Below are 72,089 nucleotides of genomic sequence, written 5' to 3'. Positions count from 1 at the left end.
ATATTGTGGTACAAAAAAATATTATCTCTTTTTATATTATATTAATGGAAATAATAATCATATTATTAGAAGGAATATGTTTATAATGATCCTTATGTTTATATTTGTTAATATTTTTTTTTTATTTCTAACTGTGAATCTCTCTTATAATATAATAAAGTAGAATATCTGAAAAATAAATCACATCTTAAAATTTGAAACTTTAATTTCGTTATATTAAACTATTAACATAAATTTCTTAATGTTTATTTGACATCAGGAATTAACTTAATCTTTTAAATTTCGTGATATTAAATGAGTTTTCGATATTAAAAGGAACAAAAATAATAACTTTTAATTTTTAAAAGGTTTATCTGACATCACGAATCTTACAAAGATTAAAATTAATGTTGTTGCAATCACTTAATTTCCAACGAATGATTTTCTTTATACTTTCTTCTTGTTTTTTACATTCTAGAAATTATTTTGAACTACATTTTGAAAATTAAATTATGAATATAAGAAAAGGAAAAAAAATATGAAGTGTAAAAAGGAAAAAAATAAATAAGGAAAAAAAACTGCAAACAAGTTGGACCTTTGTAATGTTGACAGTTGGTTCAGCTCAGCTTGAGCCCAATAAGAAATTTCAACAAGTCTTAGCCCTTTACACAATGCTTATGTGGGAAGATACTATTTACACTGCACCCTTGTTGTTACTAATACACTCCTAACATTGATATGGATAAAATAATAGATAAAGCTATCTTATATAACATTATTCAAAAAATATATATAAAATTTTGTATGAGTGGTCATAAATTGATCAAATTCAATTGAAATGGAAAACTTAATTAAAAATTTCAATAAACTGAAAATTGCAAAAGAATTAGGTTGGATCATATTGTAGATTTTATCTTGACAACTAATAAAATTCTAATCGAAACTTATTCATAAACATATGTTTTTATTTTATATATTTATGATACCACTTATTTCTATACTTTTTCTTATTATCACAACTTGATTTTATATGTGAAAATTTCATTCAATTAAATATAATTATTATGTTAAATAATTTTATTTAATTGATTTGTATTTTTTTAAGTATGGATTCACTTTATCACAGAAGGCTAATTTTTTTTTGTATCTTAACCGAATGAAAAGTTTTTAAACTAATATCTTTAATTACTTTCAACATATACCAGATTTTACTTATGTGAATATGAATGGTTATTAAAATATATTTGAATCCATACATTAATGAATATACTAAAGACAACACAACACTAAGATTTTTGGCATAAATGTTACAATTGAAAATTAACTCATAAACAATTAAAACCAACAAAACTATAAAAAATCAAGATTTTACAACAAACAGAACACTGCATTGTGTGAAGCTCAGTGATATAAATCATTGCTCAACGCTCTATCACGAAATTGGTTTGTGACTTTGAAATTTAAATCTTAATGAGAGCTTTGTGACAATTGAAAAAATGTCTTATATTCAAGAAAAGAAGAAAACTTGGTTCGAGAGAAAGCTGTTGGAGAGGAAGTTGTGTTTATGCTTTAATAAAAAAAAAAGACAAAAAAGGAGTTTGATTTTCTATAATAAAACAAGGTTTTACATTTGTTAAATTTGTTAAATGTTATAGTAATTATTTGAAATTTTGATTCTAATATTAATTCTTCAAATACTTTTTTTAAAATTATAATTAATAATAAGAGTGTAATTTTTTTAAATAAAGTGTAGTAATATAAATGTTATAATTTAATTATGATTTAATTTACGTGATTTTTTATTGGTTAAATGATACAATCTAAAAAAATGTTGTCTAATAATAAATTATTATACAAAACACAATAATGTGAAAGTGAAGAAGTGAAGAGGTCTGTCTCCAAACTTATAATATATAACATTGGTTTGTATTAGAACCGTATGATATCTAAATACAATATTAATTGCTATAACAATAACGTAATGTTATAAGGTTGATTATAATATGAATATACTTATTAATTAATTGCAAAAATGCGATTAAGTTGCTTTTAATGATGTTTATGCTATAACAAATGCAATATAATATTGCTATTTTTATTTTTATAAGAAGAAAATAGAAGAAGTAAACGCATAGGTGTAATGAAAATATGTGTTTCTTCATTAAGAAAAAAAAAAGTAACATTATACTTTGTGTTTCTAATATTTTATTTTTCTAGATTTTGAGTTTTTTTTTTCGAGTATTCTTTTTTTAGTTTTTTTTTTTAAGTTTTTGCAGGTTTTTTTTTTTTGAGTTTTTCGAGTATATTTTTACATTAATAATCTCTTCATCATCACACCTCTTGTCTCTATGTTAGAATTGAATTTCAAAAGGAAACCTTAATGTATACTTTCATTAAGAAATAAAGGCATTTTATTGTCATCAAGACATTAGTAAGAGAAATGAGAAAAATGTTTTAGTTTAAGTTTATAAGCTAAATGAAACTATTTATAAATATGAATATGATTATTATTATATTGAGGTAAAGTCCACCAATATAGTGAAAGTTGTCTAAGATAGAAACACATGTGACTTTACTTGGAAGTTAGAGAAGGACATGAGGAAGTCATATTCACATCTATTCTCTAGTAAGTTTAATTATGGAAGACAAAATTTTTGTTGTTAAGAAAAATGTAAAATTTTGTTTTATTTTATAAAATAAAACTCCTTTTTGTTTTTTTTTAAATCATTGACAACTTTTAGCCAAAGAAAAAATGTTGTCCTCTCTCAAACAATTTCCTGTTTAAAATTCTCCATCTCCTTCCCTTGTGAAGTCACTCAAGTCTCCCCCTCCCACCCGCCCCCTTTTTTCTTGAACAGAGGACATTTTCTCAATCTTTGTGAAGCCCTCGTCAAGTCTAATCGAACAGATTCTCCATTTGGGTAAGTCAAAATTTCAGTCTCATTCGATGTTCAATATGTTTTTTCTTTGCATGCAGCCTTTCTTATGTTAATGTAGAGGGTTTGATTTCACTTTTTGCTAACTAGTGGCTCTTTCGGCTCGATCCAAACATGTTTATGGTGTGTTTAGGTTGTTGATGTAGAGGGTTTATGAGTTTGAAGGCAATTTGGAACTTTTCGAGTTATTGGGTTGTCTTCTAAGGTGAAGGAAGGTATGACTTTTTAGAAACTTATATGTTGTTTTTTTTGTCGTTTTTAGTTGTATGTATGTTGAGTACATTGTGTGGATGAGTTGTATGATGTATGATGGATATTTTGAAGTCTTGTCCTGATTTGCTTTATACTAATTTGTTTATTGAATATGTGCTAAATTTATTGTTGTTGGAAATTCTATAAAATCAAATGTGTTTGAAACTAATTATGAATTTGAGGGTATGATAGAATTAGGGGTTTCTACTTGAATAATGGGTCAATTTGGTACAATTAAGATAATGTTTTAAAATGGATTTGAGAAGAAAGAGAGTGGAAGGTGGCAAATTTAGCAATTGTACAAAATTGAAAACCTAATTTTACAAAATCTATTGATAGGATGTTGAGCGGTGGTTTTGTACCGTTGAGTGCAAGTCTTAAATTCCAAGTCAGAGAGTCATGTGGTGACACATCGTTGAATGGTGATTTTGTATTGTTGAGCGCAAATCTTAAATTCTAAGAGAACCATGTGGTGATAGAATACTAAGAGATGGTTTTGGACTGCTAAGTGTCAGTCTTAAATTTCAAAGTTAGAGAACAATTTCATGAGAAAGTGTTGAGTAGTGGTTTATACTATTGAGCACCATACAATGTAGTGTTTTTATTTGATGTGAAATCCTTTTTTTTTTATAGTTTTTGTTGGTTTTAGTTGCTTATATGAGTTCATATCCAATGGTTGTAGTAATGATATTTGTTCTTATGATTTAAGGAATTCCATTGGGACAATCTAGTGTTGTGTTGTCTTTAGTGTATGCATTGATGTATGGATTCAAGTAAGGAGATATCTTGACATTCTAATAACCCATTTACACTCAGATAAAGTAGAATGAGGTATATGGTGAGAGAAGAGATCCTAGTCTAGGGATTTTTCCTTGGTCTAAGACGCAAAATGGGTTAATCTTGTGTGTGGTAGAGTGAAACTAATTGACAGTGACTTTGCTAAAAGCCATCACAAGTGTATGTATCTAGTGAATCCGATATCAGTGTATGTATGCGGATAATTGAGTTTGTAAAAGTCTTTAATTATGTGGTTCGTATATCATTGACTATTTGAGTTGTATAACTTTATTATGAAATATATGACTTACTATATGCTTGTTTCTTTTATAAATTAGCTTGCTTTAATGTTTTCTTATGTTTGTTGTTTTATTTTTGCAATGATCATCATGATTGAATGTGATTGAATGTGAGCACATAAGAAAATAAGTATTGATCTTGTTTAAGAAGAAAATGATACTATATCTGTCTAGCTCTTCTATTAGTAAATTGGGTTTGTTTATCTTTTCAAAAAACTGTATAATTATGATTTAGTTTTTATGTTCTTTTTGTATGTATGTGCACATATTATCTTTTGGAATGACTCTAACGAAGGAATCATATACTTTCTTTATGCTTGATGAATAACGATGATATAACATTCTAACTAAGAGTATTACACTATTATTTGAGATGATACATTTAATATATTTATTAAACTACTTAAATATTATCAGGTACTTAGAGGACACTGAAAATGAAACGTTTTTATTTACAGTTTATTATCATAGTCAACTCTTATAATATAATATCTTTTTGTTCATTAATTTCTAACTAGTATACTAATATTACCATTTACATGTGAAATAATTCATTCCAATATATTCACCTAACACATTTAATAAGCTTTTATGTTGTTTACTTTTTTCTGATATTAAATTGATTACATAAACACACCTTGAATCGATACTTTATGTGCCCAAGTCTTTCGGATTGACATTTACTCAATTTTTTGACATCTCTCTCTAACTTCAATTCTGGGTAATCTTCATCACTATGCATATAGGTCTTCAATTTATGGAGAAGGATAAATTTTCCTACTTGTATTTTCATGGAGCAATTTAAGATAAGACAAAACATTAATTTTTTTCCAATAACATATGTTATTTCAATTTTATAATATGCTTTTATGTTGTTTTTTACTATTTACATTTTAACTATCTATTTATTAATTACATAATCTGTTTATATATATATATATATATATATATATATATATATATATTTATTTATTTATTTTTTCTCATTTCCCCTACATTTAAAACAATTCTTATACATTTCCATCAATTCATCTATACTTAAATCCAACATTTTACTAAAAAAAAGAACTTTAAATCCAATATACTCCATTCATGGTAACGAATAAAAGTAAATACATTCACTGAGTTTTGTTTATTCCAATAAATAAGTGGTTCATGACTCATTTATTCTTCTCCCCAGGATCATTTGATGATATTAAATTACTAAAACTATATAAATATTATTTTGGTACTGAAATTTTATGTTTTACACATCATTTTAGTTAATTTATAATTTTTACTAATTAATTTTTTTAAACTTTATAGTAATATTGTTGGATAAGCAAATATTTGTAACATTTTGTAATATTTTTGAAATGTTACTTTAGCAACATTGTTTTAAAACACTAGTTTCTAAAATTTTGTATTTTATACCTTCGAAATATTTATCAAATTTTAACTTTTATCTTTCTCTATCTGAGATTAATTTTTTACATATATTTTATTTATTGTTCATCCCCTTATAAGATGAAGCGCTATTATTTTTACTACTTTTATATAAAGTAGGTTTTTAATTTTATTTCCATATAGATAATGATAAACATATCTATTTATGCCGTTTTATGCTTATTATTTATTGTAGTGAATAATTTTAGGTTTAAACTATCGGTTGGTCCTTATATTTATTGGTGAATCTCAAGTGGATCATCATTTTTTTTTCTGTCTTAATTGGGTCTATATACTTGTAAATTGAGCCAATTAAGCCCTCTCCGTTAAGTTTTCATTGGCTGCGTCTAATTGTGTTGAGTTGTATTTTTTTTATAGGGTGTGACATTGTATATTAAATTGAATAGGTGATCTGTTGCACAATCAACCATTCCACGTGGATGTGTTAAATTTTTATACTTTTTCTACTGTCACTGGAAACCCTCCCATAATCGCCCCACCGACCGCGGCGGCCTCTTCTCCAGCCGCTACCCATCACCGTCGCTGCACAATCTTCAATAATAACCCATTTTTCATACTGTTTCTTTCACTAAGGAAAACCCTTTTTCCTTATTTCTTCAAAGCAAATTCACTCTCTTTTGGTCCTCAAATAATATTTTCGTATCTCTCTCTGTCTCTCTTATTGTTGCTGGGAAGAACACACATCCCTTTCTTCCATTGCGAAGAAATCTCTCGCAACCACTTTTCCTTGTGACTTCATCTTTTGCCTTATAATCTCAACTCCCTTTCTTTGCAGTTGCAAACTAATGTTAATCGGATCAAGGAGTTTTTGGGTGACAAAAAAAGAAAAACGAATGGATTTTTGGAAAGTGGGTTCCTTTACTTTCTTTGGGCTTCTTTTGTTCTTGCCATTGGGGTTGTGGAGCTGGGTCAACATCAACCTACTGAGAGAATTTCAGGTGGGGTTCTTCAAGTGTGTGTGTTCTTGCCATTTGGCCTAAGATACATTGACCCTTTTGCGCGTTTCGTGTCCTTGCTCGGTGACTGAAGTCATGGTTCTGGGCGAATTGATATGTGAATTGAAGATCACGACTTAGGGTTTTGATTTGGGGCTTTTCTTGGATCTTTTGTGTTGTCTTGGTTGCAAGTTTGAATGGAGGCAGCGCGTAGAGATTGAAGATGTTGAGGTTTTAGGGTTCTTCGTGATTATGGGTTGATGATGAAGGCGCGACGTGATGGTAAAGAAGATGATTTTGCCGTTGCAATTTGGGTTGCAGGTGAACTACGCGAGGAGGTAATGGTTGCGCAAGGTGATGGCGGCAATGTGCTAGGGTTTGGTGGCAGCGAGACTGTGGTGATGGCAGCGCTCGTGGTTCATGGTGGAGTGATGAGGTTGCTTGCGATTCTGGGTGTTTATGGTGGATGCTGCATCGCTCGCAGCATTGGCGGCAAGAGAAGGATAGGCAGTGGCATGATTCATTGTGTGGGTGGTAGTGCGTGATGGAGGATGGTTGTCCAACGAGATGAGCATGGTGGCGTGGCGGCGAGGATGGTGGGGAATGACACTGTTGCGACGACTAGCTTCACCTAAAAAAACATCCACGTAATATAACACTGTCATATCAGCATTTTAAGTGTACATCACATCATCACAATTAGACGCCGTCAGTGAAAACTTAACGGAGAGGGCTTAATTGACTCAATTTTACAAGTATATAAACTCAATTGAGACAAAAAAAATGATGACCCACTTGAGATTCACCAACAAATATGAGGACCAACCGAAAGTTTAAACCATAATTTTACTAAGACGTTATAAATTAAAAGTTAACTTAATAACTTTTACCTTAAAATTTTGAAAAATTTCTACAATATTTTCCCTAATAATTTTCTCAATTCTATTTTAACTTCACAATTCAGGAAATTTTTTCTTATCTCTTCAATAGTGATAACGCGTCACAAAGAAGCTATCAACATATCGGGCAAGAAAAGAAATTAATATATTGTTTTATACTTTCTAAATTAACAATAGATAATCAAGTTTTGAAGTGATAGGATAATATTATATGAGAATTTAACCTCTTAGAGTTTGTCATGATGTTAAGCTGATTTTGTTTTTATCATAAATAAATAAATAAATAAATAAATATATATATATATATATATATATATATATATATATATATATATATATATATATATATATATATATATATATATATGAGATATTTAAAGTATTTCAACCCTTTTAAATAAAGTCAGTACTACAAATACATTGTCCCTTTGAAACGCTATTATACTTTTAAGTTGATTAGATTTTTTTAACAAATTTCATAAACCAATTAAAAATTATTGGTCAAGTAAGAATTGTTAAATATTTTTAGAGAATAGTTGAACACAAACTGATTGAGTGATCATATTGAATATCTAAAAAATACAATTTGAGAAAGATAAAAAAGGAAAACAATTGAAATTATAAATTTTGAAAGAAAATAAACATTCCATACTCTCAAAAGTTACATACATATGCAAAGGATAAATAAATAGTAATTAAAATATTCATTAATTTTCAAACTTAAGATTTGATAATTACTACAAATTAATCTACTTTTAAATTAATTCAAAATTGTAAATTATGACATAGTGTCTGGCAACATTATTGAACGAACTTCATTTTCTTCCTTCTATGATGTTTTCAGATTTTTTATTTTTATTAGTTGTTATTTAGGGTATTTTGTTTTAGTTTTGGAATGAAGATGCGCTCTCCCCTTTGGTATGTGGTACCTGTGCGAAAGAGAGGAAAGAGGACACAAAAAGAAATAAAAGGATAAGAAAGAAAAAAGATGGAGAAAAGGAAAAACCGTGATATTTATTGACGAATTTTTTCTTCGATAATTACTGATCAATTTTTCTTATAATAACTTTTGACTAGTATAAATTTTCGTTGGTAAATATCACCAATTACATATTTATTGATAAATTTCAATCCGTCAAAATAAAAATTTGTCAAAAAAAAATGTCGTTATCAACATATTTTTAATATTTTTTGATCGTTGATAATACTTGTGTTTTTTAATAATAGTTTAAAACTTAGTTAAATTAATTGAATCCAAATTAAAAAAATCACCATATTATATATATATATATATATATATATATATATATATATATATATATATTACTTTTCTAGTCGTGTATGTTAACTTTATATCTTTGTGACATAAATAATAAGTTAGTCAATTTTTTAAAAATATTTTTTTTATTGATGAATGTTTGTTGTTAGTTGTAACATCCCAAAAATACAGTAAACACTATATAGTAGAATTAATTACGATTAATGATAAACCAAATCAGTCTTAATTAACGAAAGCAAAGGTTCCGGCCTAACGGCCTTACAAGCAGTTAAATACGAAACAACGCTCGACCCAAGCATACCTGACCGAACGGTTTACAAAACAGAAATACCGAACGGTCAATTAATAAAAAGGGGGTCACTCTAAAATCAGTACAATAAAATATTTAATCTAAACATCTAACCGAACACACTACTGTTCGGCCTTCACTTCAACTTCCACGAGGTTTGCATCCTCCAAATTTTCTTCTTCCAGCGTTTCCTCAAGTAACGCCTCTCCATCTGCTCACATCTACCTGGATGATCATTGCATAGACAGGACGGACGTACAATGACGATCGACAACGCAAAGAAAAACGAAAGGGTAAGCTTATTGAATTTAATTCAAGTAAAACACACATTTCATAACATATCAATCAGATCAATAATTCCCAACATATAATTTAATCCATTCATTTACTCAATCAATTCCTGATACTAGACTGACCGTCCGGACTGTATGAATCTTGTGTAGCTACTACGTTCGTGCACCCAGGTGATGTAGTAACTGGAATTCTCATCAGCTGCCACCCGAGGTTAGTCTGTTCCGTCCAAAGTACTCCTAAGGACTAGGACCTCCTGCCATTCCCACACATGATGTACCCCCTCTACGTGAGGATGAGTACTCACGGAACATCAGGATGAAACGTCGGCCAAGCTTTGTCCACATTCATACATTACTAATCATAACTTTCATCCAAGAGTCATTCCTCCCTGGAACGCTCGTTAAAAATCCACAACCATAATTTCATTTCTTATACCGTTCGCACATTACAGTTCTCCACATTAATATCAATTCGATCTTTCGTTCCACTTTCATAAAATGATGAGCGTTCAACCCTCTTTAAAATGAGGACGAACGTTAACACGATACTGAGGAATCCTCGCTTTCTGAACAGAAGGAAACGAACACCTTTCAAATGACGGACGTTGTGACCACTTGAATCAGTTAAATGAACTGATTCTAGAACAATTCAATTGATACTTAAAATAATTTAAGTACATAACTATAGATCGAATCCAAGTGGATAGAAACACCGCAAGGTGTTTAAATACTGATACAGAGTACGATTTAATTAAAGATACCAACCGTCGGTCTTATACCGAACGTGGTAATGGATATTTATTGAAGTTTGGACGAACGCTACTGATCTTTCGGACGAACGCTATTTGTACTAGTTTGTTGATTCCGGATAAGAACGAACGTTCGGTATAAGACCGAGCGTCACACATAACGTACGCTTTGAATCGAGACCCATCGCTGTTTCAAAATTATAGAAAGAGGGATTTATATAATACGAGATGGTAAAGTTATATTTTTAACAAAATGACTAAGTGTCCGAATGTGTATTTTAAGCTTCTCAAATTCTCACACAACACTCAGGATATCTACGTTTGGCCGAACGCTCAAACGTAAGACTAATATAAGAGGGCGTTCGTCCTCAGCTGGAATCCTTTCCGAATGAAAGAATTCTATTTTTCAAAAGAATTACTAAGAATACCGAACGGTCAAGGACCGTTCGATAACGAACGTTCATTATCATAGAATTTCATATTCAAAATCTCACTTACAGTAAACTCGTTTTCCAGTATAACTTTCATACATTTAACTACTCATATCATAGTACATTTCATAATTTTCATATATCATCTCCTCATCCAAATCATATACCAAAGATCAAATAACACAGATTTCATGCTTCATAAACTCATATAATATTATACATCACAACACATACACAAGAATTAAACTTAATAAGCTTCCCTTACCTGGATTCGTGAACGAACGTACTAAATCACTCTTCGTCTAACTGAGTTCCCTTCTACCCTTACGTTCCACTCTTCTTCAAACTAATTTCTAACATTAAATAAACCAACAGAGACTTAGACAGGATAACAGCATGCAACCGGAGCTGGGTTTGCATGTATCAGAAAACGAACGGCTAGGCATAAGGAAACTTACCAATTTCAGAATTCAAATGTGTTCGGTTCAAAGTGAAGCTTGAGACGCCGGGAGTGCTCCTACGGTCTCTGAATGATGAACGGAGAAGAGAAAGGGTGAGTTTCAGTAGAGAGAAGGTAGGGTTTCTAGAGAGAAGATGAAGAGAATGAAAAGTCTGAGTTTTTGGGAGGAAGAAGGTGCGTGCAGGAGAGTGACAGTTGTTTTCAGAAAATCATTTTTGTCTGCCCCCACGTTCAGACGAACGTGCGCTTTCCTGTGGACACCTGTATTCCACTAATGATTTTCGAATGTTCCAATTTGACACTTGGCAGCTGCATGCAGAGTGTGTTTTAATGGCACTGATCGTGCGGCGTGGAAGCATTTAATGGTGATCAGACGGTGGGATTTGGGTGCGTTTCTTAATAAAATCTGAACAGGGTTTTTGGGAACATTAAATGCGATTTTAACAGGTGGGGTTTGGTGCATAATTACGAGGCATGACATTAGCTTTTATTATTGGAAAAGTTGAACTCACTCCAGTCGCAATCACTTTCACTCTGTCTTTCAAACCCTTCAAATTAATTTTATATCTCTCAAAAGTATTATAGGAGTTCAACTTTTAGTTATACATATGTTTTAGTAAAGTAAGAGGAGTTATACCCTTAATTTGTATTTTGATTTTTTAAGAGATTAGTTCCATGACTTTCAACTACGAGAACACCTATGATCCAATCTTGAATTTAGAAAAAGAAATGTCAACTTCTCATCAAAGAATATTGCAACCACAATTTATTATCTGTTTAAATAGATAGAGATGTTTGAGAAAATTAAAAAAAAAATCATATAATTAATAAATCTTTTAGCTTGTGTTGACTAAAAGAATTAGAAGAGAAGTTTATAAAGAAAACATAAGTTTCTCTCCATTAGATTGTTGGTCAGAAAAATGAAAAGAATAAAATCGAGTTTTTATATTCAACCTTAATTTCAAAAATATTATGTTATTCAACAAAATATAATGTTTTATTTTGTAACATATTATTTGATTCATATATATATATATAAATATATATGCTAAATAAACTTTGAAATAAAAACCCAAGAGTTTGTTTGAATAAATATTTCTATAACGAATTTTAAAAGGAAAAAAAATTAAAAAAAATAAAATTCCACGGTTAAAATTAATTCATGTATAAATAAAATACAAATTTAGAGAAGTTATCTAAAAAAGTTTCTATAAATTAACTTATACGTAAATCAATTTTAATTTTGGATTGTTTTCATAAAAGTCATCGTGCGTAAGTTTATACAAACATACTCTCGAATATAAATTGGTATTAATAGTTAAAATCCACAACAAGTTTTCACTTTTTTGATATGGGTTTGAATTCTCTTGCCCCATTTTTCTTACAAGGTGAATAAACCCTTCTTAGGAAAACCCCTTTTTAGTTTCCAAAAGTGTTTTCTCAATTTTATCACTTTCCTTTTTTAAAGAAAGAAAATTAAACACTAAAATATGGAATATTTAATAGTTATGGAAATGCATGGTGATGTTTTAGAACTTCTTTTACGTACGTTTTTTCTTTATTCTTGAATACCAACACAATAATAGTTATCATGAATCCTGTGCCATTCATGCAGCAAACATTGTTTTTATCAACTACTAGTAGCTAAGCATTAATTGTCAAATATCAATAGAGATTAAAAAAAATTATAAAAAATTTAAGGAGTTTAGGGAAAATCATTTCAATAGAATTACTACAAAATATGTTCATATAAACTCTCATATATATATATATATATATATATATATATATATATATATATATATATATATATATATATATATATATATATATATACAAAATTTAAGAACTTGTGCCAAATTGAAATGAAAAAAATATATTAATAAAGTGTCACTCTTTTAAATATATGAATCCTCGAACAATTTTTTAATTAAATCAACTCTTTTGGTTGAATTAATAATTTATGTTAGTTAGGGCCAAGATATTTCCCTGGCTACCCTGCTACGCCAAAGCGTAACAATTGCAAAATTAATTATTCATTATTAGTAATAGTAAGTAAGACTATTTTAAACATGCATATATATAACTATTTTCAAATATAATACTATGCCTGCAATATGCACATCCCATGCTGAACTTTTATGGGGATAAACCAAAACATTTCATTTCATTTTTTCTTTCTATAAAGGAAAAATTAGGTAGTGACAAGAATTACTATATTTTTGTCGAAGTATTCTGGTATGGTGCACCATTAATTTAGCAGCAAATAAGGAAAATTGAAGTTACAAGAGGTTAAATCAGATCTCATGAACCAGTTTCTGCATTCCATAGAGATTCTTTAGGATTGGTTCCAAAGAAGTTTTCCTTTGAATATCACAGAATTTTTGAGGATGAATCTTTGTGCTTGTGCAGAAATCAGAGAACTACGAGGTTGCATGGATCTTTTTGATTTCTCAACACAGTTCTGGGGATTCAAAAGGGAGAGCATTCTTCCAAGTACTCTCTAGAGGTAACAGTAATCTCTTTATTTTTAACAAATACTCATCAATGTCGTTTACCTGTTTGTAATTATGTAACAGTTAATGTTTTCACATGTACGATATATTTACTACCCCAAATGAAAACCATCCGTGTCATTATTAAAATAGTGTGAAAAACTGCAATATGTGTAATAAATTGACATGTAGAAAGTAAATTGGGTTACTTTTCATCAAGGATTTATGGAAGGTCAGTGATGTAGATTATTGAAAGATGGAACATTGAGACACCTAGGCCAAAATTTTAGTGTTCAATGCTGGGATCACTCACAGAAAGTGGAATCAACTCAGATATTCTGATCCCTTTTTGATTCTTTCAAAAATAACCTAATTTGGAACAGATTGCCAAATTAAAGACCTCCTAACTGTCCCTTTTGGTGGAGATTAAAGTTGGTGCAGCTAGAACACCACCACCTTTTTGAACATCTCTTGATAACACCCTTCACAATTATTTGATTAAAAATCCTAAGGGGGCATCACTTTCTGTCCCAAAAGCTTTTCCATTACATGCTTGTTCCATGCATCCTAGTCTGCTTTGTCAGAAAAGAAAGCAATGCATTGCTCTCATTGCTCTTTGGCAGAGATACAAGGCTTTGTCCATGGCTTTTCATGTTGCCTAAGCAATTTCATTCATTCACGACACAGTGTTTGGATTGTTCAAAACTTCAAACAACGTCCAATGACATCAAGACTATGTGTGTTTCCTTTTCCGAATGTTTTTTTCTTCTATGGACAACACTGCTCTTAGGGATTAGATTAGATTAGATCTACCAGAGAAATAAAGCATTTGTTTGTGCATGCTGCATAAACTTGGAAAAACTGTTTTGGACTATGCAGCTTTTTCTTTTGTTTTTCCAACACCTTTTGCTTTATGGAAAAGAAAATAAGTAATGGACCAGTTGCGTAATATATGTTAATTAGTTGCATTTTCTCTTGTGATTGAGTTCATCCAGGACCATGAGTGACAAGAAAGATATTATAGAATTTTCATTGACACAATAAAAAAACACATACATAGTGCAGAATTTTGTCTCTGCAAAAAAGTTTGGCTGAGTTTGGTCTGAAAACTAACAAAACGAGTCTTACAGTTTACAAATTACATGATCACTAGGTAATTCTGTATATGTTTGTTTAAATTTTCACAAACACTTATCAGAAAAACAAATAAATATATATGAAAGAGATTATCTGAATCAAAGAATTTTTTTTTTCTCTTTTTTACCTTCAATTTGCTGAAGTGAAAAATGGGTTAGCGCACTCATGCCAACATAGTGTTCCTTTCCTAGGTGTCAACTAAGGAATTTCTTCTTAAATAACAGTAGCAGTCGCATGGTGCCATGGTCAAATAAATCTTGGTTTCTACTTTTTGGGTAAAAATTCTATCATATAACTTTTTTTTTTAATTCATATATAATCTTTTAATATATTTATGAAAAAGTATATCTAAATACACCCATATACCTTATATTGCTGTTTGTAAAATAACTTTATTAACTTTGGTTAATAATATAATTTATTTCATATATATATATATATATATATATATATATATATATATACATTTATTCTCTTTTTGCTTTAGAAATTATTGTAAATTTGTCTTATCCAACTTAAAGGGTCTGAGTTGATTACCTCACCCTAAGTTTATGGAGAGAATATAAGTTTTGATTTTTATACAACATGTCCTATGAAAGGGATATATAACAAGCATTAAATGTGGGCAGTCTAGATTAAGGGTTAACTAAAAAATAAATAAAATTTAAGTCTACAATTCTAGTTTCAATTAATTGAAACTTGTAAAAATATCTAAGTCTACAAAAGGCATAAACCTCTCTCTGTTAAAGAAAAATCCTAATGCAATAGAATTTTAATTAGCAAGGAATAATTCTAAGATGAACTTAATATAAAAGCTCCAAATAGCACTAAAATACCCTAAGTATCTATTTTTTTTTGCTTAGCTTCTTTTTTTACTAGTTTAATTATGTTAAATCAATTTTAAAAAAAATAGATTTTCTTTTCTTTTCACTTTGGAGCAAACCTCAGTCGAGTTTCATAACTAAGAAATGAAAGAAGAATTAATTGTTAAGTTTGAGAATCCCTCAAGTAATTAACTTTGGTTAGAAATATTCTCAGTACTATAGAATAATCTAAATTAAGTTCCCAAATCCATAAACATATTCATTGAAGTATGGTGAATTTGGCATATAACAAGATGGATAGCGACTTGAAGATTGTGCTTCAAATCAATTAATAATCTTTCAACTTGTGAATACAATGACGTGCTAAAAGAAACCTTACTTTACCTTTAATGAAAATTCATTTCGTGTTTGAGTTTCATAGAATTGATCTTTGAAAAGGAAAAAACGGGGAGAACAACATTTTAATTTTCAACGATTATTCTCTAATTTCATAATTTTTAAAAAGTTTTAGTCACTAATTTTGTCTCATAATTACGAAAGCTTTAACTTTGATCTTTTAACTTCAACATATCGCCATCTCATTTCACTTTTAATCTTATAATCCTTTGTTATTTTCTATACTACGCAATCCTTTTCACTTTTAGAAAAAAGATATTGTAATTCATTTTCTGATTTTTTTTTTATTTTTGGAAAAACTGAATTAATTTGTAAACTTTGGTTGGACCAACCAAACATTTTATGACGACAGTAGTCGTTGCATGATGAGAAGGTGTAAGAAACAGAAACCCACTACAGTTTCGTATGATAATTAAACAAAGTGGTGTCCATCTCACTCAAGCACCAAAGTTAAAGACACGAATAGAGATAGATGCATGACGATGTTATATCTTTTGGATAAAATTCTGAGTAACCAATTTTTTTAAATAAAATAAAATAAATTATAAAACATTTAATGTTAAAAAAAAACTTTTTTCTCCTCTAATATTGTGAAAATTTCAAAATAAAATACTATAAATTATGAGTGCTTTAATATTAAAAAACATAGTAAATATCAAATAGCGACACAAGAATATAACAGATAATTATTCTCAATATAAAGATTCAAATATTATTTAGATTTACTTCATATCAATATTATTAATATTAATGTTGGAAAATATGTGCTTTATGTAAAGGTGCATGTGTTTGGTAACTCGTGAATATTGTCTGTGCATATGTGGTAACATTTTTTTTAACTAAAAATAGGGTAATTAATACATAATTAAGAACTTTATGGTTCAATCACTTCATATATATATATATATATATATATATATATATATATATATATATATATATATATATATATATATATATTAGTTATACAGATAACATTAAAAGAAGATGGGTGGGAATGTTTTTTTTATGGTATGGTATATGAATAATATTTAAACTTGTATTTATATTTATATGTACATGTGTTATATATTTGAATTATTATGTATAAAAGTGATATATGATATTTAAATTGATTGGATGAGTGTAAGTACAAGTAATATTTGATTTTTTTAGTTAGAGTATGCAAATATGTTTTTCTTTTAATTATTAAAATAATTTTAATTCATTTAATATTTTATTTTAAATTTATATAACTATGTATTTTTATTATTTGACATAAGAGAATAATATGGGTAACATTTCAATTTTAACACCTTATAATTAAAAAAATAAAACATTAAAATGTTAATAAACAAAGTAGATTGTCTTAAACTATAAATATATGGTATTAATACAATTATTTAAAAAACATAATTATAATAATGAAATATATTTAAGGCAACTAAAGCAAATTATTAGACGATTAGGAAGAACATTTCGCAATATCATTGTCCTCTATCAGATATGTTTCAACATCTACCCCTTATTTGCTCACACCTATAAGGTGATCATTGCAAAAAGAAACAAATAAAAACACAAGAAACATCCAAAGAAACAACAAGATCAACTAATGTGCAAAAGAGTTATCTTAAGACAATTAAATCGTATCAAATATAAGCTAAACATGGACTAAATACAATAAATCATATAAATACATGTAAACCGTTGACACTAGACTCAATTAGTAGGATACATGACTTTAACATTGGGTTTCACTGTAAGCGTGCACTTGTACTAGTATTTATGCTCTGTAGAGTCATGATCATAGGGGTTATCACCCTACCACTCACAAGATTAGTCGTCTTTGCGCCTAGGACCAAAATAGTCATTGGTTAGGACCTCTTGCCATTCTCTCCCCCTACCATTCCTCTCTATATGAGTTGAATGATTGGTAAAATCAGAATACCTCCTTATTGAACCTCCAATGTCAATGCATACACTAAGATTATCACCCTAAAGAATTTCTCCTTGAATTTCTCTTAACACCATCATCATACTTGTCCAAAACTATAATAATCACCACAAATGTTAATAAACAATACTATAAATATACATCAGTTCCATTAAAATTTTAGTTCAGACAACCAAGAAAGAAGAAAATAACAAAACATACACATTAGCGCTCAAAGGTAGTGTTCAACATGACTTCTTGCAAAAGGTGGCACATAGCACCAACCATGGCACTCAACAATCAACACACTTTTACTGCCCAACGTCTTGAAACTAAATTGCTTCAGACCTGTAGTGTAAGAAGACACTCAATGATGTCCTACTATCGCTTAGCGCTAAACGCCAAATCATTTGTAATTTACAGTGCTCAATGGTTCAAAAGTGGCGCTCAGTGGCTTGGAGCTAAAATGCTCCTAAATCTGCCAAATCAACTAGAGCTCAACGCCAACCTGCAATTAGTGGGTCTATGGAGAGGTTCACTAGAGTTCAAAATGATGTTGAAAGAAACATTCTTGACCAATGTCAGCTGGATCTCCAAGGGTCTGCCGATCTAATAACTCTCAATCTGAATGTTCCATGTTGTTTGGCTTCTTCCCTCTTAAAGGTAGATACAACTTCTAATACAGGTAGTCATCTATCTACATCTTCCAAAACCTGAAGTCACTGCCATCAAATTTCTCAATCTTCACCTTCCCTTCTTTCATTGTCATTGCTCCTGCTACTTTTGAAGAAAACTCCCACGACTTCTCTAAACTGAGATTCCTAAGAAAAAGGAAAATCAAACCTTTCATGATGTGGAAGATCAGACAAAGTTGCAACCATAGAACTACTCTAGGAAGTATATTTTTATTTTTTGGTGTATCTTTCAAGATTTACAGAAGGTTGTTTATATAGTTAAGTAGAGAACAACATCTCATAGTATTAAGTGATGTGGACTAAATTAAGATCCACAATACTAGCATCAATAGCTCAACGTTGTATTAGAAAATAACATGCAATTTTTTTGACTTAGGAAAACGAAACCTGTCCAAATGGTTAAATTGATATTCCCTTCTCAATTCTTTGGTCAATAACAAATTTTAATGTTAGGGCACATACCAGTTGAATGAATTGGTTAGATCCTAAGTCTTCCAATCAACATAAAACTCAACCAAGACAATTCAACATAATAAACATCCAACAAACCAATTTCAGCAGATCAAATTTCATCATACAACTCAATCAGGCAATTACAAATTTTAAGATATCTATAACTTAAAAAAATATAATGCAATTAACTTTTCTTACCTAACCAATAGCTCACAAAATCCTAACCAACAAAACTCCTTCCAACTTGTAGGATGTTTTATCTACACATAAAAACATCACAAGAACGCTCAGGACATCCTGTTATGATTAGTGATCAACAAAAACTCATGTAGATGACTAAAAAGACACATGCAAGTGAAAGAAGGTTAACGTGCAACATATAACAAAAAAGACTGAGAAAATAACCTAAACGTAATCCTGCGATCTTAGTTCTTCAATCAAACTAGTAAAGAGAAAAAACCCTTAAAGAGAAGTTAGAGAACTCTAAAAATAACTTATAGAAACATAGTGTTTTTAAAATAATAACATTAGTTCATAACAAAATTATTTATATTAAAATCTTTTAATATTAAAATAGTCGAGTTTCACTATTTTTTAAAGCACTATAATTTATAAAATGTCATTTTCTAGTTCTTTACTATATGTATTTTTGTCATTAAATTCTTTAAAATATTTTTATTTATTGTAAAAAAAAATTAATAAATATTTGAAGATTTATGTCAATAAAAATATATTAGTTATTTAATAAAATATAGATGCAACACACATTTTATATTCATTTCAAGTTGGAAATGGAAATCGATAATAAATTAATTATATATATATATATATATATATATATATATATATATATATATATATATATATATTGGATTTATTAGTTGTTGTGGGTTAAAATTGGACTATGTATGTGTTTTTTAATCTTAATTTATATTAATTTCTTTTAAATAATACAAAATAAATAGGTTAGTTGAGTAAATACTTTATAACTGTAATATCATGTGCTTAACTTGTCAGAATAAACAAATCAGTTAAATTCTTTTTAGACCTCCATATTTTGTGTCCAGTATTACTTAACCTATCAATTCATAAATACGACTAATTGACTTTATTTCTCAAATTATAATATATATATATATATATATATATATATATATATATATATATATATATATATATATATCATAGTGACTAAAAGTAAGTTTTTTATTTTCGTTTTAACAATAAATAATGATCATCATTAAATAATTGTAATACAATTGAATTGCCTGGTATTTTAAAATTTCGGAAATTACTGTAATGCATTAAAACTGAGTTTAGTGACAATTTCATCCAATCAATAAAAAGTCATATATGAAGAGGTAATAGACTATTATAACCCTTGTATAAAACAAAAAAAAAATATAGAAGAAAACATATAGAAAACACAGGATTACCACCAAATAATTTATACTTGCCATAGGAAAAACAAAATTAATGGTTGGATTTGGAAATGCAATTTACTTCATAAAAATGAAAATAAAAAAAAGATAAAGGGAATTGTCATAGCACAAAAAGTAGGCACAGCACTTAGGAATTTCTCTCTTTTTTTTTAATATAAATTTGATGATGATTGAGATATGCATTTTTACACGGAATATAATATATGCTTTCATACAATTGCCATTTCTCTAACATTCCTTGAATGTGCATACTTCTTCAAATGATGTAATTGGAACAAATGTAAAGAAAATAGGGTAGGCCAAACATTGATTAGATTAAAAACTAAAGAATAATTAAATGTTCTTTTCACACATGTTTTATCCTATTAAAAAACATGTTTTTACAAGAAAATATTTAACTAAAAAATACATTTTAAAAAAACCCTTTTAATAAAGTTGACTGCTTGGCTCATTCCTCAAAGAAAGTTAAATCAAATCAAAATAAAACTGATTTTTTTTCTAGCAAATGTTGTCTTATATTTAGCAAACAAGTTAAATCTATTATCAATCATCTCTTGCTAGTTTCCATGCCTACATTATAACTTGTAAGTAGTTAGAATACCTGAAAAATATAGAGTGTAGTATTTTCGGGGAGATGCAAAAATAGATGTCATAGAAATTACTATGGTTAATACTAGTTCATTTTCCACGTGGAATAGTTGTGTTTTGAATTATGACAGTAGGCTGTAACGTACATTATAACATATAATATTCACACAGCTCAGGGTTTGGTTACGTGTACAGGAACAATGGTTTTGGACGTGTTGAGGCATGCAGCAGTCACGTGTCGGAGAGGAGAAGAGAGTGTTTTTGGAATAATCCACCGATTTTAAGCACGATTGGTTCCAACCCTTTAGTGCAAATCGTAATGCCATTCTCACAACAGAAAAAGTCTGTAACTTTTGCACTTATCTGCTGTGTTTATGACCGTTAATAAAAAAACCTGCTACATGGAACAAGGCAACAAACAAAGAGTAAAGTTTTGATGTGGCAAGTGATTTGGTTTGGCATGCTATAGGTGCAGCTGCAAAGTGAAAAGCCTAGTGTCCCATTACAAGGAGCTAAAGACAACAATGATCCATCTCCATCTGTTATATATATATATATATATATATGTGTGTGTGTGTGTGTATAATATGTGTGATACAATGTCCAAAAGAGTTTAAAGCTGTGTAGTGGTGGGGGGTTGAGCTGAGTGCACAGTGATTTGTGACTGAAAGTGCCAAAACATGTTCATGAAGCAAAACCCACTTCGCTTTGTGGTTCTCTTGTTGTCCTCTTAGGTTCTTTTGAAGTTCAGAGTGCTGGTTTGGTTGGTTAGTGCATTATTTGGTGTATCTCTTTCTCATGGCAGGTGGACAGAGACAGCAGAGGCTCAATAAGTCATGCATTCTTCTCATAGGTAAGCATATTTTTGTCCATTTTGGTGTTTTCAACCATCTTATTGCACTTGAATTTGCTTATGATTAAGCATGATAGTTGCTCTTGAGAATCATGCTTGGATGAGAAGAGGGAAGTATCATAAATAATCCCAATGATGGCTTTCTCTCTGGTTCTAAATAAATGTGTCTTATTCACCATCTTTTGAGAATAACTTACTGAGACGGATCTTAATACTTAAAGGGATTGGTTTGCGTTGTGATTCTTGTCTTGGGATACTATATTCACCCAAAATATATTTTCTGAGTATGTGAAAAATGAAAAGTCCCTTGAAAACTGAGAAGCGCAGAAAGGAGTTGTATTGTATTCTAGCATCTTATAAAATATCAGAGAAAAGACAGAGTCAAGAGTCTAACAAATATTATAAGTCTAGTGTTCTTGCTCTTTCTGACTTTCTATTAGGCCAATTTATTTGGGGTTAAAACTTAACTTTGACATGTTTGTTGGTGCACTTTGACAGCCATTGCAGGAATAGAGAGGTTTGCATTCAAGGGCGTGGCATCTAATCTGGTGACATACCTAACTGATGTTGTGAACTTGAGCAACTCATCTGCAGCAAAGATGGTTAACAGTTGGGTAGGCTTTACTTCCATAATGCCTTTGCTGGTGGCACCCATTGCCGACGCATATTGGCACAAATATTCCACCATAATGGTCTCATCTTTCCTGTATTTTGTGGTGAGTCACCCTCCACAAATTTTCCTTCACCCTTTCTTTCACATTTTTATGTATTTTTGTAGCATGACAAAACATAAATGCACTCTCATCTAGGTGCTTTTATGTTTGTTTTCTAATTACAGTTGAACTTTCTCTTAAAAAATTTGCATAACAAAGGTTTCAATTCAAGATCAGCATAAGTCACTAAGGTGCAATTTCAATTCTGAATAGAGAACAGTATGAAAAAAACAAATCTAAAGACATGCATATAACTTTTGTTCTTAGTTATATATGGGAACTTCATCATAGCTCTTGATTCTTTTGCCTCCTAACTTTATTGGCCACTTCTGAATTTAAATATGAAACGTGTATGTGGCTGGTAATTTAGCTGACCTACTCAGTGTAACATATGATTAGGATATCCATTGAGTCTGTAAATTGGAGTCCGAGTCATATGCACTCTTCTCACATAAGGATATTTCAGTGTTTTTTGGACCAATTAGAGAGTTAAGCAGGCTGAGAAAAGATATCAGTGTTTTGGACCCTTCTCAGTTAATTAACATTTCACCTTCTGTCAACCTTAGTGCCACACGTTTTACTACCTTTGAAATCTGATTCTCTACACCCCACTAAAATATCTATCCAAACTTTGATTAAAAAAGAAAACCGATGGAAAGAGTTTCATTGGTGAGGAAGAACATGTGATACTTCATCATATTAAAGAACTGGTATTTTCTTCTGCATCAGTAGAACAAACTTCACACAAACAAATTATCAAACACTAAAATGTCTGATGGAATATTCCAAGCATAGCTAGGAGTAAATGCCTTAATTTAAACACTATTTTATAGCTCTGCAAGCTGCAGCAAGCAATCTTAGGTACTGAATTTGATATGTTTAGCCACACGTGATAGATAAATATCCATTTATAGTAATTCACACAAATGGTACACGTGGACAATCTTGTTTTTGTGTGCATCCACTACTGGGAAATAAATATATTATTCTTGTTACCTTCACTGTAGTAACTCAAAATTGATACAGTATGTTCTTATTTAGAAGCTTATAATTATTTATGTCCTCTATTGACTTGGAGAACATCTCAATAATTGAAATAGTTACTGCCTTCATTTCTGTTCTCATTCTTATCTGTTGAGTTAGAAGGATATCACACATATTAAGGAACAGGAGAATTGTTATCATCATTTATAATAAAATTATTTTTAACTTACTAACATGACATAACATGTGTAAAGTTTATTTGAAAAAGTTATGTTGAAATAAGGGCATTATTAAAAACAGTAATTAATACTAATGGAATGGATAAATACAAATAAACTTTTATTTCAAAAGTGGACTTTGAAATGGGAATCCATGGCATGCGACTTCATGGAAGTAACTCAAGTGAAGTCACCAAATTTACAGTACACAAAGTTATATTATTATAAATTTTTTGTCTTACTTTAACTTTAGAAAAAAGCATACCACTAAGTTATTAAATTAAGAATTATAGCACCACTAGCTAAAAGGCGATCATTATTGAAACAAATCCCTGGGTGAAATAACCTAAAGTTATTTACCAATTATAGTGTCATGCAGAACTGATTTGATATCTTGAATTCATATCAATAGGGTAACTTATTCATCGGAAAACAAAGTAAGACCAATGTACACAGTGATTTTGAAGTGCTTGACAAATTTTCATATTATTACTATGTGGTTTTGTTACATTATGAACATGTACAGTGACATGGCAGCATTTTGTGGATGCATCTGCTAGTAACTATATTTTGTTTTGTGTTCTCTTCTTAGGGACTTGTAGCATTAACAACAACAGCATTAGCACGGTCATGGCATCACAGAAACAGAACAATGTCTTCTTCATTTCTCTCTCTGTCTCTCTACTTAATTTCATTAGGCCAAGGTGGATATAACCCATCTCTGCAAGCCTTTGGAGCAGATCAACTTGGCGAGGAGGAAGAACTGCCTTGTAGCAAAGATGATAAAAGTTACAACAAAAAGACTCTATTCTTCCAATGGTGGTATTTTGGTGTTTGCAGTGGAAGCCTTCTGGGTGTTACAGTCATGTCCTACATCCAAGACACTTTTGGATGGGTGCCAGGATTTGCCATCCCTGCTATTTCAATGATTATGTCCATTTTGATTTTCTCTGCTGGAAGCCCTATATATCTATATAAACAGCATGAATTCCTTGAAGCTAAGAAGCCCATCATGAACATTTTTCAAACCATAAAAGCTTCTGCATTGAGATGTTTCCATAGTGAAATTACCCTACCTAATGACAAGTCTGAAGTGCTGGAGCTAGAGTAAGTTCCACTTTCATAGAAAGTCGCATTTAGACTTGATTGCACCATTCATTCCTAATTATCACTGAAATTCAATTTGATCTCCCTGTTTTATCATGCAAATTTGATCATCTACTGTTTTAATGGTACAATTTTGGTTCATCTTTTAACTTGACATCCAATATTTGACAGAAATGTAGATGTGGCATTGCATGAGAGGAAGCATTTATACATACTAGATATTATCAGATGAATTAAAATTGCACAGTTAAAGGACCAAAATTGAATTTCATTAATAATAGGAGTGGCAGAAGTACAATTAAGCTTTAAATTTACTACCATGACATACTCAATGTACTTAACATGAATATTTGTTTTTCTTGTTTTAGGCTTCAAGAGAAACCCCTTTGTCCTGAAAACTTGGAAAGCCTGAAGGATTTGAATGATGATTCTAAAAGTGGCATGTATCTTCTAAAAAATGTCAAGGTTATGGTGAGGCTTTTGCCCATATGGACAATGCTTCTAATGTTTGCAGTGATTTTCCAGCAGCCTGCAACATTTTTCACAAAACAAGGCATGACCATGAAGAGGAACATTGGTGCAGATTTCAAGATCCCACCAGCCACACTCCAAAGTGCTATAACATTGTCCATAATACTACTGATGCCACTGTACGACAAAATATTCATACCAATCACTCAGGTGATTACAAGGCAGGACAAGGGTATAAGTGTGATGCAAAGGATGGGAATTGGAATGGTTCTCTCAATCATAGCCATGATTATTGCAGCTCTAGTTGAGACTAGAAGGCTTGAGATTGGAAGGCAAATGAGAAGTGCAGGATTACATTCAGAGACAGTGCCTCTAAGCATTTTCTGGCTGCTACCACAGTACATTCTTCTTGGAATCTCAGACATTTTCACTGTTGTTGGCATGCAAGAGTTCTTCTATGGTGAAGTTCCCAGGACAATGAGAACAATGGGAATTGCCTTGTACACCAGTGTTTTTGGGGTTGGAAGCTTTGTGAGTGCACTGCTGATCACACTAGTTGAAGTTTACACAAGTTCAAAGGGAATACCAAGCTGGTTCTGTGATGATATGGTTGAAGCACGTTTGGACAATTACTATTGGCTTCTATCATGGTTAAGTGCAGTGAGTCTGCTACTGTATGCACTCTTGTGTAAATATTACCTCAAGAAGAGCGATTCAGATAGTGAATATTGAGGGGTTTTTTTTCCCTTCTAGGTTTTATCTTCCTTCTAAGCAATAGTTTGTTGAACTACTTGACCTCATAATGAATAACAGTAATTATCATCCCTGTGTGTTTCCTGTTACCCAGAGTGAAAAAGATAAAAACTTGCTGAAATTTTCAAGTTTTGAATGGGAAAAACAAAAATTATTCAACTTAAACATAACTCATTTTTGAAAATCTAAGTGAATCCAAGTTTCATGGAGTAAAAATAAGAAAATTCAACATTATATATATTAAGTTGTATGGTGTCAATTCCATGTGTAGATTGGCATTATGAAAATGTAAGATCCCATGTAAACTACCAAACCCTCCAGTACTATCAAATTTCTTCTGCATGATTGAAGCAACTATAGTGTGGATATGCTTTGAAAATGAAGAATAATAATAATAATAATAGAAAAAAGCTAAGTGGGTATGGGAAGATATGAATCCCACAATGTCCTAATGGGGATTGTCCAATGTCCATAATGGCCAAAGTTAGGATTCTCAGAGTTTTGTCGGTCAAATGTTTGTAAAGATTTGAATAGAATTTAACCTATTCAATAAAAGGAAGGTTCCTTAAGTACACATGCTCCTTTCATCAAGGTTGTTAGTTCATTGTGGATTCCTTCAAAGCTTCCACAAATAATTATTTAAAGCCTTAAATTTTTATTCTATCACTTTTCCTTGTTACACTCATGCCTCTTTTAATCTTAAAGTAAATAAGCATTCTTGTTTTTATCTTTAAAGGATTCTTTATCTATCTTTTTAGATCAATATTTATCCTTTTAATAAATGGCATCTATATTTCGTTGCCTTATTTAATTTAAAAGCAATATATTCATTACAATTTAGAGCATTATTACCCATTCAAAATATCATAAAAAAATTGAATAATTTAATTATAGAAATATTATTCTTATGTTTAAAGTACAAGCCATACAATATAAAAACAAATTAATCTCTCAATCTATTTATTTTTATTTTAATTTAGTAGAACATGGTTGTTTAAGTGAGCTTTCCCCGTTTCTGATTCACCAACAAGACAAGTAACATGATCAATCCACTCCCATTAAATCAATAGTAGAATTATCCATTCAATTGAATTTTTATTAATTTTTTTTATTCGATTGAATGTTTAAAATGTTTATTTTATCTTTATCTAAGTGCTTAGTAATTCATTTTGTCATCAACAAATAATTGTTTTTTCTTTTCATTTCTAATTTGTGGATCAACTTCAGTTGACTGGTAAGTTAAACGAGACTAGAGATGAAAACAAGAAATGATAAAGCAAATTGAAGACTAGAAGACAGAAGTAATAATTACATACTTCATATATTAAAAAAAAATCAAACATTGATACAAATATGAAAAAATATATATTTTGAATGTTTAATTAAACAAAAGTTATAAAAAAAATATTTAGAATTTCAGACAAAAACTTTCTAGTAATAAATATTTGACTAATTATGAATTACTTAAAAGTTAATTAAACGTAAAAAAACATAACATACATTTTATGGATTTGAAACGTGAAGAAACTGTTTATATGTGAATATTGAATAAGTTTATTTGTTTTTGGTGTGTGACGAAACATGGGATTGAAGATGATGTTTTTAGTTTTTGGTTTGGTAGGTTTATTGATGATAGCAGGAAAGGGAGAAGATGATGATGATAAGCATAAAGAATACTCAGCAATTTATAACTTTGGAGACTCAAATTCAGACACAGGAACATTTTCTGCAGCATTTGCAATGGTTTTTCCTCCCAATGGTCAAAACTTTCCAGGAAAATTCCCTACAAGAAACTGTGATGGCCGACTCATCATTGATTTCATCTGTAAGCACAAACCAAATCTTCTATTTTATCTTTTTCCTAAACAATATTTGACAACTAAAAATCACTTAAAACAAATTATGCAACTTTAATATTTTAGCCAGTTAAACTTTTGATTAAATATAATTTTAGTTTTTAAATTTTGATACAAAATTGTAATTTGTTTCAAACTTTAATTTTTAAATTTTTTGATACAGTTTAAAAATAAAGAGATATAGTCTTTAACTCAAATGTTGTTATTTTTTATTATTAAATAGTGTTTTAACGTTTAAACAATTTACATGATTCATCACGTTTGAACTTAAACGTCTAAAATACTATTTAACATGTAAAAAAATTTAAATATTATTAGATTAAGATGATTATTTTAATTTACTTTTAAAGTTTATGAATTAAAATATATTAAACATTAATATAAGACGAATTTTAATTTTGTATTTAAGTTTATCGAAAATAAACATATTTAAATCTTAAATTTTAATAAACTAGGTTGAAACTCAAATCCAGTAATAAACCCATGATTAGTTTCATAAAGAAAACTAGTTGTTATCACTTATTTTATGTTTTTTTTAATGTGTGCATATTTAGGTGAAGAGTTGAAGATGCCATACTTAAGTGCATATTTGGATTCCATTGGGTCAAATTTCAGTTACGGTGCAAACTTTGCAGCTGGTGGATCATCCATACAGAAGACGGGCTTTAGCCCAATTAATTTTGGGCTTCAAATATCTCAATTCATACAGTTCAAGTCCAGAACAATGGCCCTCTACAATGAAACCTCTCACACTAGTTTGTTCTCCTTCCTCTATTTAATTATACAAATCTAAAGAGTGAATTTAAATTAGTTCACATTGATTTTAACTTTTTATTTTGCAAGAAAATAATTCATTTTTTTAATAATATTATTTATTAATGTATTTTGCATAATAGGGGTGGATGCATATTTAAAGAGTAGATTACCGAAGTCCATCAACTTCTCCAATGCCCTATACACCATTGATATTGGTCAGAATGATCTAAGCTTTGGTTTCATGAGCTCAGACATAAAATCACTTAGATCAACAATCCCAAATATACTCAGCCAATTTTCTCTTGGATTGCAGGTAAATTCTGTTAGAAATTCCACATCAATTAAAAATAAGACTAATTTAAAATATATAAATAGATACAAATCTCACTTTACAAACCAATTTTGTAAAATTAAATTAGGGTTAAAATCCACTTCTTAACAAATGTATTCCTTGTTTGTTAGAATTTATTTATAATGTTTTTTTATGTACCACAATTTAATTTTAATTTATTGTCTGACAATTTATGGTGATTTATCAATCATCTTTTTAAAAAATATATTTTTCATCCAACTCTTGTGTTGGTTTTTGCTTCAGCAACTTTTGAATGAAGGAGGCAGGTTCTTTTGGATACATAACACAGGTCCAATTGGATGTTTGCCAAGAAAAAACATGATGAACAAACTCACATATGAAGACTTGGATTCTGCTGGATGCAGAAAAAATGAGAATGAGATTGCTCAGGAGTTTAACAACCAACTTAAGGACATTGTGTTTGAGCTAAGAAAAAATTTCACCAATGCCATCTTCACCTATGTTGATGTCTACTCTGTCAAATATGAACTAGTAAAACATGCAAGGAACCAAGGTGAAGATTTTACTTTTTTAACTTCAATATACAAAGAATGCACTTTGATTTCATTAGAAACTACTAGAGTAAAGTTTAATAAGTAATTTCGTCTTTATATTTATACATGTTCGTTTTGATTTTAATATTTGTTTTTTATTCAATTGAGTTTCTATTTTTATAAAAAGTTTCGATGTAGTTTATTTTCTTAGATTGACGTTAATACCATTTAGAAGTGTCATTTTCAAAATTTAGGCGTTAATACCGTTTAGAAGTGTCATTTTTTAGGTTTATCATATGTTAAAATATGGATTATCTTCTATTTTGAAATCTCTCTAGTTTTGACATTAAATACTTTCTGATTAGTTTAACAAGAGAAATTAGTTTTTTTTTTATTAATATAGAGACTCAATTGAATTTTAAAAAAAATTAATTGAATAAAAGAAAATATAGAAGTCACAACATTAAAAACTTACATATAGAATAAAATTATTTGGAGTGAGTAACGTATATATATTAGCCTTATAGTTTGAATTGCATGGTTGTATGAGGTAGGTTTTGTTAATCCAAAGAAGTTGTGCTGTGGCACTAGGAGTGTAAGCTATTTTGACTGTGGAAGAAAGAAGATAAAAAATGGAGAAGAAGAATACTACAAATGTAAAGATGCATCAAAGTACATTAGTTGGGATGGTGTGCACTATTCTGAGGCAGCAAACAAATGGCTTTCCACTCTCATTGTGAATGGCTCTTTCTCTCATCCACCACTTGCTATAGGGATGCTTGCTTCTCAATCTCCAAAACAAAGTAAAAGATGATTTTCATTTCAAACTTTTGGGTATGCTATTCTTTTTTTCTTGTTACTCCTTTATCATTATTGTTATTTTTCTTACTAATAACGGAAACTAAGAAAAATATATCGTCGTTTAAAGTTTTAAAAATGATTAAGTTTGTAATCAAACTCACAATGTAACTTTTTCTTCATTCTCCCGGCTATATCGTGGTTGAAGCTTAAGAATTCGGACTAATCCAACATCCATTGTTTTTATCATATGAAAATGTAAATTCTAATATTTAGATTATTTCGAATATTTACTTTTTTAGTCTTTATATATATATATATATATATATATATATATATATATATATATATATATATATATATATATATATATATATATATATATATATATATTTATATATTGGCATAGGTATAAGAATGAGACAGGTCAAGTATGTATATATTCATCTCGTCCCATTATCTAATTGAAAATATCGGGTATTATTCATACCCATATTCATACCTGATTAATATGGGGATTCTCGTCAAAACGAAAACGAGTTCAGACAATATTTGTGAAGACAAATTCATTTGTCATCTCTACCTTGATAATGATTACGGGGAGAAGAAGGTTCATTGGAGAGATATAATATCAATGAAATTTGAGTCCAACCATATAAAGAATTGACACTACTCTCTACCAAAAACTTTAAGACAATGTGTTAATGAATCTTTATCTTTATATAATGTTTTACTTTCTTATTTTTACTCAATGTAAAACTTAAACTTAAACTTTAAATTCTAACACAAAGAGGTTGAGGTCGAGAGAAAGATGGTGCAATAAGTTTTATAATAGAAAAAAACAAGTTCCATATAGACCTTGATAGCAGTGGAGATTCACCCAACAAACATAACTCTCCATTATTAAAGTGAGGAAGTGAATTGCAAAAAAAAAGAGATGACGACTTTAACATCCTTAATTATTGTTTATTATCAATAATATTTTACCTTCTTTTATAAAGTTAAAGAACAGAATTGATACATACTTTAAAATAAAAACAAAATAAAACTTCAATAAATACATTAAGAATGAGAAGCATATTTAATATTTTAAAATTTAGCACATGTTAAAACCAACCAGATCCCGTTAGATCTATGCTCCTCCGCACCAGGAATCAACACCAATAATAAAAGGAAGAAAACAAAAAAAGGAAAGGAAAGTGGAGAAGAGAAGGTCGAAAGAAAAAGAAAGAAAATGAAGAAGAAAAGCTTAAACAAAAATGGTAAGTGAGAGAGAATCCGTGAAAGATATGGTGGTGGGATGCAGCTACAGGAGTGAAGAAGTGAGTGGTAAAAATAGGATTTTAAAATATGTTAAAAAATTCCAAAAGATAAAAGTAAAAAAATTAAAACAGAAAGATAGTTTTGGAAATAAAATAAACTGAGGAGGTAGAGGGAGAGGGGACTTTGGTGGAGGGAGAAACACCCTGAAAGTTATTATAAGCTCTCTTTTTTTGTCATACGGGTCTTTTTTTCTTCTTTTTAATTTGGATCAATGAATGTTTTTGGACTTAGTTGGATAGCTGACGTTAACTTTTCTTGATATGAAAAAATGGATATTAATCTAAAACTATTCATTAATGAAAGATTCCTATAATATTGTAAATATTCACAAATACAATTTTCCTTAATGATATTTTATATGTTGAATATTTAATTAATTTATTTATATTAATACTATTTCGTAAATTTAATTTATCACATATTTAAACTTATATTTATATATTATATGAATTGTGAATTTTAAATACTTTACATCTCATATACATGACAACAACAATTTATTTCTATTATCTTCTTCACAATTTAAAAATTCTCTTTAATTTATTTTTATCTAACAAAAAAAAATCATTTATCATTACCCGTGAAAATATTTGCCATTCTTCTTAATTTGTTTTATTTATAAATTTTACTAAAATTCCACAAATCAATACATGAAACTTAATTCATTGTATTACAATTATTTAAAGAAATATGAAAAAAATGATCTATTTAACTTTAAATGTTTCATCTAAAATATCTGTTTAGAAAAAACACAATCAATCTAACTCACAAAAATATCAAAATACATCAACCCACCATTATATTTAAGCATGCATATCTATCCAAATCAAAACCAACATTGATATTTTTAATTAGTCATGATTCTTGAAATTTGTGAATGCAACCTTGTACACAACCTTAAAACTAAAACCTTTTGTACCAACAAACAGATGTTAGCTAAGAATGATGCGTTGTTTAGTAAATATATGGGTGCTCAACAACTCAGCCATGTGCACATGAAGAAATAATGGGACATGTATGTTTAAAAGGGATGTAACAACTCAAACAAATGCACATGAAGAAATAATTTGATGTGTTTCACAAATTATCTGAGCCAGAACTTCAAAAAGGAAAGTTAAGATTATCACATACCAGGGGAATGAATAAATATCTGTTTGAACAGAAAAAAGAGAGTGAGATATTCTCTAAAATATAAGAACAAAAATCTATTCACTTATAAAATATTTATAGATTAAATATGTTTTAAGAAAATATATTATTTAATAAAAAAAACAATATTGTTGAATTAAAATGATTATATTTATTTATTTTTAAAATTTTAAAATTAAAATATATTAATATTTGAGATATTAATAAATTTTGATTTCATATTTAAAGAACTAAAAGTATATTTAATTAATTTTTTAATTTTTTATAAGCTAAAATCATATTAATTTTTCTTCTACATTATAAACACGAACCACCAGTCGTGAACAAGATGGCTTTAGGGAGTGTATTTTCTTGATCAAGAAATTATATGTCTTCTTTTACACATTGAGCATTGATTTATAACTTTTATCTCTTTCGAATATTATCACCTACTTTTAATTTAAAATATTAAATTAAAATGTTTACCTGTTAAGAGGTGTTACAGGAAAAAAAAAGAAAGAAAAATTGAGTACAAAAATGAAGTCATGAGAGAGTCAAATATAGTTGGTGACATTATTGCAAGCATATTAACCTATTTTCAACCATCAATTAAATGACTACTCATAAATATCTTAAATGTTTCCTCTTTTATACATGTGAAAGGCATGGTAACACGTGTGCTTCTATGTATTTTTTCTTAGAAATATTTTTTTAGTGAATCATTTTTTTTTAAATTTAAATGATATTTTACATTAGATTTTAATATATATTATAAATATAAAAAAATTAAACTAGCTCATCGAAATTAAAACTAGAATTATTTTCTTAAGACAGTATTTAAAAAATGAAAATTCATGCTAAAAAGTTAAATATCAAATTTCTTGAAATTATAAAATTACTCACACATATTATTATTTAAAACGATTGTTTATTTTAATATTATGAACTTTGCAATGCCTTCTGGATTTAAGTATAAAAATTAATATTAAAGTTACTAAAATAAGTGTTTATTTCAATTTATAGTTTCTATTTCACGTAAAGTAACAAAATTTGTGTACTATAAAAGTAGTAAGATATATTAATTATTATCTCTTAGACATAAGAAAAAGTGTCCAAAACACTCCATGGTGGAAGAAAAGAGAGAAAAATCTCTTAGACATAAGAAAAAGTTTAAGTAACTTTGCCGACACACTCAAATCACTTTAATATTTGCAACCATCTAAAAATTTAAATCTCAAATGTAACCATCAATCATGTCTAACTTTATCTAGAAGTCAAACTTTTATTGTTTTATTTTCTTTTCTTCAATTCTTCTGCCTTTCACTAGTGCAAAAAGGGCTTTAGATGTATGTTCTTTTGGCCTCTTAACGTTCGATATGTATTCGACGTTTTTGTGAGTGACGTAATTCAGATGCTGCGTACGCTCCTCCAACATCTATATAGATGTCGGTTGTGGCCATCTCCGACTTCTATATAGACGTCAGAGGTATATCCCCGACGTTTATATAGACGTATAAGGGGGTACCCGACGTCTATAAGCCCTAAAACGTTTTGTTTACTGTAACTCATTGGACGTCGATTTGTGCATTGCCAGATGTCTATAGACGTCAGTCAGTGCACTAACCGATGTCTACTGGGTGTTTTTTTTTTAAAAATTAATTTATTTTTGCAATAAAACCACACTTGAAAAGCAGAAAATTGTTCCTGAACAATATAGTATAATATAGGTTTAATACATTATTTGATCCTTATTTTTGGGGTTTTTCTTCAAAATAGTCCTAAGTTTTAAAAAATTTCAGTAAGACCCCATATTTCGGTAAAAAATGTTCAATATAGTCCTTTCGGCTAGCGGTGTTAAAAACATAACGGTGCAATTGTTACCGTGACAAAAACTGAATGACACGTGCACTTTGATTAATATGTGTCAATCTAAAGTGAAATGACTTGGAAATGTTTAAATTATTCTTCTCAGATTCACAAATATATTTTGGATGTTTCTTAGATTCACAAATAAAAACATAAGCTAAAAAAAAATAGAAACCAAATATGTTTAGCTTGGTTTGGCCTTGGTTTGCTTCCTACCTTCATCTGCATTTAATTTGCCTCTAAATGGAACAAAACCCTAAGGGTTCTTATAAGAACCAATTGTTGTCGGATTGATCTCTATCATTGTTTTCTTTTTTTGATCTTACTGCACCATTTCTTCACTCCCTTCTCTCCCTTCCCCTCTGTTCTTTCCCACCTTCATTTTATTCTTCTGTATATATTATCCCTTAGAAAACATGTCTTCCTAGGAATTTCCTGTCTATAATTATGGGAACTAATTCTGGAAAACATAGAGTGAATTTTGCTGTCTTGTTTTGTGTTTAATTCTTGGGTGGTTTTGTTTCAGCTTCAGAAGTCGCTTCGATGAGGAAAGCTTGATTTTTTTTCTTCCAGTAATTGCCAGTTATATTTTTGTGAAGTTGTTAACATGGGGCCTTGGAGGTTTACGTTTTATGGTGGAAAAGGTTGAGTTTTTGGGTTTGTCGGGGTTTAATTTCTGTTGGTGGGTAGTGATATGATTTAACAATATGAGGTAGGTGATTGGAGAGTGGTAATCAAATGGGGATTTTGAAAAATGCTGTCTGAATTTGAAAGAAGACCGATGATTGGGAGTAACGAGGGTTCTTTTGGAGATGAACTGGAGAAGGAGTGTCAAAATTTTCTAGACCTGTATCGGAACAAGAACAACAAGCTTGGAAAGAAGCCATTTTTATCTACCCATGATCACTTTGTTCAAAAAGGGGAAAAAGTTGCACGAATGCTAACTAATCTTAACCCCTTTATTTTATCCAATAACTTAATATTTAAATATTTTTACCAAGTCAATTCACTTTACATTGCCACATATTCATTAAAGTGCACAAGTCATTCAGTTTTTGCCACGGTGGCAATTGCATCGTTATCTTTTTAACGCTGTAAGCCAAAAGGACCATGTTGAACATTTTTTAACAAAATATGGGACCTTACTTCAAGTCAAAAACATGCAAACGCAAAAGCCAATAAAATGTATACACAAAAGCCAATAACATACATAAAAAAAAAATTATCAACAAAGAAGCTAACCTTTTTAGCAGATTAAAAAACCAATGCAGGGAAATGGAATAATGCAGGCCCAAAAGCGTATACCAAAAACAGTCAAAAGCGCCGCCCAAGTTAACAAGCTAGAAACTGCACCAAAACGTAACGGAAACAAATTTTAATCGATTCAAATGAAAGATATTTCATGAAAGAGTAATTTAAACGGAGTAAAAGTGAATTTAAACGGTCCAAAAGAGAGGAAACGCACCTGGAAATGCAATGTATAAGAGAGAAAACGCTGGGAAGACGATGAACAGTGAGCGTAACTCCTCGTGGGTTCACGATTTTAGTATAAATGGCCGTAGACATCGGGTTTTGAGGGGCCCCGACGTCTATAATATTATAGACGTCGGGGCCCTCTAACGGACGTATAAATGGCTGAAAAAAATAACTCCTCACCTACCCTGTCAGCCAATTAGACGTCCGCTAGGGAGGGCCCCGACGTCTATAATATTATAGACGTTAGGGCCCCTCTAACGGACATCTAAAAATGGCTGAAAAAGAAACTCTTCAACTACACTATCAGCCTGATAGGCGTCCGTTAGGGGGCCCCGACGTCTATAATATTATAGACGTCGGGGCCCCCCCTAACGGACGTCTAAAGGTTGAAAAAAATAACTCCTCACCTACCCTGTCAGCACTTCGGCGTCCGCTGGAAGGGCTCGGACGTCTATAATATTATAGACGTCGGGGCCCCTCAGTACCGAACGTCTATATTTCCACTTATTTACGAAAATACCACCGATCAATAATTTACGTTGAATTTTTTATGAACCGACGTCTATTGAATAACATTAAAGACCAATTCTACACTAGTGCCCATCAAGCACCTAATTATTAATTAACAGCAATGATGTTTACATACTCTATTTTTTTTCAAAAAAGGTAACCAATATTCTTTTATCACATTATATTGCACAAAAAATACTTTATATATATATATATATATATATATATATATATATATATATATATATATATATATATATATATATATATATATATATATATATATATATATAAAGCCTTTGGTGTCTAAATATTATTTTTTTTTCTAATTATGAATAATGATAATCTTCTCTTACTTATAGAGCTAGATATTTAAGCTTAAGTTATATTATATATGTAAAACCCTTAGTTTATCATTTAATTTTAGACAGATTTTATATATGATTTTTTTGATATCAGATTTAACTTGGAGTGATGATCAACTCATTGAACCTTTTGTATGAATTTGAAATGAAAGATATAACAAAATTTGTTAGTTAACTGAAGCATTTGTCTATTTTTACATTTTTATTTTATTTATTTATTCAGTTTTATTATAAATTTTATTGTAAATAAAATGAAAATATGTAAAAGGCTAAAAGAATTAGGAGAACTAACTGCATCATTAATGAAAAGACTAATGATTTTTTATTATTCTGTGTGCATGTGGTGGAATTTAATATTGAGTACACTCTCTATTTGAATTATAAATTAATAATTAATAATTAATATTATATATATATTATTGATTTTTTATTATATATATTAATAATTAATATTATATTATAATAAATATTATATTAATATAATTTACTGAATATAATTATTAAGTTTATTAGGATGGGGATTAGCTCCTGGGGCATTAGCTCCTGGGAGATTGGCTCCCTGAGGATTGGCTCCTGGAGGATTGGCTCGTGTGTCAGCGTTATTGAGCACATAAAAAGTATTACAGAACCAAACAGAGAATCAACCATTATTAGAGAAAGGTGATATATATCTAACAATCATTAGCAAACTATATTGAATTAAGGGAATTAAATTGGCCATGTGTTCTTAAAGTAATTTAAAAATTAAAGACTAACCAAAATGGCAGGTTTACGTAAGTAATTTGAAAGGCATGGAACTTCATGAAGCTAAAAGTGTTATAGGAGAACCTCACAATCAATAGCACCTAAAATCACCCATGCGGTCATAAATTTTTTCTATTTGTTTTGTTTCCTTAGCTTTCAGGATTGCTTATAGGTATTGGAAGGTTTACGTAAAAAAAAACAAAAAAAAAAAAACATGACAGTTAGAAAATGGTGGTTGGGGAGTTAGAGGAGTTTCATAGCATTTAGAAATATTTTTATTTAGTAATTGACGATTTTCTTTGTTAATTATATTTCGTTTAAGCTTTTTAAGAAGGGAAGAAAAGATCTACAGCTTCAAAGAAGACGTGAAGAAGTTGATACTGTTGCTCAGAACATCCAATTGAGCATCATGTTAAAGAGGAGCACGAGGATGTTTCTAAAATATTTTTAATCCTTAATCTTTTAAATTAAATTGCATTTAGAATATCTTATAAACTTTTACCAATTTCATCCTCACATTGTATGTATGTTTAATTACTAATTTGGTTGTATATTTACATCTTTAATTCAATTTTGATTTTATATTTAATTTTTATTTAATTGAGTCTTTATTTTTATAAACCTAGTCTTTCTCTCCCCATATGTTAAAGTAACATTATAATCGTTTAGAAGTATTACATGTCAAAATCTATATCTTCCATGTATAAAAATCTAAGTAAAAATCTAAGTTATTTTCTACCTTGACATCCCTCTAATTTTAATATGTGACATCTTCAAAATAGAAGATAACTCATATTTTGACATGTGACGAACGCATAGCGTTGTTAACATCAATTTAACAAAAAAAATCACTTTGAGTTTCTCTTACAAAAATAAAAACTCAATTGAATATTTTTTAAAAAATAAAATAAAATAAAAACTCAATTGAATAAAAAAATATACAAACCAATATACATCAAAGCCTAAATATAAGAATCAAATTCCTAATTAAGCCTTATGAATGAATGTAATGTGAGAAATGATGTCGTTTGTCATAGTTTAACGTCGTTTGCTATCGAGAACATCATACATTGATTCATAAAATGTAAGAATGAATCAGTATAGAGTTTATGAAAGAGACTGTTTTTAAAAGACCGGAATATACTATCTGGATCTACATGTTTACTTGCTAACTTCTGACAGCACTTCCTTTTAACATACTGAGATCTTTTAGGCTTGAATAGGCGAAATGTTATTTAGAACGAGTTCTTCCAAGTCTTTCAGTCGAAGCGTCTACAATAACACTTTCACTCTCAAGAAGACATAATTAATGAATCAATCTTTATTTGTGACTTATTTCCATGACCCTTATATGGGTCTAGATGGAGTAGATTTGACGTAGTCGAAATTGATTTAGGTCACCACAACCTTTAATAGGACTCTTAATTGTTAATTAATTATCTTTACCTACATGGGAACACTGAAATGACGTGGTTTGATATGATGGTATTTTTAAGTCCCATAGTGTGTACACTAGTTCCCCATATTTGAGGGGTTTAATTTGAGAATCACTTATTTTTCAAAAATAATTCACCTTCTTTAATAGCCAAATTGGACCATGTTGGTATAAACTAAATACAATTTCGATTGAAAATTAAGATACTAAAAACGTAATTAATTCATAATAACAATTAAATATTATGTACTAATCATATATAGATATATCTCCCTCTGCAGAATACATATATAGTTTTTTCTGATACAAAATCAAGGTAGCTGAAAGCCTGAGACACACTATTCATGGATCTCTAAAACCAATACATGAATGAGTTGATAAACATTCCAAGATCACGATGAAACACAACACAAACCTACACATACAAATTTTTGGTGGTCACATCGACTTGGTGAACGCAGTTGCTACATATATATACACAAATGGATAATTGAGTTGGCTGATTCAGAGAAGTGGAGAATCACCATGTGTTCTGCACAACCCCTCTTATTCATGATTGAAGCAAAAGCCACACCAACACACAGGTTGGATTTTTCTGTGAAGAGAAAAACACTGACACAGACACAGTAATCGTCATCAGCCACGGCGGCACATGTAGTAATATGGAGCACACCTTGCCCAGTTCAGCAACTTCCAAAATTGTCCCTTTTTCTTATTGTTGGTGTTGTTTTTGTTGGATTCATTTCTGTTCAGCATCTCCCACATCACTTGAATGTCCTCATACTCACATGCCCTCACATCATGCCTTAGTTTCAGCAACCCTGCAAATTTGTTTCCCAAACATTCATCTACTTAAGCAACTCTGTACCTTTTTTCTGTGAACTCTAATTTCACTTCAACCATGCTTAACCTAAATCCTTAACATGAACAATCTTTACAAATTCATATTTCAATACCACCCCCTCAGCTTAACTTTTTAAACTTTTGAATTTATTTATGACAGAAAATTTCAAAAACATTTTTGTTTGAGTGAACTTGCTCAGGTCTAATTTCTGACATTTATTTCCAGAAAACACATTTTACCCTAAAATTATTACCCAACAAAGACTTACTCTTATACATCATACCCGATTAGATATAGAGAAAAGTAGACATTGATGAAAAGAAATTACAATTATCAGAGAAGTTTACCATTTTTGCGAAATCTGAAACGCGTGGCGACACTGAACCAAACCCGTCGAAGGGGGTACATCATGTTCCGCCACCAATTCACCCGCCGAGAAACCCTCATCTCCATATCTTCACAATGCTATATAATTCAAGAAAAATGAAAGAAATAAGAATGAAAAGTTTATGAATTCCTTTACCCTTTTAAATGAAAAGGACGAAAGTGAATTCAGAATCGAAAGGGTGGCATTTGACAAAGAGATAAAGAAAATTAACGAAACACGGATTGTGTTTAAACAGAGAGGAACAAAACACTAACTGAGAATGTCGATGTGGTGTTTTTGGTTCCTCGGCGAAAGGGAGAGACAACACAACGAAGGTTGTGAGGAACGGAACGCGGTTTGTTGTGTTCATAAAGTGGTGTTTTCAACCAACTGTTGCAACCGACAGAGCCATCGTGGGTGTGCCACGTGGCCAGCCTGCAACCGTTGCTGAGCTGTGAAGTGTTTCGTTAGGATTGCGACATTTGTGTGTGTATGGAGAGCACCTATTGGTGGTTGTTTCCTTTGTTTCAACAACCATGTGACGATATTATTCCAAGGGCCCCACCCATAAATATTTTTTACTAATAATGAAGAATACGCGTATTAATAATACGCAATGAGGTTAAAAAGAAGGCTTAATTACCTACTTAGTCCCCATGTTCGGAGGTAATTTGCTGTTTAGTACCCGGTTTTAAAAATGTAGGCATTTGATACCTATGTTTTGAAATTTGTATCAATTGAATCCTACCCACTTAACGCCGTTATAAATCTAACGTTTTTCTGACATCAACTTTGAATTGTGGACGAGCGGTAGTGGACGAGCGTCCTCTTAGTGGACGAGCAATTGATAACGCTCGCCCTGTGAACGCAAGTACGTTCAGTGGACGCTCGTCCAGCGAAGCGAACGCCCAGTCAGGCAGAAGAGGACGCTCGTCCAGCGAAGCGAACGCCCAGTCAGGCAGAAGAGGAGGACGCTCGTCCAGCGAAGCGAACGCCCAGTTAGGCAGAAGAGGACGCTCGTCCAGCGAAGCGAACGTCCAGTCAGGCGGAAGAGGACGCTCGTCCAGCGAAGCGAACGCCCAGTCAGGCAGAAGAGGACGCTCGTCCAACGATGCTCGTCCACTAAGAGGACGCTCGTCCACAACCGCTCGTCCACAATTCAAAGTTGATGTCAGAAAAACGTTAGATTTATAACGGCGTTAAGTGGGTAGGATTCAATTGATACAAATTTCAAAACATAGGTATCAAATGCCTACATTTTTAAAACCGGGTACTAAACAGCAAATTACCTCCGAACATGGGGACTAAGTAGGTAATTAAGCCTAAAAAGAAATTAACAATGGAAATACATATTTGATTTTTTTTCACATTTGTTTATCAATTATAAAATAATTTCAGAAAAAATATTAAAGAATATTATTTTGAATCTGTTAAGTGGCAAACGTTGATGGGCCCAGCACGTGAGATTTTTATTCCGTGATTTTGGGCCCAACGGATGAGTGAAACAATCACCAAAACCAAACATTTGCTATCCGTTACAAAATGTTTCATCCAAATAGGATTCAAACGAGAGGAGAAAAAGCAAGATTCAAATTTTATATGTGTATCACTTTTGATGGTTTGTTTTTTGTTTTTCAAATATTTATTTTTCTAACATGTTTAAATATTTAATTTAAATACATGTTTTCAAATTTTACTGATAAAAATTAAGTATGTTAGCAATTAACATTTATTAAGAAAATTGTATGTTTAATGAAGAATAAAATTGTCAATATAAATTCTAATTTGGATGGACGGACGAGAGAGATAGATAATCAAATATTCAATAGCTAATGAATACGTTAAATAAATGTAAATTAATTGAAAGTAAGATAATTATGGTTTTATGATAAAAGTTCTTCTATAAGTACGTACATGTGGCATTTTGTCTTTTGTATACTTTAAGATATTTCAAATTAGCTAATTAACAATTTTGCTTTCATATAAGTAAGTTGCTTTAAGCAAGTTTGGATAACTGTTCTGATAAACAACTATAAAAAGTAAATTATTTATTTATAAATAATAATCTCCTGGTTATAAGTTAAACTTTTTAAAAGAAAATAATATGAAATTGTATATATAAAGAAATTAATTTTAGTTTTCGTAGAAAACGATTTCATTTTCTATTTTCTTTCTCTTACGAGAAAGTCTTTTAAGAAACATACTAATGCAAAACAAACATTTTAAGTCTATTATTTTAGATTTTTTTAAGTTTGTTTTTAATAAATTTATATTTGATAGAATTAAATTGTAAATCTTGATTTGGGTGTGAAATTTATGGTCAAATTCTCACCTCAATGCATTATTACTATATATTTGGGACCAACCAAGCAACTGGACAACCGGGTAATAATGCTTTAAACAAAGTTTTATTTTTTTAATTTACCTATTTAATGTGAATTTATTATTGTATTAATGTTAATTTATTATAGTTAGGCTGTTTTTTTTCTACAACAATTTGTATGTACTTTGAAAAAATGGTGGTCCGAAATTGTCAAGAGAATTGTCTTCAGTTTCCTATATGTGGTAGAAGCATTGTGATTAAAGTTTATAATTTTAATTTTCGTAAAAGATATTATTTGATGATGAATTTTCAATTTAATTACATATATATGTCTTGCATGACTCTAGAAAAAACTTTTATGTAAAAAAAAAATAAATGTTCAGATGATGTGATTTGGTATATAAATTCTAAAAAGTATATTTTAACATGTATATAAATTGTAATTAAGTTTAATTATTATTTTGTTTCAAATTCAATAGAAACTAAATTACTCAATTTCTAAAAAATTAAAACTAAATTAAATCAAAATTTTAAATATAATTATTAAAATGAAAACAAACATTCTCATGTGATATTATATTGTCTATCATTCCATGACATGACAATGACCTGCCACATCAAAATTTATGTATTTAAAAAAATTAAAAAATATAAAAATATCTCGAATTGATGATATATGATATGTACGAACAACGTGTTACCATTAATATAAGAGAAAATACCCAATCAATTTAAAAAAAAAAGAGAAATAATTGAAAGAAAAAGTGAGGACGAAATTCAACCCATATAACAAATACAATGACTAAATATATAATTAAATATAATTTTTTTAAAATAAATTACTTCCTACAAACATAAATAAGAGAATACTTTTTAATATACAATTTCCTTGTAATTTTAAAAATTATAACTAGCTCTTTTCTCATTACTACTTTTTTGTACATTTTTTTCTTTCTTATGTAATAGTTAGTTTTTTTTTATATTTTTATTTAATTTAACCCAAATTTTTGATAGCACGAGAGTAGGAGAAAAGAGAGGTGAAATTACATAAACAAGTCATAAATATACTTTGAACACAAATACAAAGATAATAAGATACATCCTTTTGAAATAATTTATCACAGAAACTATAAAGATAGCAACAAATACTTTGAACAAACTAGAAAGAAAATTATTTGGAACAAAAATCCAATGTGATCACATAGTTTACAGAAGGATTAGAGGTTTTCAAAACAAGTAAAAGGTAAACGTGGCTTAACAAGAATCTTAACTGGAGTGGTTTTGGTGTTGGTTAATCCAAAGGTTTCAGTCATATCAATAGGATCAGGTGATGCACTTAGAATTTCAAAAGAATGTAAAAAAGAAGCAAGAATAAAATGCACCATTTGAAGGCCAAAGGATACTCCTGGACACATTCTTCTACCACTTCCAAATGGTAATAACTCAAAATGTCGACCTTTCATTTCAACATCTTTGTGAGTTGTTAGAAACCTTTCTGGTTTAAACTCCAATGGATCTTCCCAAACATTGTTATCTGTCTGAATCTTCCAAGCATTTGTGACCAGACGAGTTCCTTTTTTTATGTTATAACCACTTAAAGTGCAATTCTCTGTGAATTCACGAGGTGCCAAGAGAGGACCAGCAGGATACAATCTCAAAGTTTCTTTGACTATGGCTTGAAGATATGTTAACTCACTTATATCTGACACACTTACCAATTTCTCTTTTCCAATTTGAATGTCTAATTCGTTTTTAACCTTTTCCAATACAGAAGAATTTCCCAATATCAAAGATATTGCCCACGTAAGAGTAGTATTAGTTGTGTCAGTTCCTCCTGAAATCACTGACTGCAAATCAAATAAGTCACCCAAAAGAAATATATAAGTGAAACTAATGAATTAATTTTAATTTACGAAAAAGATTATTTAATTTGATTAAATTATATTTATTTTCTAGGAAATACTTACATCACTTGTATAACCATTTTATATTTCCAAGATGTAAACGGTAAAAATTTCTAAACTGCTGATGTAGAATTAAATTTTTTTTCCCTCAATCTCATCATTCTTCTCAAAAACCAAATCAAAGTAGAAAAATATAAAATAAATTCTAAGTGGTCCATTGATTTTCATTCTTCCAACATCACAAAGGTCCTTTTCTACAACACCAAAAAGTCCACTCTCACCCAAAAAAGTACCATTTTCTTCTACACATAACAAGTAGGAGTGGATAACATTAATTATCTAACTTGTTCCAGTTTTGACTGCTAAATTCAGTAAATTTTCGATTAGGATTGAATTGATAGAATTTTTACAGTGGCCGTTGCAACCAAATTTGTTCGATTTTTGACTGGGGTTGACTCGGTCAAATTTTGATCGAGACCAACTTGACTAAGTTTTCTTTGTGGCTAGTCCTAGCTGAATTCGACCGAATTTTGGTCTCGACTTATTATGATATTTTATTTGACTTGATCCATCCCAACTTTTGGTTCTACTTAATTCATCTCAACTTTTATTTATTTTTTATTTAATGAAGAACTCATATTATGAATGAAGTACGTAAATAATACCTCTTTTAGTTTTTAAATTCAAAAATATTGCAATTCAATTCAAAATTAGTACAATTTAGTTAAACAATCATGCAATTTAGTTCAAAATTAGTGTCATTCAAAAACAGGTTAAGGTATAAAATTATTCAGTTCAATTTATATTACAGTTAAATGCAGTTTAGTGCAACAATGTAGTTTGATAAAAATAGTTCCGAATAGTTCATTTAAACTAATTTTTAGTTCATTTTAGTTCAAACAAACTAATTTTTTTGTTTAGTACAGTATAATTCAATATAACTCATTTTATCCGCTCCTAATATGTCCCTCAATTTCCCACAGAAGAATAAAAACACATATCTCTCCCTCGTATAAGTGAACCCGAATCAAGGATGAAGATAATCACTACAACATAACACAACAACTAACAAAAACTTTTTTTTTTTAATAATTAGTGTTTGTAATGATTATACATCACAAACTAAAGTTTTACAACTTATAAAGTAATAATAGGAGGACATATATTTATATTCATTTGTACATAAAGGTAAAATATCATAAAAAAATAATTTTTTCGTAGTTTTTAAAAAAAAAATAAGAAAAATAATCAATTGTAATATTTTTTTAAAAAAGAAAATAAAAAATTTATGTGTGAAAGTATATATTTTCAACTTATATTTTAAACACCACTTATCCTAAACCGGCGAAGTAAAATATGTATTTGTTTTTTCTAATTAAGTTAGGAAAATATATAAAATCTGATAGTAAGTGTGTTATATTTGTATGCATAATTTTGTTTAAGTTTCAAATCTGGAAAGGACTGTACTGTGTAAATTAAACATATACATACCAGCACAGTGGATTTGATCAGGGTATCTCCATCAAACCCACCAATAGTTCTTCCATCAAACAACGAAATCATAGTATCAATGAAATCTTGAAATTCATCAACCTTCTCACCCAAACCTTTCTTTTGTCTATGTTCCTCCACCTTCTCATCTAAAATACTATACAATTCTTCGGCAGTTTCTTTCATGGCTTTCTCATGGCCTCCAAAATCAAGCCATCTCAACCAAGGAATAGCATCTCCCACTGCGAACAACCCCAACAGACGCACGAATTCCTCCACAGCTTTCACAAATCTCTGTGCCTTCTCGTCGTCCGAGTTTTCACCGTCAAAATATCTCTTCCCATCGACCATTCTCAGGACCATGTTGAAAACCAAGTGAGAAAACCATTGCTTCAGCTCCACCAAGGCATAGCCAGACTCACCCTTTTGTGTACGCCAAAGATTATACAACTCCTTGATCGAGTCTTGAAGTTCTGCGACACGAACATGCTGCAGTTGATCCACTCGACGAGAGGAAATGATCTCTGAAGATGTAATCTTTCGTAGCTCGCGCCAATAGGGACCATAGGGTGCAAAGCCAAACATGGCAGTGTTGTAGCCCATGAGTTCCACGGCAACAAGCTTGGGCCGAGAGGAAATCACCGTGTCGTTTGTGGTGAAGCATTCCTTTGCTATTTCCCAGTTGTTGATTACCACAGTCTTTTTGGAACCAAGTTGGATGGTGAAGATGGGTCCATATTTTTCAGCCAAAGCACCCAAAGTTTTATGAGGTGCCTTTGAACGAGTCAACAGTAGAAGATGACCAATTATTGGCCATGCTCCTGCAACTGTGGGAGGCTCTTTGCCTTGACGAAATTTGAAGGGATTGTACAGAAATAAACAGAAGAGGATTAGAGACAGAAGTCCAATGGTAGTGGAATTCAGGTAATTTAGAACGTAATCCATTTGAGACTTTGCTAAGGCTGTGTGTTGTTGAAATAGGAAGCTTCCTTTAAATAGAGCATTCATTGCGACAGAGATGAGGAGAAACCGTATTTGATAGCTGGGTGAAGTGTGGTACATTTTTGTTTGGTACAGAAAGTTAATGATGTAATGAATTCACTTTTGTGAGTTAGATATTTTCAAAACCTACGTATGGTGGAGAACAACTTGTGATGATGCTAGAAATATCTTTCGCAAGATATTATTAGAAACTAGACGCATCTTTTTAATATGTTTTAATTGAAGTTTTATTAATTATTCAAAAAATTTGTATTTTCTTACATGAACATGTGGAGTTTAATTTTTCTGTTAGTTTTTTATTTTGGTATCTTACATATTTGTCTTAATATAAAACACTAAGCGACTTATATAACTTTTATTGAAAATATTGTGAATAGGATGAAAGTATCATCCTCAGTATACCAATGCTAATGATAATCCCTTGATGAATATAAGGGTGATTTTGGTAGGAAAGCATGCGTGATTCATCTGTGTGGAGAGAAACCGTAAAGTCAGACTACATTGATTTATATTGAATTTGGGTGAATGAATTAAAGAGTAGTTATTCTTATATTTTCCAATTTTCATCTTGCACATTTAAAATACTATAAATACCCTACCAACCTTTGAAATGTAGTTCAAAAGCCGGTTAAAAGATCTATTTAACCAACTTTTGTCGATTAAGTTTTTTTTTTAATTTTTTTTGTTTTATTTAATAATAATAATAGTAATAATAGTAATATTATTAATAATAAAAATAATATGAGTAATAGTAATAATAATAATATTAATACAAATAAAATATATAAAATTTTAAAAACCATAAAAACCTTAACTGATGATTATTTTTTAATTTTCTTTAATTTATATTTTTATTTAATAATAATAATAAAACATATTAAAAAATTATAAAATAAAATTTAATATTTTAAATTAAAATATTATTTATTAAAAAATAAAATAAAACATATTACAAAACTAAAAACAAAAAAATTAAAAAAATATATTAAGCATATTTGGAAATACGGTTATTGAATAATTTAAAGGTTTAATCATTCACGAAGTGCCTATTTTCGCGTGGAATCTCAATTTAGTCCCTTTGTTTCTGGAAATCTCAATTGGATCCCAAATTTATGAAAATTGCAACAATTGGATCCTTTCCGTTAAATTGTCTCCAACGACGTTAGTGTGTGTTTGACGTGGCACGCTGTAGTCAGTTTCTTAACTCTGACTGAAGCAGGGGCAGCTGAAGCACGTTAGAAGTCCTTTAGATGAATGAAGCCAAACAAGTAACATTAAATACTTTGCCCAATAAAATGAAAACAGCTATTGTACCGAGGTCCCTAAAGCATGGCATTTTCAGTGCTGATATCTGTATAAATGTCACCATTCATTGGGGGTGCAACAGGATTTCCTAAAACAACAGAACCATCAGCAACTGCCTCAGGAACTGCTTGCCTCGCCGGTTTTCAAAACCCCCTTCAACGGCTACTCCGTCAAGTTCAGCCCCTTCTATGAGAACCGCCTCGCCGTTGCCACCGCCCAGAACTTTGGTATCCTCGGCAACGGCCGCCTCCACGTCCTCATCCTCTCCCTGGACCCCTCCCTCCCCATCGCGGAGCTTGCCTCCTACGACACCGCCGATGGTGTCTACGACGTAGCCTGGTCGAAATCACACGACTCCATCGTCATCGCCGCCGTGGCCGACGGCTCCGTGAAGCTCTACAACTTGGCCCTATCCCCACTTCCAACCTGATCCGCTCCTTCCTGGAACACACCCGCGAGGTCCACTCCGCCGACTACAACCCCGTCCGCCGCGACTCTTTTAATTAAACCCTAAATCCCCCAAATGATACCCCAATTTGTGAAATGGATTGAACTTTGGACGAACCCTAGAAGTACTCAGAAGAATCTCAATCCCTAATTCGATCAAATAAAAATATGAATTCCAATTTTGGTTTAAAAGTTTCATTTTCTTTTTACTTAAAAAATTTTATTATCCACGTGCTTCAGCTGCCCCTGCTTCAGTCAGCCACGTCAGTTAAGAAACTGACTACAACGTGTCATGTCAAACACACACTAACGTCGTTGGAGACAATTTAACGGAAAGGATCCAATTGTTGCAATTTTCATAAATTTGGGACCCAATTGAGATTTCCAGAAACAAAGAGACTAAATTGAGATTCCACGCGAAAATAGGAACTTCGTGAATGATTAAACCTAATTTAAATTGAATATGTTAATCATATTTTCAAATACGGTTAACATATTTTTTTAAGATTTTTTTTAAATTATAATAATAATGTTTTATAAATTTAAATATTTAATTATATGAAAAATATTAAATTAATTAAATATTTACTATATTAAAAAACAATTTTTATATTATTAAATTTAAATAATTAATTAAAATATTAAATTTTTAATTTTTTAATATGTGTTTATTATTATTATTAAATAAAAACGAAAAAAGTGAAAAAATACTTTAACCGGTGTTTGAAAATTGATTAAGTAAATTTCTTAATTCAAACGTTACTTAAATAAACTTTTTAATCGGTTTTGAAATGTGGGTGGAGTATTTACGACATTTTGAAAATGTAAGATGAAAATTGGGAAGTGTAAAGTTGTATGTGGGCCATGTGTGCGTTGGGAGGTGAAATCCATGCGAGGGAAGAGTGAAGTGAGAATGCATGAGGAAGGGAGAAGTGCAGGTAGTAATATATCTATATACATTTGCATGTGATTATTTTATATCAAGTGCAGAGTGGAGTTGATGAACTTACGTAGGGTGCACTTCCAAAGGTGGATGACTTTTCCTAAGTTTTGGCATGTTATGTCTAAAAAGGGTGCTTTTACCTAGTTATGGTTTTGGTTGTCTTTGTAATCTTCTTGGAAGTTTTTTTCGTAACGGTTAGTGAGTAGGCATTTGGTTTATACGTCTTAAAATTTTATTGTCATCTTTACTTTTGAGGGAGGATAAAAAGATGAATATCTTTTTCTTTAAGAGTGATAGAAGTAGGGCTGGGCAAAAAAAACTATTTTGTATTGAACTATAGTTAACTGTACTTTATAATCCTAAAAAAAACTAATCCATTTTTACTAAAAAGTTAAATATACTGTTTTATAGTTTAGTTTTTAAAACTGAACTTATCACATTTTTAGTTCAGTTAACTGTAGGAGAACTGTACTGTGCTTTTCTATCCCTCTCTCATTTCCAACTATTTCTGAAATGTGACCCTCCCTTAGCTGATGCGGCGTTGCCCACCATAATTGTAACTCCAACTAGTTCATCAAGTATAAAGTCTTCTTCTCAAGAAAATAATTGTAACTCCAACAACCATGTAACTCTTACTGATATCCAAGGGAGATAACAATATAGAATCATTTTCACTGTGAAAATTGCTGCCATTCTATATGCTGATGTTTATTGAGAATCCTTTAATGATGGCCTTTAATAAACTATCTGGCAGTAGTGCTTAATTATGGATAAAAGCGGATGATGAAAATTCTAGAATAAAAATCCCTGTACAATAGAAGCCTTTGGAAAGAGAAAATGACAATGGATCAGACGTCAAATTGTAGAAAATAAAGTAAGTAGTCAATATTGGCGGTTCAATATAAGATGAACAGTCAGAAGCCAAAAATACTAAACCTGTAACATATTTTCAACCTTGATTGAAATCACTGATTGATGAAAAAGGGACTGATTTGAAATATTGTAACAGTTTACTGTACTATAACTGAACTAACTGAACTAAAAATTAGTTCAGTGCAGTTTGTCCGAACTGTTTTTTGGTTCAGTTCAGTTCAGGCGAACCATTTTATAATTAACTACAAATCTTTATAATACAATACAGTTCAGTATACTTTGCCCACCCCTAGATAGAAGGGATTGAAGATGTGAGTGTTACTCTTTTCTCTTTCGAGAGGGTAAAAAAGGATGAATGTTTTGTCCGTAGGATTTCGACTTATGCTAAGTTAGTGTTGAAGTGAACAACTGAAGTAGGAGAAACAGGTCTGAAGCTGTGGTGAAAGACCATTTGAATTGACTCATTATGATAAACGAGAATGTGCAATGAAGTATAGAAGTTGACATGAATTTATAATAGTAGTTGATCTAGACATTGGTTGTCTATGCTCGACAAGTGATGTAGAGCTAATGGGAATAGTACATATTCCGAGTAAGGGAAATGTTGAGGGGTATTGTGATGGTTGTGATAACCTTTTTGTATATTGATGGTTGTTGGATGTGATACAATTATGATAAAAACTTAACAATTGTGATATAAATGTTATATTGGTGATTTCAGGTTTATTATATTAGCTCACCCTTGCATTTTCTTGTGGTTCTGTTTTTTCACCTGATTGTATGACTCGTGTTATTGTACATGAGAAGATGTTATTACAGATAATCCTATGGATGCTTGAAGCGGGGAAGATAATGAGAGATTTGAGAATTTTGGTTTATTTGGGTTTTTTAGTTATTTATGAACATATAAGACTTTTATTTTGAACTTTTTAATGTTTTGTTTTGGATATAAAAAGTTGTTCGAGTTTTAATTAGGGATTTTTTTGTAAGATACAAATTATTATTTTCGAGTCGTTTTGATGATTATATCCATTTAAAAGTTAAAGTTGGTTCATTTGAGACATCCTGAATTAGGGCGTTACAGAGTAAGTCTCTATAGAAATTTTGTCAGTCATGACTAAAATTCGGCCAAATACAACCGAATAGGTCCTAAGAGACAATTGACTGAATTTGACTGAGTTGACCACAATCGAAACTAAATTGTATTTGATTTGACCAAAATTTGTGTTAAGGGTTGACAAAATTAATTGAACTACACTCAACTGTAAAAAAGTGCACTAAACCAAAAAATAGTTTGCCTAACAAAAAAATAGTTTGCCTAAACTGAAATGAACTGAAAATTAGTACAAAAAAACTAAACTGAATTAATTCTTTTTTTAACAAACAAAATTGAACTCAACTATTATTTAAAAACCGTGAAACAAAAATAAAAATTAACTAAGTAGGTAGAAAATATTTGTCCTTACTCGATCGAAACAGGTTGAGGTTGAAACTTGATCGGATTTGAAAGGTGTAGTTTTAATTGAAACTCGATTGAGTCAACCCCGACCCAAAATCGGATGAATTGGGTCGAGAAGCCACAAAAAAAGCTCACTAAAGTCGACCTCAACTAAAATTCAGCTGAGTCAACCCTAGTTGAAAATCCATCGGAGTTTATTAGAACTACCACGACTGAAACTTGACCGAGTTGATCCTAACTGAAAATCAACCAAATTTAGTCAAATTTGTGCTGGTCAAGTTATGCCAGGATGGCCACCACTGAAACTTAGTTGTTGGTCCTAATCAAAATTGGCTGAATTTGACCGGGTCAGACCTGGTTGAAAATCACTTGAATTCGATCAGGACAACCACGAATGATCAAAATGGTTATGATCGTAAATCGATTGAATTAGATTGAGTAAGTCTCAGATAAAAATTGAAAAATTTGACCGATTCAGACATATGATCGAAACTCAATCAAGTGAATTTTAACTGAAATTTAACTGTGTTAACCTTTATCAAAAATTTATTGAATTCGATAAGTTAGTTCTGATAAAGAAATCAGCTGAATTCAACCGAATTAGTCTCATTATAATTTGGTCAAGTTAACATAATCAAATTAAACTGTAAAGACTTTTAAAGAAGTAAAGATATAAAAAGAATTAATTTTAAGTTATCTAATAATTAACTGGATTATAATTTTAGAAGTTTAGTTTTATAAAAATAAAATCATACAGTTTAATTTTTATTGTAAATAATTTAATTTTTTAATATAATGTTAATAATTAGTCCACTTCAATTAATATTTTCAAACTCTAAAATATGACGTATTTTAATAAGAATATCGTGTGTAATGATTTCAGGATTCATTATTCCCAAGCTTTCCGTCATACTATTCATTTCGAAAACACGAGATGTGTTCATATTTAAATTTCTTGAAAGACTATAAATTATAATATTGTCACTTACTTTTCTACTAGTAAAATCTTATAAGACGGTTTTCACATTTTATACGGCAAAAAAAGAAAGAAAATTTTCTGGATCTAACGAGTATGTTATAAACAAGAAAATTTTAAATTTATTGACAAATTAATAATTTATGAGAAAACAAATTGTTGATAAATTTTACTAACAAATACGTAATATCCATAAACAATCAAATATATAAAAATAAAATTGAATTAATTTAACAAATATAAAATTAAATATATAATTAAATATAAAAGAATTAAAATTTTTCACATAAAAAATAAATTATTCTTCTAAATTATCTAATCAAAACAAAACATAAAAAGAACATTTTTAATATAAAATTTCTTTTATCAATTCCTTTGAAATTATAAATCGCTCTATACCCGTTACTAATTTTTGTTCAGTTTTTCTTTCATATGTAAAAATTAGTTGTTATATTTTTATTTAATTTAACCCAAATTTTTGATACCACAAGAGTTTATGAGAAAAAGAGCTGAAATTACATAAACAATCATAAATGTTCTTTGAATACAAATATATATAGATAACAAGCATACATTCTTTTGAAATAATTTATCAGAGAAACCGTAAACATAGTAACAAATAATTTGAACAAACTAGAAAAATTACTTGGAACCAAAATCCAACGTCATCACTTAGTTGATACAAGCATTAGTGATTTTGATAACAAGTAAAAGATAAACGTGGTTTAACAAAAATATCAAGTGGAGTGGTTTTGGTATTGGTTAATCCAAAAGTTTCAGTCATATCAATAGAATCAGGTGATGCACTTAAAATTTCAAAAGAATGTAAAAAAGAAGCAAGAGTAAAATGCACCATTTGAAGGCCAAAGGATACTCCTGGACACATTCTTCTACCACTTCCAAATGGTAATAGCTCAAAATGTTGACCCCTGATATCAACATCTTTGTGAGTTGTTAAAAATCTTTCTGGTTTGAATTCCAATGGGTCTTTCCAAACATTGCTATCTGTTTGAATCTTCCAAAGATTTGTAATTAGACGAGTTCCCTTTTCTATGTTATAACCACTTAAAGTGCAATTCTCTTTGAATTCACGAGGTCCCGAAAGAGGACCAGGAGGATACAATCTCAAAGTTTCTTTGACTATGGCTTGAAGATATGTTAACTTACTTATATCTGACTCACTCACCAATTTCTCTTTTCCAATTTGAATGTCTAATTCTCTTTTAACTTCTTCCAATACAGCAAGATTTCTCAATATCAAAGATATTGCCCATATAAGAATAGTATTACTCGTGTCAGTTCCTCCTGAAATCACTGACTGTAAATCAAATAAGTCATCCAAAAGAAATTGTATTAGTGAAGCAAATAAGTCATCCAAAAAAAATTGGATCAGTGAAGCTAAGGAAATTAATTTTAATTTACGAAAAAGGTTATTTATTTTTATTTATTTATTTTCTAGGAAATACTTGGATAAGCTGTATAACCATTCTATATTTCCAAGATGTAAAAGGTAAAAATTTCTAAACTGATGATGTAGAATTTAAAAGTTTTTTTTTTCTCAAAATCTAATTATCTTTCTCAAAAACCAAATCAGAGTAGAAAAGTAGAAAATAAATTCTAAGTGGTCCATTGATTTGCATTCTTCCAACACCACAAATGTCCTTTTCTACAAGACCAAAATTTCCACTCCCAACCAAAGAGTACCCTTGCTCCTATGCATAGTATGTCCCTCAGTTTCCCACCAAAGAATAGAAACACAGATCTCTCCCTAAGTATCAAATGAACCCCATATCAAGGATGAAGATGATTATTACAACACAAGACACACCAAGAACTTGGATGTGTGAGAGAATAACTTATATTTTAACACCAATTTTCATACCACTTATGGTAAACCGACGAAGTAAATTATGTATTTTTATTCCTAAAGTAATTTAGGAAAATATATAAAATCTGATTGCAGAACTATGTTATATTTGTATGCATAATTTTGCTGAAGTTTAACATCTCGAAAGGACTGTAATATGTAAATTAAACATATACATACCAGCACAGTGGATTTGATCATGGTATCTGCATCAAACCCATCAATAGTTTTTCCATGAAACAAGGAAATCATCACATCCATGAAATCTTGAAATTCATCAACCTTCTCACCCAAGCCCTTCTTTTTTCTATGTTCCTCTAACTCCTCACCTAAAATACTGTCCAATTCTTTGGCAGTTTCTTTCATTGCCTTCTCATGGCCTCCAAAATCAAGCCATCTCAACCAAGGAATAGCATCTCCCACAGCGAACACACCCAACAGACGCAGGAATTCCTCCACAGCTTTCACACATCGCTGTGCCTTCCCATTATCCAAGTTTTCACCGCCAAAATATCTCTTCCCCACGACCATTCGAAGGACCATGTTGAAAGCCAGGCGAGAAGACCATTGCTTCAGATCCAGTAAGGCATAGCCAGACTCACCCTTTTGGCTACACCAAAGATTATACAACTCTTTGATAGAGCTTTGAAGTTCTGAGACTCGAACATGCTGCAGTTGTTCGACTCGACGAGAGGAAAGGATCTCTAAAGTTGTAATCTTTCGTAGCTCGCGCCAATAGGGACCATAGGGTGCAAAGCCAAACATGGCATGGTTGTAGCCCATGAGTTCGACGGCAACAAGCTTGGGGCGAGAGGAAACCGCCATGTCGTTTGTGGTGAAGCATTCCTTTGCTATTTCCCAGTTGTTGATTACCACAGTCTTTTTGGATCCAATTTGGATGGTGAAGATGGGTCCATATTTTTCAGCCAAAGCACTCAAAGTTTTATGGGGTGTCTTTGAACGACTCAATAGTGGAAGGTGACCAAGTATTGGCCATGCTCCTGCAACTGTGGGAGGCTCTTTACCATGACGAAATTTGAAGGGATTGTACAGAAATAAACAGAAGAGGATTAGAGACAGAAGTCCAATGGTAGTGGAATTCAGGTAATTTGGAACGAAATCCATTTGAGGTTTTGTTATGGTTGTGTTTTGTTTGGAGCATTCGTTGCTACAGAGATGAGAAGAAAGCGAAGTTGATAACTAAGTGAAGTGGATAGAAAGTTAGTGGATGTAATGAAGTCTCTTGAAGATGTCAGAACAAAAGTGAGTTCGGTCTTTACAAAACACACGTGTATGGAGGAGAAGAACTTGTCATGCTGGTATTGAGAAAAATCATTCTCAAGATGTGATTATAAACTAGACGAATTTTTTTGATATTTTTTAATTGAAGCTTTATTAATTCTTCTATTAATTATTCAAAAAATTTGTATTTTCTTACATGAACTTGTCGAGTTTAATTTTTCTGTTAGTTATATTAGATAACTGTTATCTTATTTTAGTATCTTACATATTTGTCTTAATATAAAACAGTGACTTATGTAACTTTTATTAAAAATATTGTGTATATAGTATGGAAGTATCATCCTAAATATACCAGTGGTGATGAAAATCCTTAACAAGTATAAATGATAATGTAGAAAGTATAACATCATCATTATCTAACGTAAATTTAATACGAAAGAAATAAAAGTTACTTAAACTTGTTTTACATTAATTTGGGCGAAATAGTAACGACTGAAAATCGAGTTGAGTAACTTTCAACCAAATTTCGTCCAATAATGTTGATAAAAATCTTCGTAATTGATATGCATTGCGAAAACTTGATCAGTCAATTTTGATCAAAATTCAATCAAGTTCAGTTAAGTAGGTCTCAAAAGACAATTGATCGACTTTTATTGAGATAACTACGGTCGAAACTTAGTTGTACTTAATTTGAGCAAAATTTGCGTTAAGATTTGACAAAATTAATTGAATTGTACTCAATTATTAAAAAGTATATTGAACCAAAAATAGTTCACCTAAATTGAAATAAATTGAAAATTAGTTCACACGAACTGAGCTAAATTACTTTTTGTTCTAACAAACCGAATTGAAGTGAACTATTATTTGAAAACCTTAAAAAAAATAATAAAAATTAAGTAGATAGAAAAAATTTGTCTTTACTCGATCGAAATAGTTTGAAGCCAAAATTTGATCGAATCCGAAAGAGGTAGTTTTAGTCGAAACTCAATCAAGTCAGCCCCAACCCAAAATCAGATGAACTAGGTCGAGAAGCCATAAACAAAACTCAATAAAGTCCATCTCAATCAATATTCGGCCAAGTCGACCTTCGTAAAAAATTCACCGATTTGATCAGAACTACCACAACTAAAACTCGATCAAGTCGATCATGACTAAAAATCAGCCATATTTGGTTGAATTTGCCTTGGCAAAATTCGACAAGATGGTCATGATAGAAACTTAGTTGATTTGTTTTTGATCGAAATTGGTTGAATTTGACCGAGTGAGGCCTAGTTGAAAATCACCAAAAATGGATCGAACTTGGCTAAGTTAGTCTCGAACAAGAATTAGCTAAATTTGACTGATTCAAACACGATCGAAACTCAGTTAAGTCAATATCAACCGAAATTCAACTTAGTTAATCCTTGTTGAAAATTTACAGAATACGACAAGTTAATGTTGATCGAAAATTGACCAAATTCAACTAAGTCGACCCATCAAAGTTTGATCAAGTTGGCATTAACTAAATTGAACTACAATATTAAAGACTCTTAAATAAATAATAAATATAAAATAAATTAGTTTTAAACTAATAAGTAATTTACTAAACTATAATTTTAGAAGTTCAATCTTATGAAACTAGACTATAAAATGATATAATTCAATTTTTATTATAAGTAATTTAATTTTTTTTGTTCAATATAATATAATTAATTAATAATATAGTGTAATTCAATTAAATTTGTCAAACTCTATAAATATGGACGTATTTAAAAAGGATATCGTGTGTAATGATTTCAGGATTGATGATTCAAAGCTTTCCGTCATACTTAAAAGGACGCCAACTAGATTGAACTTTATGCGTATATTATTCATACATTTTACTATTCTTTTCGAAAACACGAAAAATTGTGTTCATATTTAAATTCCTTGAAATACTATAATGTTAGAATATTGTCACTTACTAATGGTAAAAAATTATAATAATTTTTCACATTTTATAAGGCAAAAGAAAGAAAGAATTTTTTTTGATATATAAGATCTAATGTAATGAGTATCTTATAAGAAATTACATTATTAAAAGAAAAATTTGAATTTATTAATAGATAATCAGTGGTCAATCATATAATAAATACAAAAATTAAATGTATAATTAAATCTAAAAAATTGAAATTCTTCAAATAAATGAATTATGATTCTAAATATAGAAACGCAACATAAAAGAACACTTTTTAATATGAATTTTCTTTCATCAATTCCTTTTAAATTATAAATAACTCTTTTGTTACTATTTTTTGTCTCTTTTTTTTCATATGTAACAATTAGTTTTTATATTTTTATTTAATTTAACACAAATTTTTGATACTACAATGGTTTATGAGAAAAAGAGCTGAATTACATAAACAAGCCACAAATGTATTTTGAACATAAATACAAGATAATAAGTATACATACTTTTGAAATAATTTATCACATAAATGATAAAGATAACAACAAGTACTTTAAACAACTAAAAGGAAAATTACTTGAAACAAAAATCCAATGTGATAATGTAGTTGACACAAGGATTAGAAGTTTTCATAACAAGTAAAAGATAGACGTGGTTTAACAAGAATCTCAAGTGGAGTGGTTTTGGTATTGGTTAATCCAAAGGTTTCAGTCATATCAATAGGATCAGATGATGCACTTAGAATTTCAAAAGAATGTAAAAAAGAAGCAAGAATAAAATGCACCATTTGAAGGCCAAAGGATACTCCTGGACACATTCTTCTACCACTTCCAAATGGTAATAACTCAAAGTGTTGACCTTTGATATCAACATCTTTGTGAGTTGTTAGAAATCTTTCTGGTTTGAATTCCAACGGGTCTTCCCAAACATTGCTATCTGTCTGAATCTTCCAAAGATTTGTAATTAGACGAGTTCCCTTTTCAATGTTATAACCATTTAAAGTGCAATTATCTGTGAATTCACGAGGTCCCGAAAGAGGACCAGGAGGATACAATCTCAAAGTTTCTTTGACTATGGCTTGAAGATATGTTAACTTATTTATGTCTGACTCACTTACCAATCTCTCTTTCCCAATTTGAATGTCTAGCTCGGTTTTAACTTTTTCCAGTACAGAAGGATTTCTCAATATCAAAGATATTGTCCATATAAGAACAACATTAGTTGTGTCAGTTGCTCCTGAAATCACAGTCTGCAAATCAAATAAGTCACCCAAAAGTAATATATCAGTAAAACTAAAGAAATTAATTTTAATTTATGAAAAAGTAATTTAATTTTATTTATTTTCTAGGAAATACATGCATCAATGGCATAACCATTATATACTTGCAAGATGTAAAACGTAAAAATTTCTATACTGGTGTAGGATTTAAAAGATTTTTTTTTCTCAAAATCTAATTATCCTTCTCAAAAACCAAATCTAATTATATATTTCCATTGATTTTCATTCTTCCAACACCACAAATGTCTTTTCTACAACACCAAAAATTTCCACTCCCAACCAAAGAGTACCTTGCTCATACGTATGTCCCTCAGTTTACCACAAAAGAATAAAATCACAGATCTCTCCCTCCTATCAAGTGAACCCGATATCAAGGACGAAGATGATTACTACAACACATGACACCAGCCAACAAGAACTTGGTTGTGTGAGAGAATAAGTTGATGTTTGTAATGGTTATACATCATCTCACAACTTATATGTTAACACCAATTTTCATACCACTTATGATAAACCGACGAAGTAAAATATGTATTTTTATTCCTAAAGTAATTTAGGAAAATATATAAAATCTGATCGTAGAACTATGTTGTATTTGTATGGATAATTTTGTTGAAGTTTCACATCTCGAAAGGACTGTAATATGTAAATTAAACATATACATACCAGCACAGTGGATTTGATCATGGTATCTGCATCAATCCCATCAATAGTTTTTCCATCAAACAAGGAAATCATCACATCCATGAAATCTTGAAATTTATCAACCTTCTCACCCAAACCCTTCTTTTGTCTATGTTCCTCTAACTCCTCACCTAAAATACTGTCCAATTCTTTGGCAATTTCTTTCATTTCCTTCTCATGGCCTCCAAAATCAAGCCATCTCAACCAAGGAATAGCATCTCCCACTGCGAACACACCCAACAGACGCATGAATTCCTCCACAGCTTTCACACATCGCTGTGCCTTCTCATCGTCCAAGTTTTCACTGCCAAAATATCTCTTCCCAACGACCATGCGAAGGACCATGTTGTAAGCCAGGTGAGAAAACCATTGCTTCAGCTCTACTAAGGCATAACCAGACTCACCCTTTTGGCTACACCACAGGTTATACAACTGTTTGATCGAGCTTTGAAGTTCTGATACTCGAACATGCTGCTGTTGTTGCACTCGACGAGAGGAAAGGATCTCTAAAGTTGTAATCTTTCGTAGCTCGCGCCAATAGGGACCATAGGGTGCAAAGCCAAACACGGCGTTGTTGTAGCCCATGAGTTCCGTGGCAACAAGCTTGGGGCGAGAGGAAACCACCGTGTCGTTTGTGGTGAAGCATTCCTTTGCTATTTCCCAGTTGTTGATTACCAAAGTCTTTTTGGAACCAAGTTGGATGGTGAAGATGGGTCCATATTTGTCAGCCAAAGCACCCAAAGTTCTATGGGGTGTCTTTGAACGACTCAACAGTGGAAGGTGACCAAGTATCGGCCATGCTCCTGCAACTGTTGGAGCCTCTTTACTTTGACGAAATTTGAAGGGATTATACAGAAACAAACAGAAGAGGAGTAGAGACAGAAGTCCAACGGTAGTGGAATTCAGGTAATTTAGAAGAAAATCCATTTGAGATTTTGTTAAGGTTGTGTGTCGTTGAGCACGAGGCTTCCCTTAAATAGAGCAATCATAGCTACAGTGATGAGGAAAAGGCGAAGTTGGTAACTAAGTGAAGTGCTACATTTTTGTTTGGTATAGAAAGTTAATGGATGTGATGAAGTCACTTGAAGACGTGAGATAAGATAAGTTTATAAGGAAGTTCGGTGTAACATCCCAAATTTATACAGTTATCAACCATATACTTAGAATAATCACATATATTAATAATTCAAAACAGTTTTAAAACACAGGGAGCGACAATAACGAAAGAGGCCGAACGGCCGTAAATGTACATAATTTAACGAGCGTTCACAAAAAGGTAAGGACGAACGGTTTACAAAACAAAGACCGAACGTCCAACTATTTACAGTCCACAAAAGAGCGCTCGCTCACAGCCGCTCGCTAATCTAACTAAAAACCGAACGCCTCTACTGTTCGGCCTTCACTTCCACTTCTACGAGGTTGGCGTCCTCCAAATTTTCTTCTTCTAGTGTTTCTTCCAGTAACGCCTCCCCATCTGCTCACATCCACACGGATGATCATTGCATAGACAAGACGAAGGTTCAAGGACGAACGACAACACAAGAAAGAGACACAGGGTAAGCTTATTGAATTTAATTCAAACCAAAACATACATTTCATACATATCAAATCCAGCAAGTAAGTTCACAACATATACGTTCAATTCATACATAATTTCATCCAAAATCCTGATACTAGACCGATCGTCCGAACTGTATGAATCCTGTGTAGCTAAGGCGTCCGTGCACTCAGGTGGGGTAACTGGAATGATCATCAGAAGCCACCTAAGGTTAGTCTGTTCTGTCCAAGTTACAGTTATGGACTAGACCTCCTGCCATTCCCACGCATGACCTACTCCTCTCTACTTGAGAACGAGCACTCATGGAATATCAGGATGGATCACCATCTAAGCTTACCACGTTCATACTTACAAATCTCAATATCCAATCAAGAGTCGTTCCACCCTGGAACGCTCGTTCAAAATCCACAATCATAATTTCAGTTCTCATGGTGTTCGCACATCTTAATTCATCCTCTTAAATACATTTTCATTCTATGTTCCACTCTCTTAAAAAGACGAACGTTCACTCCTCTTCATAATGAGGACGAACGTCGAGGGCAAGACCGAGAAAGACTTCTTTGAATTAGTTAAATGAACTAACCCTATTACGATCGGAAAGTACTTAGGATAATTTAAGTTCAATGACTCTGGAACGAATCCAATGGATAGATACCTCACCACTTGGTTGAATGAAATAAACCGAATACAATTTAATTCAGGGGACAAACCGCCAGTCAATGACCGAGCGCGAAAGTAGGCGTTTAATAAATAATTTGGACGAACGTCACCGAAGACTTGGACGAACGTCAATAAGTATATTGGACAAACGCTATTTAAATTTAGGACGAACGCTTATGGGAATTCAGGACGAGCGCTATTCTCGCTCGTTGCAATTTACGGAAATGGACGAGCGTTCGGTCTGAGACCGAGCGCCACTTAGGACGAACGTTCAATATATGACCGAGCATAATATAGGACGAACGCTCAGTGTAAGACCGAGCGCTACTTAAAATGAACGCTTGGTATAAACCGAGCGCTATTAGGACGAACGCTTAAATAGCATTTCAAAAGGGGACGCTCGTTCTTAAGTCGAATCCTTTCCAAATGAAAGAATTTCTACTCTAAATCATTGTCAGGGGAAAACCGAACGGTAGAAGACCGTTCGATGACGAGCGTGCGTTATCAAAGTAAGAACTATTATTTTGCCCAGATTTTTCATATGATTCATATCTTATAATCTATCTCCACCATAAATCTCATACATTACAGAATTCATATTATCATATTTCAGTTCATACTTTATACATCGTATCAAAATATCAAATTACATACTTTATAAGATTCTCATTAATCATTCATACCAATCAACCATCAGCATACGAATCAACCAATGCATACCACATTCATTCAGTGTAACAGCGATCGATCATAACTAATGCCTCATCATACAATTCATGCATACAATCCATACCGACATGCATACCACACACAGTATAAATTAAATCACAATAAGCTTCCCTTACCCGGATTCAGTAGCGAACGTCCTAAAGGGGTGGATCTTGACTCGCCTAGAATGAGCTCTCTCGACGTTTCACTTAAGCTTTTCCACTAAACTAAACAAAAGAAAAATGAAGGCTTAGCATACACCATTGCATGCAGCTGAAACAGTTTACAGGGACTCCAGAGACGATCGCCCAAGTGAAACTTACCAGAATTGGGAGTCGTTCGGTTCAATATGGAGCTCTCGGTGCAGGGGACGTTCCTACGGTGCTGAAACGTGAACGGAGATAATGGTGGTAAGTTGCAGAAGAGAGAAGGAGAAGAGTTCTAGAGAGAAGGTGGAGAATTTGAGATTCAGAAATCCTGGGGAAGAAGATGAATCGCACAGAGAAAGGGGGAGAGTTTTCCGGAAATTAAGTTTCTCTTCCCAGGCAGGACGTGCGTCCATTCCGTGGCTGCCACCCGTCTTCCATTAACGTTTTTGGAACGTTCCAAAAATGACATCTGGCCGTCGCATGCAAGAGTACGTGCGTGTCGTTAATGGCACTGAACACGTGTCCCGGGCGTTAATGGAAGCAGAGTGGTGATTCAGCAGTGAATTTAATGGACGTGACAATCCCCCTAACTACAAAAATTTTCGTCCTCGAAAATTGAAGTCTTACCAGGAAATAGATGAGGGTATAAATCTCTCATGGCATCCTCAACTTCCCACATAGAGTCGCCAGTCTTGTCGCCCCACACTACTTTCAACAGTCGAACGTCCTTCCCTTTGTATAGCTTAGTGCGAACGTCTTCAACGCGAACCGGCTTCATCTCAAGCGTTCGGTCTTGTCGAAGACGAACGTCCTCCAGCTCCAATATGTGCGAGGGATCAGACACGTACTTCCGGAGTTGGGAGACGTGAAATACCGAATGAAGGTTGGACAATTGTGGAGGCAAGGCTAGCTCGTATGCAACAGGTCCAATCCTTCTCAAAATCTGATAAGGCCCCACGAACTTGGGAGACAACTTCTTCGATCTCAACGCTCTTCCTACTCCAGTAGTTGGATTCATCCTGAGAAAAACGTGATCGCCAGCTTTGAATTCCAAGGGTCGTCTCCTCTTATCTGCGTATGACTTCTGCCTGCTTCTGGACGTCTTCAATCTCTCTTGAATTAACTTCACCTTTTCAGTAGTTTGTTGAACGAGCTCTGGTCCCGTCAATATGTTTTCTCCTTCTTGAAACCAGCAAAGTGGCGTGCGGCATTTGCGTCCGTAAAGTGCTTCGAAGGGAGCCATTCCAATGCTGGACTGGAAGCTGTTGTTGTAGGTGAACTCTACTAACGGCAGTATATCATCCCAAACGCCCATGTGATCAAGTACGCACGTCCTTAATAAATCCTCGAGCGTCTGGATTGTTCTCTCGGATTGACTGTCCGTCTGAGGATGGTACGCTGAACTCATTTGGAGTCTGCTGCCCAGTTCGCTTTGCAACGACTGCCAAAACCGAGAGGTGAATCTTGTGTCTCGGTCAGAGATGATGCTGGACGGCACTCCATGCAGACGAATGATTTCTTTGATGTAGAGTTTGGCCAAGTTGGTCATGGACATCTTCAAGTTGACAGCTAGGAAGTGGGCACTCTTTGTAAGACGATCCACTATCACCCAAATAGAATCGTGATTCTTGACCGTGCGAGGCAAATGAGTCATGAAGTCCATTGAAATGCTGTCCCACTTCCATTCGGGAATTTCCAACTGTTGAAGTAATCCGCCAGGTCTTTGGTATTCAGCCTTAGCGCGTTGACATGTTAGACATGATGCCACAAAGCGTGCAACATCACTCTTCATCCCTGGCCACCAGAACGACTGCTTGAGATCGTGATACATCTTAGTCATGCCTGGATGCATGCTAAGACGGCTGTGATGACCTTCCTCCAGAATAATCCTCTTCAGCTCGCCATCATTCGGAACGCACGTCCGACCCATGTAACGTAACATGCCGTCCGTTCCAGTGTTGAACCACTTAGCTTGATCCGTACCAAGCGCGCCTAAGATCTTCACTAGCTCTTCGTCCTCACGTTGTTTCATCTTGATACGGTCAAATACGTTGCTCGAAATACTAAGGTTACAGCATTTGATAACGTTCGCTCCTAACTCGAACTGTAACCTTAGGTCTCGGAAACTCTCCACCAAACTTAGCTCTTTAACCATCATTACCGAGACATGAACCGCCTTCCTGCTTAGAGCATCCGCCACAACGTTCGCTTTACCAGGATGATAAAGCAACTCAAAATCATAATCCTTTAGGAATTCAAGCCACCTCCGCTGCCTCATATTCAACTCCTTTTGATCAAAGAGGTACTTGAGGCTCTTATGATCACTAAAGACTTGGAAAACGGATCCATACAAGTAGTGTCTCCAAATCTTCAGAGCAAAGACAACCGCTGCCAGCTCTAGGTCGTGCGTTGGATAATTCTTCTCATGTATCTTCAACTGCCGAGAGGCGTACGCCACTGCTCGTTTCTCTTGCATAAGAACGCACCCCAAACCTTGGTGAGATGCGTCACAGTACACTTCGAAAGGTTTGGCGGTGTCCGGAATTACTAATACTGGAGCGCTCGTCAACTTATGCTTCAGCTCTTGAAAACTAGATTCACACCGATCGGTCCAGGCAAACGGGTGATCCTTCCTGGTCAATTGTGTTAACGGTGCTACTATCTTAGAGAATCCTTCTATGAAACGCCTATAGTAGCCCGCGAGTCCCACAAAGCTTCTAACTTCCGTTACCGAACGAGGGCTCCCCCATTCCAATACCGCTCGCACCTTGGCCGGATCAACTGAAATCCCTCCAGCGGACACAACGTGACCTAAGAACTGCACTTCCTTCATCCAGAATTCACATTTGGATAACTTAGCGTACATCTCTCTTTCTCTCAACACTCCAAGTACCAACCTTAAGTGCTCTTCATGTTCTTCGCAGCTCTTGGAGTAGATGAGAATATCGTCAATGAACACCACCACAAACTTGTCCAAGTATGGCCTGAAGATTCTGTTCATATAGTCCATGAAGACTGCTGGAGCGTTCGTCACACCGAACGGCATGACTACGTACTCATAATGTCCATACCGAGATCTAAAGGCCGTCTTCTGAATATCTCCTTCCTTAACCCGAATTTGGTGGTAGCCCGATCTCAAATCTATCTTGGAAAAGACGCTCGCTTCATGCAATTGGTCCAGCAGATCGTCAATGCGAGGCAGTGGGTATTTATTCTTGATGGTCAGCTTATTCAATTGACGATAATCAATACAAAGCCGAGAGCTGCCATCCTTCTTCTTCACCAATAACACAGGCGCTCCCCACGGTGACACGCTTGGACGGATGAACCTCTTGTCCATCAATTCTTCAATTTGCTTTTTAAGCTCAACCAATTCAGCGGGTGCCATTCTATATGGTTGAACGGATATAGGAGCCGCGGTAGTTACCAAATCTATGGTAAATTCAACTTCACGAACGGGAGGCAATCCAGGCACCTCATCCGGGAAAACGTCCGGGAATTCGTCCACAACCGTTCGTCCTTCAGTGTGCTTGTTGGACGAACGTTCAAAACTATCATCCATAACCTCTCTGTCTTCATGCGTCATGATCAAGAAGCAACTGGCGCCTTCCATTATATCTTCCTTAATTTGACTGAGCGTCACACCCAACTCTTCTTCACATTCCTCAGGAAAAATTAATTCCTTAGCCCCACAATCTATGAGAATGCGATTGGTATTCAGCCAATCCATTCCCAGAATCACTTCTAAGTCCTTGAGAGGCAAACATATTAAGTTCACCTTGTATCTACACCCCTCTACCTCAATAGGACATCTAACACACATGGTAGACGTTCTAACCTCTCCAGCCGCTGGGGTAGACACCACCAAATCGAACTGCATCTCACTCTCGGTTAATCCCAGTTTCTCAACGCACGCCTTCGAGATGAAGGAGTGTGTTGCCCCCGAATCAAACAGCACACAACAATGAATTCCATGAACTAAGCAGGTACCAGTGACGAGTGTACCTGAGCTCGCTACTTATGCACCAGTGATCGCATACACACGCCCCACAGCTTGGGCTCGACCACCTCTTCCTTGCTGAGTCCTTCCAGCGTTCGGCGGTCTCATCACTGCACGTCCGCCCATATTACACTCGTTCTCCAGGTGACCGCTTCTTTTACAACAAGTGCAATATTTCCCTCCAACCAACTGAGGGCATGATGATCTAAAGTGAGGTCCTCCGCACTGAAAACATCTGACCGGCCCGTGTTGATTTACTTGTCCAATAACTACCATAGCTTGTGAACCACTCGACTGAGCTGGACGAGCGTATGGGGTCCTGTTCCGATTCACATTGGGTCTCGACAGAACTGGTCCTCTTGACGCCTGTTGTTTCTTCTGTTGTTCCGCCTCAGCCATATTTTTCTCTAGTACCTTAGCCCTCTCAACCATGGCTGGGAACGTCCGGATACATAGACTGGAAATTAATACCTTGAGATCGCTTCTCAATCCGTTCTCAAATTTTCTACACTGCCACACTTCACTTGTGGCCATAGTATTGAATCTGACGAGATGTTTGAATTTATTGGTGTACTCCGAGATGGACATACTCCCCTGAACCAGTTGTAGAAATTCCACCTCCTTTGCAAACCGCACGCTGTCAGGGAAATATTCTTCATAAAACTTGTTTCTAAATACTTCCCAGGTGATCAGTTGTTGCGCGTCTGTGAGACTAGCTCTCACGCTCGACCACCAATGGCTCGCTTCTCCAGTCAATAAATACTCAGCGTACGCCAATCTATTTTCATCAGGGCATCGTTTGGCATTGAAGATCTTCTCCATGTCCCTCAACCACTGGTCCGCTTCGTCTGGGAGACCCTTCCCACTGAACTTAGCCGGATGGTGTTGGAGGAAACTCTCCAAGCTCCATTCAGCAGTAGGCGGGGCAGCGTTGGAAGAAGACGCCCCTGAATTATGCCTGGTCGCTGCTAAGATTTCCATCAGTTGTCTTTGTGTAGTTTCAGAGTTGGCACGTGAAGCTTCCAAACTCTGCATGGCACTCTGATTTTGTTGCATTAAAGTGGCATTCTGTTCCATCAGTGTCGTGTTCTGTTGCTGTAAGCGGTCTATCACTGTCTCCAACAACCTAGCGTTGTTGGACGCATCAGGCTCGTTAGGCTGCGGGGGAGGAGGAAGTCTAGGCGCCATTGTTCTCTGGACCAGAGAAAACGAACGTTAGTCATGTCTAAGAGTTAAAACAATAACTCATTAACACACAATAAGCACACAGCAGAAACGCAATGCACTCATAACCTACAGCGTCCTTAAGAGAACAAAACTGCTCTGATACCAATAATGTAACATCCCAAATTTATACAGTCATCAACCATATACTTAGAATAATCACATATATTAATAATTCAAAACAGTTTTAAAACACAGGGAGCGACAATAACGAAAGAGGCCGAACGGCCGTAAATGTACATAATTTAACGAGCGTTCACAAAAAGGTAAGGACGAACGGTTTACAAAACAAAGACCGAACGTCCAACTATTTACAGTCCACAAAAGAGCGCTCGCTCACAGCCGCTCGCTAATCTAACTAAAAACCGAACGCCTCTACTGTTCGGCCTTCACTTCCACTTCTACGAGGTTGGCGTCCTCCAAATTTTCTTCTTCCAGTGTTTCTTCCAGTAACGCCTCCCCATCTGCTCACATTCACACGGATGATCATTGCATAGACAAGACGAAGGTTCAAGGACGAACGACAACACAAGAAAGAGACACAGGGTAAGCTTATTGAATTTAATTCAAACCAAAACATACATTTCATACATATCAAATCCAGCAAGTAAGTTCACAACATATACGTTCAATTCATACATAATTTCATCCAAAATCCTGATACTAGACCGATCGTCCGGACTGTATGAATCCTGTGTAGCTAAGGCGTCCGTGCACTCAGGTGGGGTAACTGGAATGATCATCAGAAGCCACCTAAGGTTAGTCTGTTCTGTCCAAGTTACAGTTATGGACTAGACCTCCTGCCATTCCCACGCATGACCTACTCCTCTCTATTTGAGAACGAGCACTCATGGAATATCAGGATGGATCACCATCTAAGCTTACCACGTTCATACTTACAAATCTCAATATCCAATCAAGAGTCGTTCCACCCTGGAACGCTCGTTCAAAATCCACAATCATAATTTCAGTTCTCATGGTGTTCGCACATCTTAATTCATCCTCTTAAATACATTTTCATTCTATGTTCCACTCTCTTAAAAAGACGAACGTTCACTCCTCTTCATAATGAGGACGAACGTCGAGGGCAAGACCGAGAAAGACTTCTTTGAATTAGTTAAATGAACTAACCCTATTACGATCGGAAAGTACTTAGGATAATTTAAGTTCAATGACTCTGGAACGAATCCAATGGATAGATACCTCACCACTTGGTTGAATGAAATAAACCGAATACAATTTAATTCAGGGGACAAACCGCCAGTCAATGACCGAGCGCGAAAGTAGGCGTTTAATAAATAATTTGGACGAACGTCACCGAAGACTTGGACGAACGTCAATAAATATATTGGACAAACGCTATTTAAATTTAGGACGAACGCTTATGGGAATTCAGGACGAGCGCTATTCTCGCTCGTTGCAATTTACGGAAATGGACGAGCGTTCGGTCTGAGACCGAGCGCCACTTAGGACGAACGTTCAATATATGACCGAGCATAATATAGGACGAACGCTCAGTGTAAGACCGAGCGCTACTTAAAATGAACGCTTGGTATAAACCGAGCGCTATTAGGACGAACGCTTAAATAGCATTTCAAAAGGGGACGCTCGTTCTTAAGTCGAATCCTTTCCAAATGAAAGAATTTCTACTCTAAATCATTGTCAGGGGAAAACCGAACGGTAGAAGACCGTTCGATGACGAGCGTGCGTTATCAAAGTAAGAACTATTATTTTGCCCAGATTTTTCATATGATTCATATCTTATAATCTATCTCCACCATAAATCTCATACATTACAGAATTCATATTATCATATTTCAGTTCATACTTTATACATCGTATCAAAATATCAAATTACATACTTTATAAGATTCTCATTAATCATTCATACCAATCAACCATCAGCATACGAATCAACCAATGCATACCACATTCATTCAGTGTAACAGCGATCGATCATAACTAATGCCTCATCATACAATTCATGCATACAATCCATACCGACATGCATACCACACACAGTATAAATTAAATCACAATAAGCTTCCCTTACCCGGATTCAGTAGCGAACGTCCTAAAGGGGTGGATCTTGACTCGCCTAGAATGAGCTCTCTCGACGTTTCACTTAAGCTTTTCCACTAAACTAAACAAAAGAAAAATGAAGGCTTAGCATACACCGTTGCATGCAGCTGAAACAGTTTACAGGGACTCCAGAGACGATCGCCCAAGTGAAACTTACCAGAATTAGGAGTCGTTCGGTTCAATATGGAGCTCTCGGTGCAGGGGACGTTCCTACGGTGCTGAAACGTGAACGGAGATAATGGTGGTAAGTTGCAGAAGAGAGAAGGAGAAGAGTTCTAGAGAGAAGGTGGAGAATTTGAGATTCAGAAATCCTGGGGAAGAAGATGAATCGCACAGAGAAAGGGGGAGAGTTTTCCGGAAATTAAGTTTCTCTTCCCAGGCAGGACGTGCGTCCATTCCGTGGCTGCCACCCGTCTTCCATTAACGTTTTTGGAACGTTCCAAAAATGACATCTGGCCGTCGCATGCAAGAGTACGTGCGTGTCGTTAATGGCACTGAACACGTGTCCCGGGCGTTAATGGAAGCAGAGTGGTGATTCAGCAGTGAATTTAATGGACGTGACATTCGGTCTTTTCAAAACACTTGTATGGAGGGTAAGAACTTGTCACGATGGTAGTGAGAAAAATCTTTCTCAAGATATATAATTATAAACTAGACGTATCTTTTTAATATTTTTTAATTCAACTTGTATTTTCTTACTTGAACTTGTGGAGTTTAATTTTTCTGTTATCTTATTTTAGTATCTGACATATTTGTCTTAATATAAAACACTAAGTGACTTATGTAACTTTTATTAAAAATATTGTGAAAAGTATGGAAGTATTATCCTTAATTTACCAATGGTGATGATAATCCTCAATATACTCAATTTAAGTAGAAAATATAAAAAAAAACTTGAATATTCAATAAAAGAAATACTAAAATTAAGATACACTTTGAAACTTATTTTGTTGTGGAAGGGTAGATTTACTTTTGTCGTTTAAGTTATGTTTAAATATTTTTCTAGTTTTTAAACTTCAACAAAATTTAACAAAGTTGGGATAAAAATATTCATTCATCTTTAAATTTTAGGGATGAAAATATATCAAAATTTCGGATAAGGACAAATTTTAATTTAGGATTCAAGTTTTGAAACTAAAATCATAAATGAATAAAGAAATGTTAACATTAAACTTTATATTTTATGTCTCCAAACTTAAGAATTATGTAGTTGATGTTAATAACTAAATTATAAATTTGGGTAGATTATTAAGTGGTATTTGTTTAGAAGTGTTAAATCTTTTAGCGTTGTTTTAAAGTCAAGTTGTGTTATAAAAACGAGTTAAATTCTGAGGGATAACCTGATAGGATTGGGTTTAAAAAAACTTAGATATGAGCCAAAATTGAACACAACTCATTTAGAACCCAACTTATCCAAGTTGAACTAGTAGTGACTTGGGTTGATTCACCAACCCATCCGTAAATTTTAATTTATTAAAAAAATTAAAACCTTAGATCTAAACCCTCTTATTTTATGAATTTATCCATTGAAGACTCTAAAATAGATGGATAATTAATAATGATTTGATGTTACATAGTAATTTATTTTGTATTTTTGTGCTTTTGGA

The 72,089-nt window shown here is 32.3% G+C and overlaps 7 protein-coding genes across 11 annotated transcripts; 2 read left to right on the top strand and 5 right to left on the bottom strand.

Annotated features, from left to right (window-relative positions):
* The first annotated feature begins 13,167 nt into the window (after window positions 1-13,167).
* LOC108345879 (protein NRT1/ PTR FAMILY 5.8) lies at window positions 13,168-26,134 on the top strand. 5 transcript variants are annotated; one of them, XM_052866836.1, is made up of 7 exons: window positions 13,168-13,315; window positions 13,437-13,533; window positions 14,848-14,931; window positions 21,162-21,819; window positions 22,318-22,535; window positions 24,327-24,841; window positions 25,210-26,134. In XM_052866836.1, exons 4-7 carry the CDS (start codon window positions 21,765-21,767, stop codon window positions 26,042-26,044), a joined length of 1,623 nt encoding a protein of 540 aa, XP_052722796.1. In that variant the 5' UTR covers window positions 13,168-13,315; window positions 13,437-13,533; window positions 14,848-14,931; window positions 21,162-21,764; the 3' UTR covers window positions 26,045-26,134. The 5 variants fall into 5 exon arrangements, with proteins under 5 accessions (XP_052722796.1, XP_017440203.1, XP_017440204.1 ...); XM_017584714.2 differs by lacking the exon at window positions 14,848-14,931; XM_017584715.2 differs by lacking the exon at window positions 13,168-13,315 and having other exon boundaries at window positions 13,348-13,533.
* Window positions 26,135-27,646: 1,512 nt separating this feature from the next.
* On the top strand, window positions 27,647-30,337 carry LOC108344578 (GDSL esterase/lipase At3g27950-like). Its single transcript, XM_052867141.1, has 5 exons — window positions 27,647-27,890; window positions 28,476-28,662; window positions 28,816-28,990; window positions 29,273-29,543; window positions 30,078-30,337. Exons 1-5 carry the CDS (start codon window positions 27,647-27,649, stop codon window positions 30,335-30,337), a joined length of 1,137 nt encoding a protein of 378 aa, XP_052723101.1.
* A 9,060-nt stretch (window positions 30,338-39,397) lies between these two features.
* LOC108344968 (uncharacterized) lies at window positions 39,398-40,721 on the bottom strand. The gene is made up of 2 exons (XM_017583513.2): window positions 40,360-40,721; window positions 39,398-39,989 (listed from the first exon to the last, which is right to left on the bottom strand). The coding sequence occupies exons 1-2, from the start codon at window positions 40,463-40,465 to the stop codon at window positions 39,805-39,807; spliced, it is 291 nt and encodes a 96-aa protein (XP_017439002.1). The 5' UTR covers window positions 40,466-40,721; the 3' UTR covers window positions 39,398-39,804.
* A 3,024-nt stretch (window positions 40,722-43,745) lies between these two features.
* LOC108344907 (cytochrome P450 82A4) lies at window positions 43,746-47,194 on the bottom strand. The gene is made up of 2 exons (XM_017583442.2): window positions 46,098-47,194; window positions 43,746-44,549 (listed from the first exon to the last, which is right to left on the bottom strand). Exons 1-2 carry the CDS (start codon window positions 47,157-47,159, stop codon window positions 43,920-43,922), a joined length of 1,692 nt encoding a protein of 563 aa, XP_017438931.1. The 5' UTR covers window positions 47,160-47,194; the 3' UTR covers window positions 43,746-43,919.
* Window positions 47,195-53,725: 6,531 nt separating this feature from the next.
* Window positions 53,726-56,196, bottom strand: LOC108344710 (cytochrome P450 82A4). The gene is made up of 2 exons (XM_017583179.2): window positions 55,150-56,196; window positions 53,726-54,420 (listed from the first exon to the last, which is right to left on the bottom strand). Exons 1-2 carry the CDS (start codon window positions 56,092-56,094, stop codon window positions 53,791-53,793), a joined length of 1,575 nt encoding a protein of 524 aa, XP_017438668.1. The 5' UTR covers window positions 56,095-56,196; the 3' UTR covers window positions 53,726-53,790.
* A 2,500-nt stretch (window positions 56,197-58,696) lies between these two features.
* Window positions 58,697-61,032, bottom strand: LOC108344579 (cytochrome P450 82A4). The gene is made up of 2 exons (XM_017583010.2): window positions 60,084-61,032; window positions 58,697-59,387 (listed from the first exon to the last, which is right to left on the bottom strand). The coding sequence occupies exons 1-2, from the start codon at window positions 61,026-61,028 to the stop codon at window positions 58,758-58,760; spliced, it is 1,575 nt and encodes a 524-aa protein (XP_017438499.1). The 5' UTR covers window positions 61,029-61,032; the 3' UTR covers window positions 58,697-58,757.
* Window positions 61,033-67,194: 6,162 nt separating this feature from the next.
* On the bottom strand, window positions 67,195-68,364 carry LOC128193519 (uncharacterized). The gene has a single exon (XM_052867139.1). It carries the CDS (start codon window positions 68,362-68,364, stop codon window positions 67,195-67,197), a length of 1,170 nt encoding a protein of 389 aa, XP_052723099.1.
* Window positions 68,365-72,089: the final 3,725 nt, after the last annotated feature.

Source organism: Vigna angularis, chromosome 8, assembly GCF_016808095.1.
Source record: "Vigna angularis cultivar LongXiaoDou No.4 chromosome 8, ASM1680809v1, whole genome shotgun sequence".
NCBI classification, from domain to species: domain Eukaryota; kingdom Viridiplantae; phylum Streptophyta; class Magnoliopsida; order Fabales; family Fabaceae; genus Vigna; species Vigna angularis.
This window is presented reverse-complemented; position numbering and strand designations above follow the sequence as displayed.

What these genes read in the sequence shown, in the direction of transcription:
- LOC108345879 (XM_017584714.2), top strand. Translation starts at nt 21,765, where the DNA reads ATGGCAGGTGGACAGAGACAGCAGAGGCTCAATAAGTCATGCATTCTT. An exon ending in GTCATGCATTCTTCTCATAG is followed by an intron (nt 21,820 to 22,317) that starts GTAAGCATATTT and finishes GCACTTTGACAG; the next exon opens with CCATTGCAGGAATAGAGAGG. An exon ending in TCTGAAGTGCTGGAGCTAGA is followed by an intron (nt 24,842 to 25,209) that starts GTAAGTTCCACT and finishes TTCTTGTTTTAG; the next exon opens with GCTTCAAGAGAAACCCCTTT.
- LOC108344578 (XM_052867141.1), top strand. Translation starts at nt 27,647, where the DNA reads ATGGGATTGAAGATGATGTTTTTAGTTTTTGGTTTGGTAGGTTTATTG. An exon ending in ACTCATCATTGATTTCATCT is followed by an intron (nt 27,891 to 28,475) that starts GTAAGCACAAAC and finishes GTGCATATTTAG; the next exon opens with GTGAAGAGTTGAAGATGCCA. An exon ending in AAAACATGCAAGGAACCAAG is followed by an intron (nt 29,544 to 30,077) that starts GTGAAGATTTTA and finishes TGTATGAGGTAG; the next exon opens with GTTTTGTTAATCCAAAGAAG.
- LOC108344968 (XM_017583513.2), bottom strand. Translation starts at nt 40,465, where the DNA reads ATGGAGATGAGGGTTTCTCGGCGGGTGAATTGGTGGCGGAACATGATG. An exon ending in TTTCAGATTTCGCAAAAATG is followed by an intron (nt 39,990 to 40,359) that starts GTAAACTTCTCT and finishes ACAAATTTGCAG; the next exon opens with GGTTGCTGAAACTAAGGCAT.
- LOC108344907 (XM_017583442.2), bottom strand. Translation starts at nt 47,159, where the DNA reads ATGTACCACACTTCACCCAGCTATCAAATACGGTTTCTCCTCATCTCT. An exon ending in TGATCAAATCCACTGTGCTG is followed by an intron (nt 44,550 to 46,097) that starts GTATGTATATGT and finishes TTTGATTTGCAG; the next exon opens with TCAGTGATTTCAGGAGGAAC.
- LOC108344710 (XM_017583179.2), bottom strand. Translation starts at nt 56,094, where the DNA reads ATGGATTTCGTTCCAAATTACCTGAATTCCACTACCATTGGACTTCTG. An exon ending in TGATCAAATCCACTGTGCTG is followed by an intron (nt 54,421 to 55,149) that starts GTATGTATATGT and finishes TTTGATTTACAG; the next exon opens with TCAGTGATTTCAGGAGGAAC.
- LOC108344579 (XM_017583010.2), bottom strand. Translation starts at nt 61,028, where the DNA reads ATGGATTTTCTTCTAAATTACCTGAATTCCACTACCGTTGGACTTCTG. An exon ending in TGATCAAATCCACTGTGCTG is followed by an intron (nt 59,388 to 60,083) that starts GTATGTATATGT and finishes TTTGATTTGCAG; the next exon opens with ACTGTGATTTCAGGAGCAAC.
- LOC128193519 (XM_052867139.1), bottom strand. Translation starts at nt 68,364, where the DNA reads ATGGCGCCTAGACTTCCTCCTCCCCCGCAGCCTAACGAGCCTGATGCG.